This window comes from Pseudonaja textilis, chromosome 5, assembly GCF_049901715.1.
Source record: "Pseudonaja textilis isolate UNSWEBS1 chromosome 5, rPseTex1.2, whole genome shotgun sequence".
Taxonomy (NCBI): domain Eukaryota; kingdom Metazoa; phylum Chordata; class Lepidosauria; order Squamata; family Elapidae; genus Pseudonaja; species Pseudonaja textilis.
This window is the reverse complement of record NC_141994.1, coordinates 7,077,956-7,150,044: the sequence shown is the minus strand read 5'-3', so window position 1 is coordinate 7,150,044 and position 72,089 is coordinate 7,077,956. Positions and strand designations below refer to the sequence as shown.

General features: G+C 37.9%; 1 protein-coding gene across 4 annotated transcripts; it reads left to right on the top strand.

Annotated features, from left to right (window-relative positions):
• Positions 1 to 33,321: 33,321 nt before the first annotated feature.
• On the top strand, positions 33,322 to 71,351 carry FAM3C (FAM3 metabolism regulating signaling molecule C). 4 transcript variants are annotated; one of them, XM_087934063.1, is made up of 12 exons: positions 33,322 to 33,422; positions 45,975 to 46,008; positions 49,105 to 49,177; positions 52,611 to 52,669; positions 55,534 to 55,638; positions 56,418 to 56,447; positions 61,408 to 61,531; positions 64,852 to 64,910; positions 66,788 to 66,838; positions 67,219 to 67,303; positions 67,605 to 67,731; positions 69,134 to 71,351. In XM_087934063.1, the coding sequence occupies exons 4-12, from the start codon at positions 52,657 to 52,659 to the stop codon at positions 69,221 to 69,223; spliced, it is 684 nt and encodes a 227-aa protein (XP_087790189.1). In that variant the 5' UTR covers positions 33,322 to 33,422; positions 45,975 to 46,008; positions 49,105 to 49,177; positions 52,611 to 52,656; the 3' UTR covers positions 69,224 to 71,351. The 4 variants fall into 4 exon arrangements, with proteins under 4 accessions (XP_087790189.1, XP_026568864.1, XP_087790188.1 ...); XM_026713079.2 differs by lacking the exon at positions 49,105 to 49,177; XM_087934062.1 differs by lacking the exons at positions 45,975 to 46,008; positions 49,105 to 49,177 and adding an exon at positions 40,340 to 40,466.
• The last annotated feature ends 738 nt before the right edge of the window (positions 71,352 to 72,089 follow it).

Here is a 72,089-nt window from a genome sequence, read left to right as displayed (position 1 = left end):
CCCTTGATTTATGATAGTTCATTTAGTGACCAAAGTTACAACGGCCCTGAAAAAAAAAGGCACTTAGTACCATTTTTCAAACTCATAGTCACTGCAGTGTCCCCATGGTCCTGGGATCAAAATTTGGATGTTAGGAAACTGACTCGTACTCATGACTGTTGCTGTATCCCAAAGTCATGTGATCCCCTTTTTCAACCTTCTGACAAGCAAAGCCGATGGGGAAGCCAGATTCACTTAACGACCATGTCACAAATTTAACAACTGCACTGAGTCACTTTTCAACCGTGACAAAAAAAGGTCCTAAAATGGAAGCAAAAATTCACTTAACAACTGTCCCCCTTAGCAACAGAAATTTTGAGCTCATTTCTGGCCGTGAGTCAAGGGCTACATGTAGTAGAAGGTAGACTCATCCCTTGATCTAATTTCTCACAGAAATTCAGGTTAAGATTTTTAGGAGAGAAAGAAGTTAAAATAATTGTGGTACGCGAATAGTATTATAGGTTGGAGAGCCAGTTGAAATGGCTGTGCTGCATCTTTTCTGACTCCAAATTTATCGACGTAATGTTATCAGCAGGAGCCTTGAATGAATCTTGCTTAATATCCAAGAGCTGACAATTGGGAATATTGCAGCCATGTGTTTCAATAGGAAGGTTGCCCTAAGAAGGCATAGATAATGGAAGGAAATGATGCATTTTTTCTTCCAGTTAAACTGTTCTGGAATGAGGTCTGGGGGAGAGGAGAGTTAGAAAACTAACATTACTTTCTGCAAGAAAATCAGTAGAATTTGATGCCCTTTCTATTATTTAACATGTACGTACATCTGTTGGGAAGGGCAATTCACAGCCCTGGACCCAGTTATCATCAACATGGGGATGGCACCAAGTTATATTTTTTTTTCCTAAAAACACAGGTTAGATATAAAATATCTACCATAGAACTTTTCTATCAGCAGGTTGGAATTGACTGGCTATATGAAAGCCAAGATATGCTGGATATATAGACTGGATATACTGCAGCCAAAAAATTAAAAGACGCTTGTTCCTAGAGAGGAAAGCTGGGATAAATCAAGACAGCATACTAAAAAGCAGTGACATCCCCCTGCCAACAAAAGTGTGTAGAGGCTAAGTGTGTAGAGGCTAAAGTGTGTCAAGGCTATGGTTTTCCCAGTTGCAATATATGGCTGTGAAAGTTGGACCATAAGGAAGGCTGAGCGCCAAAGAATGGAGGCCTTTGAACTCTGGTGCTGCAGAAGACTCCGGCGAGTCCCTTGGACTGTAGGCCATCAAACCAGTCAGTCCTACAGGAGATCAACTCTGACTGCTATTCAGGCCAGATCCTGAAGATGAAACTCAAAGACTTTGGCCAGCTATTGTGAAAGGAAGGACTCACTGGAGAAGAGCCTAATGCTGGGAACGATTGAGGACAATAGAAGAAGGGGACAGCAGAGAAGGAGGTGGCTGGATGGAGTCACTGAAGTAGTTGGCGTGAGCTTAAATGGACTCTGTAGCATGGTAGAGGACAGGAAGTCCTGGAAGAACATTGTCCAAGGGGTCGTGATGGGTCTGACATGACTTCACAACTAACAACAACAACAATGAAAGTCAGCTGGAACTAAACTTAGTCCAGACTTAGTTATTTTGCTGGCTGGGGAATTCTGGGATTTGAAGTCCACAAGTCTTAACGTTGCCAAGGTTGGGAACTCTGATATAAAGTCTTCATTGCTCTTCTCTGCACTCTTTCTAGAGTCTCAACATCTTTTTTACATCGTCATGACCAAAACTGGATGCAGAATCGCAAGTGTGGTCTTACCAAAGCAATATAAAGTGGTATTAACATTTCATGAGATCTTGATTCTATCCCTCTCTTAAGGCAGCCTATAGGAAGGGGCTGAATCTTTTTTCTTGTTCATTCTCATCTTTCACCCTCCTCCTGATCATTCCTTTTTTTGACCTCATTATGACTTCTTCAGTCCCCAATTACTGTAAGCATTTCCAAGAGGACAACACTGTCTTCTGTAAAATCGATATCATTGTAGTTATCTGTGGTTCAGCTAGGAAATACTGGGCATGATCCATTGCTGTTTACAAATACTGAGCCGAAGAATGTGTTAAATATGTTGGCTTTAATGGTGTCATCATTGCAGTCTTTACCATTAGGTCCTATCAGGGGTGGGATGGACCTTGAGTCTTTTAGTTTGTTGTTTGCAAAATTGTAAAAGGCGTGGGTGGAATTGGTGCATAGAAGGTTTTCCTCTTGTTTAATGTGACAATTGGTGCATTCAGTCTTTATCTGGTGGCATAAATTTTTGTATCGGCTTTTGAAATTGGCAACGTGACCAGATTTGAAATTTGCCAGATTTGAAATTTGAAAGATTTGAAGTTTGAAATTGGCAACGTGACCAGGTAGAGGCTCTTTATTCCTAAAAGTGTGATTTTGGACTAAGCTAATATAATACAGGTAGTCTTCAACTTACAACAGTTCTTTTAGTGACTGTTCAAAGTTACAACAGCACTGAAAGAAGAGAATTATGACCGTTTTTCACAGTTACAACCTTTGCAGCATCCTCATGATCATGTATCAAAATTCAGATGCTTGGCAGCTAGTTCATATTTATGACCATTGCAGAGTCCCAGGGTCATGTGATCACTTTTTGTGACCTTCTGATGAACAAAGTCAATAGGGAAGCCAGATTCAATCAAGTTACTAACTTATCAACTGCAATGATTCACTTCACAACTGAGGCAAGAAAACTCGTAAAATAGGGCAAAACTCAAATTTCTCACTTAACAACAGAAATCTGGGGCTCAACTGTGGTCAAGGACTACCTGTAGTATTCTGATAGAAGTATAAACTGTACTTCTAAATAAGAGTCCAGTAGAGATTGAATTAGTTTGGTGACTGACTAGGTAAATATGTAGAACAGTATTTCTCAGCTGTGGTGACTTTAAGTTGTGTTAACTTCAACTTCCAGAATTCCCAAGACAGCAATGGGGCTGGGGCGTTGGAGGAACCCTGATGTAGGAAAAGAAAACATACATCTCATTGGAATCCATATGTCAGTACTTATACAATATGCCAGGAGTCCCCAAATTTGGCAACTTTAAGACTTGTGGACGTCCACAAGTCTTAACAGTTGTCAAGTTTGGAGACCTCTGAAATATGCATTGAAGTGACTTTATTCCAGGGTTGCTAGCAAGCTGGTCAGCTGTAGCTCTCTACCTGCTAGAACTTCTGTATCAGAAATATATTTAGAAATAGATAGTAAAAACGAAAACTAAAAAGTACTGAGATGAAATCCTAGAGTGCTTAGTATACTGTGCTACTTTTGATACTACGGCTTGTAAAGGAGAGAGAAGGTTTTGCTAAACTGCCCTGGGAAATCACAATGAATGATTATTCACTGTATTTTGCCCTAGATCTGCAGTGAATGATGAATGAAAACAATGCATTGCAAAGCTATCAACTGTGGAGAAAAATGGTCCATTTCAAAAGTAGCCACATCTGAAAATGTGGAAACAAATGGATAAAAGCAGAAATCGTTAATGTAAAGTATTCTTCCACATACAATGTCCATAAACAAGCCGATTGATGCCTGCGAGCCTTCTGAAATATTATATAGCTGACAATATTAAATATGCAGACAATTGTGCATTATGCATGGCAAGAATGGGAGACAACTGAAGTAAATAATTGACATTGGATTAATAAAAGCCCTACCGTACCTGACATACTGTGTTACAACTTGAGTATGAGGAATGGGTTTGAATTGCAAGCCCAGATATTTTAAAATGTGCACATTGTTTCAATGAGACCAGGTGGTACTTTAAAATGCTGTCTGCTATATATTTTGCAGCGTATGTCGGGGTAAGGGACAAAGGGTTACCTCATCCCTTGGCGGGATGAAACAGATAACAGCCTACCCAGAGCTGCAGGTGTATCAGACATATCAAGCTACTTCATGCTCCAGAGACTCTGCAGTACAGTAGTTTTCAATTTAAGACCTTTCATTTAACAGTGGTTCAAAGTTACGACAGCCTCAGAAAAAGCGATTTATGATCCGTCCTCCAAGTTACAATTGCTGCACCCCGCCCCCACAGTCAAGTGATTGCAACTGTGGTACTTGGCAATGGACTGTCATTTATGATGGTTGCAGTGTCTTGTGGTCACATGAATGCCATTTGTGACTTTCCCAGTTAGCTTCAAGCAACTTCTTTAGTAAAGCAGGAGTTGTTTAATGACCATACAATTAGCTTAACAACAATGTGCTTTGTTGAACTGTGGTGATTCACTTAATGGCTGCAGTAAAAAAAAAAAAGGTCATAAAATGGGGTGTGGTTGTATGATGACTCATTGGATGACTGATTTAAGTCTCAATCTTGGTGATAAGATGAAGACTACCTATAGAAACTTATCAAGGTTGCTTTTGGTTCTAGAAAGTTACGCTGGCTGGGTTCATGGATTGTACTAAGCCATACTATTTTTAACCATCAAGCATTTTTGTGTTATGCATACTTGACATATCACTATGATCTTAAGGAAAAGCAGAAGTGTGCAGGATAATGGGTATCAAAATCAGTATGATACAGAGCATTGTGATGCAAGTCATGCCTTTTTGTACCTACACTGATGTTGCACGCAAATTCAAATTGCTGGCAACACAATTCTTCTACTACAGGGCTATCAAACTCCCAGCCATGAACATGCCCTTTAGTGAAGTGGGGGAAAGTCCCGATACATTATGTGATGTTGCTGTGACGATGTGAGTTTGACATCCCTGTTCTACCGGATTGCAAACTAGGGCATTCAAAATCTTTGCCAGATCAATACTTGAATTCAGTTCTGCTGTCTGGAATCCGTACTGTATATCAGACATAAATACAATTGAGCGAGTCCAGAAGTATTTCACCAGAAGAGTCCTACATTCCTCTGTTCGCAACAGAATACCCTACATCATCAGACTTGAGATTCTAGGCTTAGACAACCTTGAACTACGCCCGCTAAGATTGGACTGAAGCATAGTACATAAAATCATATGTTACGACCAGGGGTGGGATTCAAATTTTTTAACAACCGGTTCTGTGGGCATGGCTAAGTTGGTGGGCATGGCTTGGTGGTCATGTTATTGGCTGCGCGTGGCCAACTCTATATCACTCACATCGAGGCACGCCTCTCCTCGCCTGGCCTCTCATGACTGTGGGGATGCTGCAACAGTCGTAAGTGTGACAAAGGGTCATAAGTCACTTTTTTCAGTGCCATTGTAACTTTGAATGGTCACTCCACACAAGCAAAGTACCAACAAAGGAGGGGAAAAAAACTCCAGAGAAGTTCCTGAAACAGGAAGTCTAGTCCTACCAAGAATGTAATAAGGGTTAACGGAGAGGCAGTTTCGGTAAGCAACACCAGAATGTTTCCTTCCCTCCTTCCTTACAGGATTAGGCCAGTAATTTCTTCTAACAACCGGTTCTCCAAACTGCTTAGAATGTTAACAACCTGTTCTAGCAAATAGATGCGAAGTGGTAGAATTCCACCCCTGGTTACAACGTCTTACCAATTAATGAATATTTCAGCTTTAACCACAGCAACACAAGAGCACACAACAGATATAAACTTAATGTAAACCACTCCAAACTTGATTGCAGGAAGTACAATTTCAGCAACAAAATGGTCAATGTCTGGAACTCACTACCTGATTCTGTTGTCACCTGCTCAAATCCCCACTCCTTTACCCTTAAACTAAGCTCTATTGACCTCACCCCATTTCTAAGAGGTCTATAAGGGGCGTGCATAAGCGCACAATCATGCCTACCGTCCCTGTCCTATTGTCCCCAATTATCAATTCCTATTTCTTATATTTAAACTTATGTTTATTCTTATTTCTATTGCATTGTAAACTTTTGACAAAACAAATAAATACATAAATAGATTCTGATACCTCACCCCAAAACATTATTCCATTGTACGTGAATCCAGCTCAAATGTATTAGGGCATGTTTTTGAACCATGAGTAAGAAATCTGTTAAAGGCTCCATTTATTCTTGAATAAAGCTGCAGTACCTTCGGGTAAACCTACACAGGGTTACATTATGTGTCTGTTAACAATATCCAAAGAAAAAGCTTATTGCATTGTACATTCCAGCTGCAAGTCAACAGAATTCAGCCTGCTTTTATTTAAATTCAGGTAACTATATTTCAATTTGAATGTGAACTCAGTTGGAGAACTAGTAATGCATTATTAGAAAGTCTACTAATGAAATGACTATCCCTTAATTAAGTAATAGGCTATTATTCCATTAAGTGTTACAAATGTAGGCTACTTAAAATCTAAGCATAGTTATCTATTATACAGTTTAAATATTCCAAGCAATTTTTATATTTTATTCTTATCCATTTCTGCTATAACCATATTTGGCAATCTAGCTATAAGCCTCAAAATACTTAGAACATTGCAAATTCCACAAACCTGCATCCTGATCCCCGTTGTAGTTTGGAAATGTAATGGCATCAGGATAAATCTGCATTGCAAGAAGCATTCCTTAAGTGGTGTCTATGTGCATGGAGGAGGAGCGGTAGAAGCTTTAAAGACTGGGTACACAAACAGCAGATACTGAAAAGTCGTGATTAATTGTAGATGATGAATCTGTCCTATTTAAGATGGAAATAAATGTTGAAACTGGGCAGAGAATGAGAGGTTACTTATGACAAGAAATCATTTCCATGGTCCACAGAAGCTTTGTAAAGATTCTAATGTTATAATGGGGGCACGAAGGAAGGATTGTAATTAAGGAAGGATTAAGTAATTAAAAAAACACACCAGTATTTTCTCTACTTCCGTTTGAAAGCAATGTAGTGAATGTACAGATCCTGCCACCTCTAATGGACATGGGGCAAATGTAATGCTAGATTTACTGGATAAAAATGCAGGATATGTGGCTAATTGGGATATATTTTAAGCATTTCAGATTGTCATGAAGTGTTTTTTCTATTGATTTGTCCACTGCTCTATTTCTAATAAATTTGGCCTTAAGCCAAATCACATTATACCACAAGAAAGCAACCGCTGCTGCGTTCCTCAATTGCAGGATGAGGGGTTCTTAACAGCCTGTAACTTGGTGCATTTTGTAAAAAAATGCAGAGTTTGAGGAAAATTGCATGGGAGGAATAAAGAATACATCACACAGGGGTTATCAAAACCATCAGCGGGTGGACATTCTGTGGTGAATTAAAAAGAGATACTTAGAATATCCTTTGTTATATTACTCCTTTGATGGTAAAATCGATTTCTTTGAACTTACTGACCAATCTTTCGTGAGTACCTTTGATTCATTTCTGTAACAATAAAGTGCAGTGTTAAAGCTCAGTTGAACCAATGTATTACTTTTAATATTAATAAACCTTGTCCATTAAAAAAAACCCTCAACTGGTGTGAGAATTTCCTCAGTTTCACTCGGAACAACAAGGTGGTGGTCACATTAATTCATTCCTCATTTTAAAGACTAACGGTACCTTGTGGCTTTTTATTTGGGAATAATATATTCTATAAAAATGGGAACTTTTTCCACCAATCTGGATTCAGGGTTTAGCGTGTTGGAGAATGCATGTTGAATTGGGCTGAAGAGGAAGAGATAGAAAGTGATTGCTGATTTTAAGACATGGCGCCCTGTCTTGAGAAGGGATATGGTTGGGGAGGGATATTCCACCCCCTGTGTCTTGTACTTGAACTTTGGTGCGTAGAAGAAAAAAGGAGGATGTCTTCATCCAAGCAGAAAGAATCAAGAGGGCCGAGGCACAGTGTAGACTAAAGAGCAAGTTCCAGGCAAGCAACTGGAAGAGAACTGTCATAAGGAGTCTTGCTTCGAGTGGGCGGTTTAATAGAGCTTCCCTACTAAGGGGCATTCCACACTGGAAGAGCTTAGCCTCTTGGATAAAAAGGAGAAGTCTGATCTTTTGGCTTATTTAAGAGCTGGACCCCTCAAAATTGGAATTTGCCTAAAAGAGGATTGTGATTTTGGCGCCAGCACCATGAAGTTATACCTATTTAATTTGGGTAGAATGTGTTCTGTGAATACAATTTTTTTTCCTGGCTTGAATTACTGTATGAGAAATGAGGTCTGGAGGAAAAAGTTTCTGCACCTAATCAAAAACAACAGAGAGAGTTCACCCCAGTCACAGTGGTGTTGGGAAAAAAAGAAACAGTCTGTCACCTCCTTGGGAATTGTATTGGCTTTATGATTTCTGGGGTCAAAGGTCACTAAATGTCAGCTGTCAGTTATCGCAGTGAAGATGCCTTCCAACATGTAAACCGGTCTTCAGAAGGACTGCTCTAGCGCTTTTATCCATGTTTTTCCTTATTGGGAGTGGGAGTGGGGGCGGCAGGCTGTAGAAGACATCTTTAATCTTATATTCACAGTTGTCCAGAGGGAGCAACTTCTTGCTTAAGTCTCTTAGCTGTCTGTATAGGAAAAGGATAAAACCAAATCTTTTCCCTTTTCTCTCTCCTTTGCATCTTAAAAATCTTCTTAGGGAACAATGTTATTGTTTTTTAATAGTTTCAATTCCAGGGTACCTTATTTGTTGCTTTTGCTGTTTGACCTGGTCAACCAAAACTTTCTCTTCTTATCTTCCTCCTGCACATTCTTTTCCAGTCGAGTTCTTCTTTGTGGTGGCCATTTCTGACCACTGCTGCAACCACCTTCGGGAAAGGGTAGTAATGGCCAGCTGGGGAGGAGAGATGCGGCTCTCCTCAACCCTGCAGGCAGTCTCCCACCTCTTCACCACCTCTACGGGGTAGCTTAGCCCCGAGACCACCCGGCTCGGGGTGCACCAGCGGCGAGCACAGATCAAAGCCTCGCAGAGATGAGGTTTCGGTCTGTCGCTGAAGAAGCTCAAACCGGAAGCCCTCTTGCCTTCAGTTTTCTGTCTTCTGGGAAATGCTTCAATTCTTTGCCAGAGACCTTAAATTCACATTGGCAAATTTAGACTGCAATTTGCCTTAGGGTCTGAAAAACATAACTAGGCCGAAGAGGACTATATAGAAAATAATTTCTGAGGGTAAGAAATTATCTTAATCTTGTGGCAGAGGACAAAGTGAGGCATCTTCATCAAAGTAGCAACAATGGTATCAGTTGAGTCGAGAAGGTAGGGATGTTGGATCATCCACAGACAATGTGCTTCCAAAAGTCAGCGAGTCTTGCTTATGTGGCTAGCTTAGTGGAGCTTCCACATTAAGAGGGAATCTGAAGTACATCCAAAGAGCTACTCCTCGGCCACACAATGGAAAATAGTCTGTTTTTGTTTCAAAGGTGTTTTTTCAAAAGGCAACTGGGTTGTTTTTTTTCCTTGAGAAGAAAAAAACATTTTGCTTCTCAACCAAGAAGCTTCATCCATTCTAATGGTGGGGGCCAGGGGGAATGGAAGAATTCTTCCTTCCATCCCGCCCCAATGTCCTATCAGAATCTACTTTTCCATGCCTCACCTTCAGTCTCAACCGTTAGCACCTATCCTTCCATCTCCTCACCATCGAAACGGATGAAGCTTCTTGAATGAGAAGTGAAATATTTTCTTCCCACAAAGAAAAATCAACAACAATCCAATTGCCTTTTGAAAAAATACCTTTGAGACAGCTATGACTTGGATGACTGAAAACCTCAGCAGACATTTAGGCTGTTTTTGTGATTTTAGGGGATAACTTCTCAAAGGTATTGGCGTGCTATTGCTGGTATACAGAAATGCTTAGCTAAAGGATCACTGTGAGCACCTCACAATGCTTAATGGCAAGGGGCCTGGGGTCTCCATGGAAACTTCAGGGCCTTTGTGTCCTCATCCATTTTGATATTGAAACGATCGAGATTTTGCCAAATCTATAGGCTGACCACAATCCCATTCAAATTAAATGGAAAGGAAAGAGAAAAATTGGAAGATGGACATTTAACAATACCATATTAAGAGATAAAGAATATATTGAAATGATAAAGAAAGAATTGAATGTATTTTTTGAAATAAACAAAAGAGAATATACCTCTCTACAGAATCTTTGGGATATGACCAAAGCCTATGTGAGAGGTCTCACTATTGCTTATAGTATTAAAAAGAATAAAGAAAAAAGACAGCAACAAAACATATGGAGGGAGAAACTGAAAGATTTGGAAATAAGTAGACAAAAGGACCCGAACAATTCAAACATTAAGAAAGAAAATGATCTGGTAAAACATAAGATAAATCTAAATGTACAGGAAGATTTGGCCCGAAAAATTAAATTAGCAAAACAAAATTATTTTGAAAACGCAAATAAGCCGGGGAAGTGATTAGCCCATAAAATTAAAAAAGAACAAGAAAAGAGAACAATCGTAGCTCTCCAAGATCAGGAAGGGAAATTATGCATGCAGACCCAAGAAAGAAAGAAATTGCTAAGGAGTTTTTTATGAAATTGTATAAACAGGAAGAAATGCCAGAAGAATCTATTGATCAATATTTGAATGAAAAGAACTTGCCTGAAATTACTGATGAAGAGAAAATTTGAATAATAAAATATCTATAGAAGAAATTAGGAAGGCAATTGGAACACAAAAAGCAAATAAGACCCCTGGCCCAGATGGAATTCCTTCGGAATTCTATAAGGAATCCCAAGAAACAACAGAAGAGATATTGGTGGATTTGTACAATGAAGTCCTGAAGAATGCTAACATGCCTAAATCATGGTTGGAAGCTTATTTATAAAGAACAATCAGACCACAAAAAATTCAAAACTATAGACCAATATCACTTTTAAAAGTAGATTACAAAATAATGGCTACAATATTGGCGGAAAGATTAAAGAGAGTATTAAATAGAATTATTCACACTGATCAGAATGGCTTCCTCCCCCATAGGCAAATAAAAACAAATTCAAGAACCATTATGGATATATTAGAATATTATGAAGTATACTCAACCAAGACAATGGCATTGATATTTTTAGACGCCCAGAAGGCTTTTGACAACCTGAATTGGAACTTCCTTATTAAACAACTGATAGGCATGAAATTTGGTGAAAATTGTATAGGATTTATTAAGACAATTTATAACATGCAAACCGCAAAAACATTAATAAATGGGGAAAATACAGATACCATAAAGATAAATAAGGGAGTAAGACAAGGCTGCCCCCTAGCTCCTCTACTGTATATATCGGCAGAAGAGACTCTCTTAGTACAAATTAGGCAAAATCAAGAGATTAGAGGACTAAAAATTATAAAAGAGGAATATAAACTCCAGGCATTTGCCGATGATATGGCATTTATATTAGAAGAACCCTTAGAAACAAGCCCTATACTACTAAGAGAAATAGAAGAATATGGAAAGGTGGCAGGGTTAAAAAAACAGAAGTGTTAACAAAAAACTGTACAAAGGAGCAGAAGGAAGAACTAGCAAATAAATTAGTAAATAAAGTAAAATACTTAGGGATCTGGTTGACTACTAGATGTTCGTTGATTAAAAAAGATAACTATGATAAATTAATAACGCAAATAGTTAAAGATTTAGATTTTTGGGCCAAATACAGTTATTGCTACTGGGACGTATTTTGATAGTAAAAATGAATATTTTGCCAAAACTGTTGTTCCTGTTTCAGACAGTGCCAGTCAAGTTGGAAAAGAATTTTTTTGTAGAATTAAACAAATGTATATCTAAATTTATATGGCAGAGGAAAAAACCCAGAGTGAAATGTAAACTATTACAGGATGCCAAGAAAAAAGGAGGATTTGGCCGTCCAGATTTTGAATTATATTATGATGCTGCTATAGTAAATTGGCTTAAGGATTGGGTTAAATTAGAAAATAGAAGGTTATTAGTATTAGAAGGTTTTGATCTCCAACTTGGCTGGCATGCCTTCATGTGGGATGGAAAATCTAAACAACATTCATATTTCCAAAGGTACCATGTAAGAAATGTGTTCTTCAATATCTGGGGAAAGATTAAAAAAAACCACTACGCAAAGGTTCCACTGTGGCTATCTACATTGGAAGCAGTCACATATCCAAATCTATTGGATTATGAAAATATTGTCAGGTATAAAGATTTACTATATGATACTGGAGAGCTTAAAAATAGGAACCAAATACAAATTCAAGGAAAGGAGATAGCATGGTGACCCTTTGCAAAAATACAAACCCATTATAAAAAAGATAGAGAATGATTTGGCTTTAATTAGATAAAATATGGCTAGGAGAGGAAAAGAAAACAATTAGTAAAACTTATAAATATCTTTTGGATTACAAATTAAAAGAAGAAATAGTCACAGAATCTATGATATTTTGGGCTAAAAACATGGTTCATAGTATTGAATTAGATAAGTGGGAACACATCTGGCAAACAAATTACAAATTAACCATGTCAGTCTCGTATAAAGAAAACTTATACAAAATGGTTCATCGCTGGCACCTACCTCCTGAGAGACTGGCTAAGATGTTCCCCAACCTACCACCCAACTGTTGGAAATGTAACTACGCACAAGGAACATGTAACTATGCTCAGAAGTTTTGGAGGAATATTAGAAATTGGATTTTAAATATAACAAAACAAAATTTAAAACTTGAACCCAAAACCTTTCTGCTAAGTATGATAGATTTAAACATGGAGAAAAATATCAATATTTAATTTTACACATTATAACTGCGGCCAGAATAACCTACGCACAAAACTGGAAACTGTCTTTCATTCCTTCAGAGGATATGGTAATTAAAAAAATACATGAATGTGCTGAGATGGATAGCCTAACCAAATTGTTAAAAAGTAAACAAGATAGTGACTCTTATGAAATATGGAACATTTGGTATGATTGGTTAAAGAAAAGGTAATATTTGATATTTGGATAAGTTATGGAAACGACAGAAGACGTGCATTTAATTATAAACTATGTAGAGAAATTAAAACATTAAAAGAACGAAGGAGTTATTGTAACAAGGAAGATCACGTCAATGATAAAGATAAAGAAATACCTGGACAAAGCATGAATGCCATACATGTAAGTACCATGAAAACTTTATATATATATATATATATATATATATATATATATATATATATATATATATATGGATCTTTGGTTATTCGGGTTTTCTCCCGCATAAGATTGGAAGTATCTAGGCAACGTTTCGATGAAGTCTCATTCATCATCTTCAGGCTTGTTTCTTCGGCTCTGTGCTTCTCAGAGTGAGACTTCATCGAAACGTTGCCTAGATACTTCCAATCTTACGCGGAGAAACCCGAATAACCAAAGATCCACATACTAATACCCGCGAGAACCTCAGAAAATAAATAAATATATATATATATATATATATATATATATATATATATATATATATATATATATATTTGTACTATTCTTTATATTTGTCATTTGGTGATGTAAGATAAGCAGGTGTGTCGGGATGTATGCACCACATTCATTGTTTTTAAATGTTTTTCCTTTTTGTTTGACTAATAAAATTAATTTTTTAAAAAAAATTAAAATTAAAAAAAATTGTTATCATCTGAAGGCTATTTAAAATTGATCTTAAGCATGATAGCAGCCACTCTGTCACACAGACTTCTTTCTGGCATTGAAGGAAATGCCAGTTAAACACCTCTCTTTTTGACTGATTACATGCCATCAAGTCACGGTTGACTCAAGCACATCAATTTTTTCCACAATGGATCTATCCTTAAACTGCTCTTCAGGTTTTCCAATGCCACTCACATCATATCTGTAATTGACTCCATCTATGTTGCTGATGATCATCTTTTTATTCTTTTCCTTTCCATCATTTTCAGAATTAGAGCATTCTCCAGAAAATTCTACATAATGGGCCTGAAATAGAATAATATGAGCCTGGTCATTTGTGGCTCAGTGAGAATTCAGAGTTGTTGTTTTTTTTATGATCCATTTGTTTGTTTAGTAGGCTATCTATTATATTCCCAGGAGCCCAATATCAGAGTTCAAAAGTATCAATACTGGCTTCTATTTGGCTTCTTCATTAAGCATTAAAATATCAGGCTTTCAGACGCTGAAAGCAATTTTTAGATTTTTGTCTCTAGTAAATTCATGTAGAGCTGTTTCTCATCCTTCCTGTCATCCTTCCTAAAATGTTGTTAAGGAAGAAATCTGTGTATTAACTGCCTGATCAAATTATTTCATTATAGTCTGCTGAACGCCATGAAATGCATAAGTCTGGGCCTGTTAATTCTTATGCTTGGAAAATCACACGAAACATTCTCTAGTAGTTGCTTCCTGACCTACTTGTAGAAGGGCTGATGATGAACATAGCTCCAAACAGCTGGTATATAACGAGAAATGAGGACTGTGTGGCAATCCTTCATCCTGTACTGAAGCTATTCACTTGATGGTCTCTAGCCAAAAGGTCCAAATATAGAATGCTGAACAGATATCTCTTTATTGTGAGGCATATAGGATGAGATTGATTAATTTTTATTTATTTGTCAATTGCTTACAAGATAATAGGTATAAGTAAAGTAAAAACATAGTTGTGACTACATGGATACACACACACACACACACACACACACACATATACATATATATATATATATATATATATATATGTAGATCTTTGGTTGTTCGGGTTTTCTCCCGCGTAAGATTCGAAGTATCTAGGCAACGTTTCGATGAAGTCTCATTCATCATCTTCAGGCTTCTGTCTCCAGCTCTGTGCTTCTCAGAGTAATGGAGATTGCAGCTGCTTCCTCCTTTTAACTGCCAGTGGGGTGGAACTTGATTGGGTGGGGGCTTGGCTGTGTTCTGATTGGGTGGGGGTGTTCTCATTGGTAGGGGTTTGGCTGTGTTCTGATTGGTTGGGGGTTAGCCGTGTTCTGATTGGTTGGAGGCGTGTTCTGTTCAGGAGGGGCTTGGTTGTGCTCAGGTTAGTTTTAGTTGCTGGGGGATTTGAGCTGGAGAGTTGTGATCTTGCTGTTTGGCTTCTAGTTCGTGGTCCTGCTGCATCTTCATAGTGGGTGTCAGTTTGCTTCATGTATGGCTCAGAGGGGTTTGAAGTGGGTAGTGATGCAGCTGCAGTGCAGCTTCTGGTCCATGGTCGTTTCTCATTTTCTGAATGGGTGGGAGTCTGTTTTCTACATGGAAGTGTGGTGGTGGCATCTTGTGTGGCTCTCATGGGTGTGGGTCCAGTGTCCTTCTTCATGTTAGGTACTCGTCTGTTCATGAGGGCGGGTTTCCAAATGGCTGGAAGGCGGGAGGTGTCATCTCGTTTGTTCATGCTGTGTGGGCGTTTTTCTATCTCTATGGCTTCTCTGATTATTCTGCTGTTGAAGTGTTCGGTTTTGGCGATAGTTCTGGTATTTTTAAAATCAATTTCATGTCCTGTGGCTTTGAGGTGTTGGACCAGGGAAGAGAAAGAAGATTACCCACCTAATCCAAAAAGAAGCCCCTACCAAAATCCAAGACAGAGAACAAGAAAACGGAAAAGCCCTCCTCCCATATATAAAAGGCACTACAGACAAAATTAGCAAGATCCTCCAAAAACACAACATCAAAACAGCATTCTGCACAAACAAAAAAATATCCACCATCCTAAGAAACCCCAAAGACAAAATCGAATTAGAAAACCAAGGAGTATACGAAATCCCCTGCACTGCCTGCCCTAACACATACATTGGACAAACTAACAGAAGAATAAGTGCACGCATTGAAGAACATAAGAACTCAATCAAAAAAGAAGAAACGACCTCTTCCCTGGTCCAACACCTCAAAGCCACAGGACATGAAATTGATTTTAAAAATACCAGAACTATCGCCAAAACCGAACACTTCAACAGCAGAATAATCAGAGAAGCCATAGAGATAGAAAAACGCCCACACAGCATGAACAAACGAGATGACACCTCCCGCCTTCCAGCCATTTGGAAACCCGCCCTCATGAACAGACGAGTACCTAACATGAAGAAGGACACTGGACCCACACCCATGAGAGCCATACAAGATGCCACCACCACACTTCCATGTAGAAAACAGACTCCCACCCATTCAGAAAATGAGAAACGACCATGGACCAGAAGCTGCACTGCAGCTGCATCACTACCCACTTCAAACCCTCTGAGCCATACATGAAGCAAACTGACACCCACTATGAAGATGCAGCAGGACCACGAACTAGAAGCCAAACAGCAAGATCACAACTCTCCAGCTCAAATCCCCAGCAACTAAAACTAACCTGAGCACAACCAAGCCCCTCCTGAACAGAACACGCCCAACCAATCAGAACACGGCTAACCCCCAACCAATCAGAACACAGCCAAACCCCTACCAATGAGAACACCCCCCACCCAATCAGAACACAGCCAAGCCCCCACCCAATCAAGTTCCACCCCACTGGCAGTTAAAAGGAGGAAGCAGCTGCAATCTCCATTACTCTGAGAAGCACAGAGCTGGAGACAGAAGCCTGAAGATGATGAATGAGACTTCATCGAAACGTTGCCTAGATACTTGAATCTTACGCGGGAGAAAACCCGAACAACCAAAGATCTACATATAAATACCCATGAGAACCTCAGAAAACATATATATATATATATATATATGGATCTTTGGTTATTCAGGTTTTCTCCCATGTAAGATTGGAAGTATCTAGGCAACGTTTCGATGAAGTCTCATTCATCATCTTCAGGCTTGTGTCTTCGGCTCTGAAGCGAATACCGTAAGATTTTCGTTTTAGGAGTAGTTAGTCGTATACCGCTGAATCAAAGGCTTTACAGAAGTCTATGTATATTGCATCTATTGCTTTGCCCTGATCGAGTTGTGTAGTCCATATGTTTTTGCAGTGTAAGAGTTGCAGATTATATGATAGTTTTTTCCTAAAACCAAATTGTTTATTAGAGAGTAGGTTGTTTGTTTCTAAGTGGAGGATGATGGATTGATTAATAATTGATTCCATGACTTTACAGGTGATGCAGCATAAAGAGATTGGTCTGTAATTTTCAATTAGGCTGGGGTCTCCCTTTTTGAAGATGGAGATCACTGTGGCTTGTGACCATAGTTTTAGCAGGGAGCTGGTTTTGAAAGATTTTTCAAAGATTACGCTTAGAGGTTCGGCTATGGCAGTGGGTAGCTTTTTTAAGAAGTAGGCACATATTCTGTCCGGTCCAATAGATAGAGATGGTTTTAAATTGCGTAGTGCTTTTTCAACATTGTCTTCTGTAAAATCGATATGTATTAGATCATTGTAGTTGTCTGTGGTTCGGCTAGGAAATACTGGGCATGATCCATTGCTGTTTACAAATACTGAGCCAAAGAATGTGTTAAAGAGGTTGGCTTTAATGGTGTCATTGTTGCAGTCTTTACCATTAGGTCCTTTCAGGGGTGGGATGGATCTTGAGTCTTTTAGTTTGTTGTTTACAAAATTGGAATTGGTGCATAGAAGGCTTTCCTCTTGTTTAATGTGATAATTGGTGCATTCAGTCTTTATCTGGTGGCATAAATTGTTGTACCAGCTTTTGAAGTTGGCAACGTAGCCAGATTTGTTTTTCCACCAAAGTGATTTCTTTTTGGATTGAAGCTTGCTTATTGTTTTGGGTAATTTGTTTTTTCTGTTTTTGGGAGTTGTTAATGGTACATATAGTTTGATGACTCTTTTGACTTCAAGTAAAAATATGTTATAATGGTCTTCTACAGTATTGCATCCAGAGAATAGAAATTGCCAATCAAGGGATGAGAGATCATTGTTTATAAGATTATAGTTGCCTTTTTTGAAGTTATAATTGGGGATTCCTTCGTTGTGATGATTTTTGTGTGGACGTATGTTGAGACAAAAGTCAATCATGTTGTGGTCACTGTTGGTCACTGTACGGAATAATTTGTATTCCGTAAATTGAATTCAAACTATTGCAGAAGATGAGATTGAGGCAGTTGTTAAGTCTAGTGTTGTTGGTTACTAGTTGTAGTCCCAGATTTGTTACTGCATTGTAGAAGGTTGCATGTGTGGGTTCAGTTGTACATTTGTTAAGGGTCCAGTTAATATGAGGCAGATTGAAGTCACCAAGAAAGATAAAAGCGTGTGGGCAGGATGTTGCCCATGTTAGTAGTGAATTTAGCTTGTTTGCATGTTCGATGTCATAATCAGGGGCTCTGTAACATAGTAAGAACCAAAATGTGATATTTAAGGACAGTTCACAGACGATGGTCTCAGAAATAGCAAGCTCCTGGGTAACTTGGATGTTTTTTAGATTAGGGTCTTTTTATAGAAGATAGCAACACCACCTCCTCTACGGATTTCACGATCTGATTGGTAAACATGATAGTCTCTTACTGTGGTAATGGAGTCAGGGAGAGTTGCGTTGAGCCATGTTTCACAGACAAATATAATGTTGAATTTAGCTGTATTTAGTAAGAGGAGAAATTCAGGTATTTTATTTACAAGGCTTCTTGCATTGAGTAGCTTGCATTTAAGGCCAGTTGTGGTTGGAATAGAGGTTGTTATTTCTTTTACATTCTTATTTTTCTTTCTTCTCAGGGCATGATTGGTCCATCTAACTTGCTCTAATATGCTAAGCCCAGATTCTCAAATGAAGAAAAAAAAAACAGTGGTGTATCCCAGGATTAACAACTTGTAACTTTTGAGTCCGGGGAAAGGAAGGTAGTATTAAGTTGTTCAAGTTGATTTCTATCTGACTTGGGTATAAGCAGGGAAGAAAAGCAGGATCCTATTACTATATTTACATCTCAATACAATTCACTCCTGGTCTTCCAATAGAGATAATTTCTTGGTCTGACTACTGTTGTACAACTGACTGTTCAAAATTTTGTGTTTTCCATCTCAGCTGAAGCATGTTATTAGGATAAATAAGTCTGTGCTGAGAGTACGATATAAAGGTTACTGATAGAAGCATTCCAAGGTTGTTTACTTTAAATGTTCACTCTTTCTCTTTCTATAAATGTGCTTAATTACTTTCAATCCCCTTTGCAATGTTCACAGTTCATAACACATTAGTAAGATAACAAGATACAGCATGTTAATCAGAGAAGAGAATCTTGCTTTCCTAAAGGAAAAATATTTGGCAACAAAACAATATTTACCAGCATTTTGAAAGCACCTCCTTGATGAGACATTGGGATATTTACATTAGGAAAGGTGATCAAAAATTCTCCACGTTGCCTACTTTCTCTTGGGTTGCATTTAAGAGTGAATCCTTTGCTATGATCAGATCTTTTTGTCTTCCAGATAAAACTAAGTGCCACTTAGGATCTCCGGGAGTAAACAGGCTGGTTTAGATGGATGGCTTGGGTGGCTTTTCGAAGATACTTGGATGTAGGGGGTGTCCGATGATGTTATAGGCAGGTCTACTAGAAAGGGGAGGTAACACAGACATTGAATGTGATTGCTCCTGGGAAGCTTCTCTCTATTGGCCAATCCTGGTGGCTCTACCATTTAACAAATAGCCTTAAGAGACAGAGTGACCGAAACAGGACCTAGAAAACCAGTGGAGGGAGATGAACCTGACTTGAGCATGAAGACAACCTCAAATTTGAGCCATATAGCACAGTGATAGGGAGGTGACATGCCTTCTTAGTGACCATCTGCACCCTTATTTCATCAATGGAGCATTGGGAAGGGCGCAGCAATTAAGCCTCCCAGTTTTGACCCATTTTCCCAGCACTTTGCCAGTAAAGTCTGCCCAGTTCACTCTAGGTTTTTTAATAGGCAGCATTCTATGTGATGTATGGACCTGTGGATTCTGATGAAGTAAATAAATAGTTGGGTTTCTCATGCCCCACCAGATAAACTAGATCCATGCTCTGGGGGTAGATTAGGGATGGAATGCTGCTGGAAGTCTTGAAGGAGGCTGTGACGTGTTCATTCCTTAAGACATCCATCTTAATCTAGTTATTCTTGACAAAAAAAACACCCTGATGATTTTCTTTTCTGAGGCAGTTTATTAAGATGGTGGTACCTTTACAGGAAATAGATTAGCTATGCTATGTTCAGCCAGGTTTCAGACACAGATATGAAATGGTGATGGCATTAGCTACTCCTGGGATTAGCTAATTTGGATGACATATTGCCCTCCTCCTCTCTGTCTTAAATCTCTTGGCAGCCTTCCATACCACTGACAATGGCTTTGTTGTCATCGTCATTTCTTTTAAGATTTATATGAAGGTGTTGGTTCAAGATACAATGCGATGCCAATGATATTCAATTGTAGTTCACTTTGCAGGACCTTACCAGAGATTCTATCTGTGTTTTGACTGAATATCTGGAGACTTTTAGGGTCTATTTAGGAGGAAGCAAGCTGAAGCAAATTGGAGTTACTTTTTCTACATCAATATACTCTGTAAGCTCCAATGCTGCCTTTTGATGGAATGGACCTACTCCTGAAAGACCTAAGATTGAGGATGGGGGTGTCCTTCTGGGATTCCACTACTGCTAAATGAGCAGGTAGAGAGTGTGACTTGGGGCATTTTAAGACTGATGCGACAGGAAAAGAAGTGGGGCTTAAAGAGCAAAGGGGGGTGTCGTTGGTTTTCTGGATGGCCCTGGAATTTTAGAGTCTGGGAAGGCTATGAAGACAATTATGACAGGACTTTAGCGCCTGGGCTGATTGTCCCACTATATTCAGTTATGTTTGTTGTGTTACTGGCTGTATTTATAATGCAGACAATATTCTTATATGAGCCACCTAGAGGATTGTTTCTCAATCTAAGCAAATTTAAGATGTGTAGACTTATTTTATTTATTTATTTATTTGATTTGTCAATCGCTTACAAGATAATAGGTATAAGTATATACATAGTTATGAATACATGAAATGGGTACATATAAGAAAAATAAAAGAAACAATAGGGCAGGGACGGTAGGCACGTTGGTGCGCTTATGCACGCCCCCTACAGACCTCTTAGGAAAGGGGTGAGGTCAATAGTAGACAGTTTAAGGTTAAAGTTTTTGGGGTTTGGGGAAGAAACCACAGAGTCAGGTAGAGTATTCCAGACATTGACCACTCTGTTGCTGAAGTCGTATTTCCTACAATCAAGTTTGGTGCGGTTAACCTTGAGTTTGTATCTATTGTGTGCTCTTGTGTTGTTATGGTTGAAGCTGAAGTATTCATTGACAGGTAAGTCATTGCAATGTATGATTTTATATACTATATTTAGATCAGTTCAAAGATGGCGTAATAAAGTTTTCTAGGTCTAGAATTTCAAGTCTGGTGGCATAAGGTATTCTACAACAAGTAGAGGAGTAGAGAACTCTTCTTGTGAAATATTTCTGGACTTTCTCATCTATGCTAATATCAGATACGTAATGTGGGTTCCAGACTGATGAGTTGTATTCGAGTGTTGGTCTAACAAATGTTTTTTATGCTCTAGTTAGTAATGTGATATTACCAGAGAAAAAGCTACGTAGGATTAGGTTACCAACTCTTAATGCCTTTTTGGCTATGAAGTTACAGTGGGCTCTAGCACTTAGATCATTAGAGATGAGTATTCCAAGGTCCTTGACAGAGTTTGGATCATCAACAAGGTCTTGACTATTCAGCTTGTTTTTTTTTTATTTTCTGATAATTTTTTTGCCAATATGTAAGACAGAGCATTTATTTGTTGAGGTTTGAAGTTCCTGGAGTGAAAGTCTACACACCTTAAACTTGCCAAAGTTGAGGAATACTGTCTGCTGTCCAGTATTTTTTGAAGTAGAAATTATATAGTGAGTGAATGAATATCAGATTTAGCTCATATGAAAGCTGATGTTTCCCCATTTTCCACCAATATCTTTGAGTAGTTGACATGTGCTTAGTCCAGATTTACTAACCTATAAATAGGGTTAATGCTTTCCAGAAATCCACTATGAGTTTCAACTGACCCGTTCACTGTGTATGTTAGAAACCTTGGGGACAATTATGAAGATTCATTCTCAGTTCACAGAGGATGAATGAAAGGGTTTAATTTTAATTTTGTGTTTAACAGAAACTCACATACAAAAGGCTTATCTTTGTACTTTGGAATCAAACACCAAAAATATGTTTCAGAGGTGTTTTCATCATTTGAATAATGATGGGAAGCTTCAGCTCTTTTTAAAAAATGCATTATTTAAATTTGCACTATCTCATAAAATTGGATTTCCTATTATTCATTAAGGAGACCAACATGACTTAATCTTGCATATGAAGAAATGACTTCCTTCATATATTGGCTACATAAGCTATAATTTCCACTGGAAGATCTGCCAAAGATGACACCCTGGATTTTATGGTAGTCCTTTTCTGTCAAGAATCTGTATTTAAAAAAAAAAAAATTAAATCTTAATCTTATAAAAAGTTGGAAGCTGTGGATAATTATTTCTTGTTTTGTCTTTGGATACCAGTAATAAAAGACTGTAGTTGCAGCACATATTGATAGAATGGACTCTTATCCTGTATGCTACCATGTAATTAAGCTATGCTAACCAAAACAATCTTTTCAACAGTCTATATAGTGTTGGCCAGTAAATTGGACAGAGCATCTAGAATAAAGCATGGAGCATGGAACTGGCTTCATTCCACTGAACTTCACCCTTCCAAATTCTTATGAGACTAGATTAATAAACCTGCTTCATTTAGGCAGGACATGAACCTGCAGGAAATATATACATTTCATTATTATAGAAAGATTTGTGGTATTTTGAGCCACATAAGACATAAACGAAGAGTGACTCTACAAGCAGTCATCCTATAGCTCTACATTTTAATTTCAGTACTGAAATCCACCACCAGTGAATCAGTCTATTAATAGCTCACGATCACTAGAATTACAGAGAATCTCTAAATCCTTTTCATTGCCGGACGGGAATAATTTTATAAATGTGCCTTTTTGGTGAGATAGTTGCATCACTGGTATTCCCAAGAAAGAGGTTTAAAAGTCTTTATTGTTTACATATCTCTTCATCATGTTGTACTGGCTTTATGCAGATTTTAAGCAACAAACATTTCGATTGACAGTTGATGAAGCCAAAAAAAACCCCCTCCCATAATCTATTACTGAAATTCTGATATTTCAAACAGTTTCACAAAGTGATGCTTTATTTATTTCCTTCATTCAAGCAAGGTTTATTTTTATTACAGCAGTAGGCCCCTGTAAGCTGCAATTTTTGATAAAATCCTCCCTTTTGTCAGATATACTGTAATCGCCTTTTAAATTAATTACATGTAATCCCACATGGACTTCTGTATCAGAGATGGCGGCCCAGCTGCTATTAAATCATTCCTTTTCATTTCTCACTATTTAAATGGCCTTATCCAAACATACATAAAACACAATTCTGGAATGCACCAAAAACACACACACTAGAAAAAGAATCACACAGAAGGGAAACTCTAAAATGAAACTCACTTTAATATACTCATATTAATATTTCTGGGAAGTTACCCGTATTATATTTAGATTTCCTCTTCTGCTTTAGATCATTGCCCGGAAGCCTGTTGTCATGCATAAACTGCCCAGGTCAAATACTTCACTTTCATCCCTCAGCAGAAATTTCCCAGGTTAAATTACTGCCTAGTGTGCAGACATATTGTATGTATTATTTTTTATTTAATCAGACATGAGTGGATTGCTTTGCAGTAGTGAAATTTTAGATTTATAGTGTAGGGTGCTACATCTGGCATTTTTTAATTTTGCGTGTGAATATTTAAAAGCCTTGTGGAAAGTGTCTACTAAAGAAAAAAGGTACACACATCACACACACACACACACACACACACACACACACACACACACACACACACACATATGAGGGAGGTGGGGGATGCAAACGTATAAGACTGCAAGATTTGGTCAGCAAAAGCAACCATAATTTTTTTCCTTAACAGTTTATTTGTATATGATTGTTAAGAGGTGTGTATTCTTGCTTTCCTGCACCTATATAACCAAGTTATTCCACACAAACTTTTTCCCAAATTAAGAAAAACCTGTCACTTTACAATCCCCGCTGGTAGGAAAAGCAAAGAAAGCAGTAGTGGGGGGAAAAAAACCCAACTTTTATAAATACTGCCAAATAAATTATATGAGGCAGTCACTAAGAGCTTCAGGGCTTCTTTGCATTTCAAACTTCTTTCAAGTTATCTCAGTTCTGATGATTCACCCTTCGGCTCCAAGCTATACAGAAAACTCTTAATGCTCTTTTTGGTAATCTCCGCTAGAGGGCATAAAATACTATCTAATTATTTTAATCCTCCCTTTCCCCCCCCCCCCTTTTTTTAAAGGTTCAATTTAATATCTCAGGTGCTTCTTTTTCCCCCTTTACACATACATCCATGCATCTGTGCATATATACATAATAGTACCTCCATGATTAAAAAATAATACTGATTTAAACTCATATTGGATGACACATATTCTGAAGAAATGCAGGCTGTCCCCGGGCATTCATTTAGTGACCGCTCGAAGTTACAATGGCTCTGAAATTTTTTTGACTTATGACCAGTTTTCACACTTACAACCATTGCAGCACCCCCCAGGGTGATATGATCAAAAATCCAGAAGCTGGGCAACTGGCACCTAATAATGGGAGTTGCACCATCCATCCCATTTGGAAGCTTCCAAACGAGCAAAATCGATGAGGAAAACCAAGATTTGCTTAAACGCGGAATGATTCATTTAACAACTGTCACGAATCACTTAACAACGGTGGCAAGAAAGTCGCAAAACTCACCGAATGACTGTTTTGGTTAGCAGTGGAAATTTGGGGCTCCATTGAAGTCATAAGTCAAGGACCATTTGTGAGGCTGTCTTTTTGAGCACTTCAGGGAGAGGCAGCATTGTTAATTAAATTTCGACCTGGAACAAACAACAACCATCCTTCTCATTCCTCCTCTCCTCATTCTGTTTTATTGTAGGCTGTATTTTATTTTTGCTTTCTCTATGTTGCCATTGGTCATCTACACACTGCAGAGTCCTTGAGTCTGAAGCTGGTTTTAAACCAATGAAATAAGTGAACTCTGACTGGAAACACTACTTTCTACTTTCCACGTAGAAAATCTCCTTTCCTGAATACCCTGATTACTTTACACCGAGGTATATGTGAGTAGCTAGCTTCCAAGAGTGTTTTACAATTAAGAACTAAGAGCTCGGCGCCAAATATCCTATTATTATTAATGTTGGTTTAATTGCTCATTGAATTTAATAGCTGTGTCAATGTTACCATAATCTACCTGATGAAGGACTTCTCAGAACATTCTCCCCTGCTGTTATCTTCCTTTTTGGCTTTTGCGGGGAGATTTTATGAATTCAACAGCTTTACTGATCTGTCTTACTCGAGCAATTCTATGGCTAGTGAATTGATGCAGACCAACTGAAGGCAGTTGCACAAGGGAATATTTTCCTTGTGACTTCTCCTGTGGTGGGGCTGACCAGGCTAGCTTTTGAAAAGTGCACTGAAATCTTTGCTCTGAAGCTTTAGGATAATAACCACAAAAATAGACAAAATAACACAAAAATGGAGAAGCTAAAATGCTCTGGACTTTAGAATTCAGACAAGCACCTGCCACACAATGCAGGATTTCCAAGATGGTTTTTTTTTAAAAAAATAAAAACCTCTGGCCACTAAATGATTTATTTTTTCTAGCCAAGGATATGCTAGTTGGCACTACTAAGTAACCTGACTGTAAGTGCACAACTTCTTACATGTTATCACAGAAGATTAGAGTGCATCAAGAGAACCGCGTGAAAGGTTTTGCAAAGCTAATTTCCAAGCTTTATTATGTTCTATAATACAGCCCCTTCTCATTTTAGCTAGAAAATCCATTAAAAATGATAGTCCCAGGTCACAGCATGTTCTGACGCTCAAGGAGTACTGCTTAAAATATGAAATATTAATGCTGCCTTTAAACATATTAATTAGCCATTTAAAACAATCTTTTTAATTAAAAATTGCCATACAGCCAAATTTGTTATAAACTTTGAACAGTTTTGTGTTGTTTTAATGCATGGCAGCTAAGTCACTTGTTAAAAAACTTGCCCTGATCTAGTCCTTGGAAGATAGCAATAGAATAACACTTAGACTTATATACCGCTTCACAGTGCTTTACAGCCCTCTCTAAGAGGTTTTACAGAGTCAGCATATTGCCCCAACAATCTGGGTCCTCATTTTACCCTCCTCGGAAGCATGGAAGGCTGAGTCAATCTTGAGCCTGGTGAGATTCGAACTGCCAAATTGCAGGCAGCCAGCAGTCAGCAGAAGTAGCCTAACCATTGTGCCACCAAGGCTCATTCAAGATACTCAAAGATGCAGCTTACTCTGGAATGATTCAAGGAAGACTGGAAGAACAGTTGTGCACAGATCCAGATACGAATGGCTTTTAATGATGGTTAGCTTTCAGTTGATCACTTAGCGGCTATTTGAAGCTTTGACGGACCTATTTATGAGCGAGATTTGATGTTCCAATGGTCAGCCTAGAAAGTGACCATATGACACACTGTCCCATCACTGATCTCTTTATGACCAGACTTCTAGTCATTGCCATCACAAGGTAACAAAAGCTGATGAAATAGCAGGTTTCTATCAGAAGATGGAACTGTACTTCCAGAAGTTGAGTTGATCCTAGCTATGGGTTGTGAGGGAGGAAAAACTGTATCCTATGGGCGTTCTGTGAAAGATTTAGCAAGGAATCTTCCAGTTGGAGGTAGGGCAACTATGGGTGTACTCAAAGTGATTCATGGGACACAATAGAAAATGGAAAAGATAAGCCTTGTTGCATCACAGCACACATGCATTTAATCCCCTGAAAACTCCATGTGGTGGAAATCTTGCACACCACATTTTCATCCGAATGCAAAAGCTGAGCAGCCAAATGAATAAATTAAACAACTAATTTCATTCTAAAACTGTGATTTCTTTATTGGTCACAAGGGGGCAGAGGAGGATTTTTTTTTTTTTTCAAATAAACACAACCCATCATTGACTTCCAACAGTGAGAGTGGAAGGGAAAAAAAAGGCATCTTAAATCTGCTTCTTGTTGTCATGAGTCTTCATAGTGTGCACTTTGAAACTAGTAATTCAATTTCCCAATTTAAGTCAGTTCTGTTCACTCTGATTAAATACAGGGAAAGGGATTAATTTGAGTGCTGATTTGAAATAGCAGCATCATTTTTAAGTTATTATATGAAAGAAATGTTTGGACCCTGTATTCTTTTAAAAGTAAACCAGGAGCAAGATGGCAAAGCCAGCTTCTATTTTGGATGATCAAGACTATTAACAATTAAAAACAATTATCTATTTGGCTTTTGTGGGTGTTAACTTTTATGAATAAAGCTTTTTGGTCTTTCTCTTCATTCTTGAATTATTTTCATTAAAAAAAAAACCCATTCTAAGCTTCATAAGGATATTTTTAAAAAAACATTGTGTATTTGTATGTGTGTGTGCAAACAGGCACACACCTTTCAATCAATTTTTGATTGTTGGCAATTGTCTGGACTGGTTCCTTGCTTGAACCTACATAGCTTTCAGTTTCATACATGGGAGGCCAAGCTAATTAAAACAAAGGCTATCATTATTACAGAAGGCCTGGCAACAGTATATCTTTTGGAAATATCCTCCATTCCTTAAAATAAATAACATCCTAAATTGAGCTCTGTCCTTTCTCAGGCAGATATATCTGAAATCAGCTCAGCCTTCATCCTTTACAATTCTGCTTTTCTATTTTAGCGTCCATCTTTTCCAGTCTGAATTTCCCTAATTTTTTCCCCCATATCTTTCCCCACCTGAAATATGTTTTTTGTTATTTATTTTGTAAATAAAGCTTTTGTTATTCTATGACTCCAGGGCCCATGACATCACCCTGAATATCGTAGACACATTGAAAACTACTGTACATCTAATGCCGAAAGTCTTTTCTTCACGTTTTCAATGTTAAGCAAAGCAAGCAGTAAAAAAATATGTTGGCCAAATGTAGCTATTTTCTAATAACAGTCATAAGATTATGTTATATAATACAAGTTTTGGTCATGTGGCTGATCAATCACATTACTGCAAGGCAAAGATGGCAGAAGAAAGCATTTAGAAAACTTCATTAAATAAGACGAAATTAACGAAAATATATGCCTTCCTCATCACCAATGCTGAGATTTTCCCAATGATATTTTTTGTGACCAACAGCCCAATTCTAACCAAATTGATGGACAAATTAGGCCCATTACTTTTTAATAAGATTGGTTTCCAGTAGGTTTGGAAGTCCATGCTTCTTTTAACTGCATGTCCGTTAATCTTGAAATGGAGTTGTCTCTGAAGACCACCCAGAAGCTTCAGCTGATGTTGAATTTCTCCTGGTAGACACAAGCCCCCACACCCCCCCACGCCCCCCCATTGGAGGTTTGCTTGTCCCCGCATTATCTCCATTCTGGAACAAGTTGAATGATCTTACCTGGACAGTTTTAGGGTCTGACACCAAATGCGTTGTACTGTAGCTGAGTTTTAGTTGCTGTATGCTTAAAGCATTTTGTGTATCTTTATTCTGTGGGCTACCTCCAAAAACCTTCCAATAATAAATTGTCTTTTATTATAGAAAATATGTTAGATGTCAGATCTCATCCACTCCACCAAGGAGTGTTCAGGAATTATATCTATAGTACCACAATATCTACACCGCCAATAGTCCTCCAGTCCTGATTTAAAGATTTTAAGATTACAAGAACATGGCATTACTTCCAACCTCTGAATCTCTTGTGGCAGCAACTGCAGATTTGGGGCATAAAAATGATTACATCTTTGTTGCATTTCTCACTGAGGTTTTGTAGGAAGTTAACACCCACCCCTCTCCTAGAAAATTGAAATATCCTAGGAAATATTAAAAAGGAAGAATATTTGAGTAGAAAAAGAGTAGAAACTCAAGAGCAGAAACTCACCCCCACCTTTGTTAATGGGTGGGCCATTAAGGCCTGGGCCAGAATACTTTACATAACAAAGATCTCCAGGTAAAACTATAGCAATTGCCAAAAGCCCTTTCAGTGCATCATCATCCAGCAAGGCTCAACCAAGCCTGGAACTCAGGACAGCCTACAGAGTTGCCCCTGCGTGGCCCCATGGGAGTCCGACAACCAATCAGAATACAAGCTCCAATTCAAATCCCAACAAAGGTTATAAAAACCAGGCGCTCTCAGCACCTCAGCTCTTCTTGATCTTCTCTTCTCACTTTGAAGCATGTAATCATCCTTTTCACTTTGGTGCTTCAAGCCTTGTGGTCCTGCTGTCCACCATTAAACCATCTTTCCCAACAGCCTCCATGTTTCCAGTGTCTTTTCCCCCCACTTGGAACTGAACCCAGAAGGATTTTTCTTCCAACAGTTTCAAAAATACATTTTGTTTCTACATGGGTGTTTCTCAACTATGGCAAGTTGAAAACATGTGGACTCCCAGAATGTCCCAGCCAACATGACAACACTGTTTGAAGTTCGGCTTAATGTTTCTGACCGTTTCACAAAGAATAGTACCAGGTATCCTTTTGGCGGGGGGGGATTTCTCAGATTGAGGATTAAACGTTGTACTTAAGTAGTGGTTAGGACTCCTTTTACAGGAACAAGTTAATTGTTTTAATAACTTAATTTCCTTCTCTGTCAAATTTACCCAGTCACGTCTGTTTCTTTGAAATTTGAGTTCAACTATGTTAAGTCTGCAATTTTCAGAGAAAAGTAATACCCTGACTTTGCAAGAATCATTCTTACAAAATGCTGGTTGGCACCTACAATTTATGGACTGACAAGCAGTAATCTTTTATATTCCCGCTACACAAATATTCCGCAATAGCTACTTAAAGAGTTTCTCATGCCAACATATTTTAGGAAGAGGCAGAGAAGGAACAGATATTGAAGCTGTTCCCAGGCCCAGAGCACTGGAATTCAGAACAGAATGCAGAAGTTGTCAAGCGGTGACATTTCTATTGTAAAGCGTATCCACAAATACTCGGGAGTAAACAGTTTTTAGTGATGCATAAGAAAACTAGCAGAGTCAATACAAGGGATTTCAAGTATTGAGCCCCCGTTTCTGGTTATTTCAGGCAGAAGGGGAAAAATAAGGAAACTGACAGTGATGGGTAGTGGGAGAAAGGGAAGGGACTGAAAGATTGGGGGAGATGGGGCAATGAGAAATTCAGTGCTCAAACAGTAGACATTATTATAGATGCACATATATTGCACTGGAGTATTGGTGGACGCAGCTGAGCAGGGCAGAATTGGGCAGAACATTGATATTCAACAGGTTTGTCCTGCTTGCTATGCAAAATTTCCAGCCCTTCAGCACATTTTCCGTTCCATGCACACACTTATTTAAACTAGGGAATGAAAAACATAAGTCATGGATGCCTAATCGGGAGTATCAAAAATGCTTTTTCAAAAGGAAAGTAGACTTTCTGGTTTTTCTTTGAAGATGTTTCGCTTCTCATCCAAGAAGTTTCTTCAGAGCTGATAAACCAGTTACTTCTTGAAAGAACACCTTTGGGACAACCATGACTAAGAATCTCCATAGACATTTAATCAGGAGTAAATGAAAGAATGTTTGAGCATGAAGAAATATGCTGATGCTTGAAGGAATATTATTATTCAGAATTTATGAGTGTGACACAGTGTGTTCAAAATTGTTTTAAAAAAGCCTCTATTTTGGCTTTCAGTAAAGTAGGGTTTTCTTTTTACAAATTAATCACATTCATTTTTGTACGTAATTTTTAAAATAAGTTGTAGTTTAAGAATCATGATCCGATTCTACAATTGCCTGCTAGAGTTATGCTGTACCATTTCTAGTGTTCCCATTATGTTGACATTGAGAATAGATTCAATATAGGCTTTTGTGCTGTATTGTGAAAAAATGTGGGTATTTTGGGCAAAGCTACTTTGAAAGCTCTTTGCTATTCCAAACAGCTTAATTGGCATATTGTCTTGTATCATTCCAGGATTTTTAAACATTAAGTCATGTCCCTTCTATTCATGTAGGATGAAGGCAGGGTGAAACAGAAGGCAATATTAGAAAAAGGAAAAGCTAGGCTACTCTTAATGGAGGCAAGGTTAAGTTCCTCCACTCTGTTTAAGTCAAAACAGAACACATTTTACTGAGCTAAGTAACCACACGTTTTAACACAGCTACTCTAATTGCTAGAAATACACGCTTTAAAATTATTTTGTTGGCTATGTACATTAAATAGAAAGCTTTGATGTTTTCCCTTACTGCCAGGAAGTCTATTAAAACAATATTTAATCGGCTTGGTTTTTAAAATTAGCGTTGTTAATTAAATACTGTTATGCATTATCATTTTATTAAATTTAAGATAGCCACCCATTCCAGTGGATTCTTGGCAGCTTACAAAACCCAGTACTTAATTATTACTTTTGCAGGGAAAACTTGGAAATGTCTTTCAGAGTCGATTAGATGTCCATGTTCCTCCTCCACTTGACTAAATGAATCTTTGGATTAAATATCCCTTTCCACACACATCCCACGGGCAGCAGTTGAGTTCTCCCATCTCACTTGTCAACAATTGAGTTAATTCTGCATAAGGCTACTGCTTTGCCGTATTGTGAAACCCCACTTAACAAGTCAAGACGTGGATGAACTGTGGCGCCCTTGCTGCTCTCCCATCATTGTTTTGCTTGCAGACCTTTCGCGAGCCAACTAGGTAACATCATCAGTCCAAAGGAGTTGCGGCATGTTTGCTTCCTGACATTCGGGTCCAACGACAAAGCTACTACGTACTCCCGCAATGAACTGTCTGCAAGCCAAGCAAGCAAACTCAGAGAGCACCAGAGAGCTAACTCCGAGCTACAGATATTCTTTTCTATTGGAAGTTCCTTGAAACATAGCTCCAGCAATGTCCAGCCTCTGCAAATAATGTATTTAGGGACACATCAGGGCCCCCCCAAACTTGGCAGCTTTAAGACTTGGGGACTTCAACTCCCAGAATTTGACCTCACCCCATTCCTAAGAGGTCTGTGTAAGGGGCGGGCATAAGTGCGCCATCTTGCCTCCCGTCCTTGTCCTATTGGCCCCATTTAGTCGTACCTATTTCCTGTGTTCTTACTCATGTTTATACTTATACCTATTGTAAAGCGATTGGCAAATCAAATAAATACATAAAATAAATAGAATTCTGGGAGTTGAAGTCTATAAGTCTTAAAAGTTGCCAAGTTTTTTTGGGGGGTGGGGGGCGCTCCGGTTAACATCCTCACCAAGAAGCAGCATTATGCAGTCCTCACTCCTGAACGGTGTGCTTGCACATTATTTATTTATTTTGATTTGTCAATCGCTTACAAGATAATAGGTATAAGTATATGCATAGTTATGAATACATGAAATGGGTACATATAAGAAAAATAAAAAAGAAACAATAGGACAGAGACGGTAGGCACGTTGGTGCGCTTATGCATGCCCCCTACAGACTTCTTAGGAAAGGGGTGAGGTCCATAGTAGACAGTCTAAGGTTAAAGTTTTTGGGGTTTGGGGAAGAAACTACAGAGTCAGGTAGAGTATTCCAGACATTGACCACTCTGTTGCTGAAGTCGTATTTCCTGCAATCAAGTTTGGTGCGATTAACCTTGACTTTGTATTTATTGTTTGCTCTTGTGTTGTTATGGTTGAAGCTGAAGTAGTCATTGACAGGTGGGACATTGCAATGTATGATTTTATATACCATATTTAGATCAGACCGAAGGCGGCGTAATTCAAGGTTTTCTAGGTCTTAAAATTTCAAGTCTGGTGGCATAAGGTATTCTGCAACGAGTAGAGGAGTGGAGAACTCTTCTTGTGAAATATTTCTGGACTTTCTCAACTGTGCTAATATCAGATATGTAATGTGGGTCCCAGTCTGATGAGCTGTATCGCGCAGCCAATTCCTTCCTAATCGTTGTGACGGCAGACCTCGCTCCGTCAGTCGGCCACCGCAGCTCCAGAGCCTTATCAGGCTCCAGCACACAGTAGCTTCCCACTTCACCCCTCTTGGCAACACTTCACAGCCTTGGCCAAGGAGGCGAACTTTCGGCCCGGGCCTGCTCCACAAAAAAAAAAAAAGCAGCTCGGTCCTCCAGCGCTAGAGGGCGGCGCACTTAACCACAACCCCCCCGCCGGCCTAAGACTTGGGGGAAAAGAGACCAGCGGAGGGAGCGTCGCCCGGAGCAAACGGGAAGACTTGGGGGAAAAGAGACCAGCGGAGGGAGCGTCGCCCGGAGCAAGCGGGAAGACTTGGGGGAAAAGAGACCAGCGGAGGGAGCGTCGCCCGGAGAGCACGCGGGATCCCGTGGCTGCTGCTACTTCTTTTTTTTTTTCCTGACGCTTCCTTGCTCGGCCGCCGCGTGGGTTCGGCCGGGGAGTCTCCAAAGCGCAGGCGCCGACGGGGCGGGGCAGAAGGAAAGGGAAAAAAAAGGGGCGTGTGTGTGTGTGTGTGGAAGTGGAAGAACCGACGACGACGACGACGAGGCGGCTTGGCTGCGCCCGAGGTCGCAGGTAAGGCTCCACCGGCGCGGGGCTGGGGGTCCGCCCCCCCCCCCGCGTCCTCTTTCCCCTTCGCTGCCCTTCTCACACAAGCAAGCCGCTTCCTCTCCGTCCTTTCCCTCCTCGGCCAGCCGAGCCCTTCCCCCCGGCTGCAACAGCCCACTGTGGCTCGCCTCTGCCCTTTCTCTTCTCTCCCTCCTAGTCTTTAGTTGCCTTGAAACTCCCGGTGATGAAGGGCGTGATTATTGCTCGGCTCAGGGCAACAAAAAAACCCCCCAAAACCTCGGGGTTACATACTCTTAATATGCAGGGAGGCTCCCGGGAACCTTTGGCCACTTGAAGCCTTGGCGGACTTCAACTCCCAGAATTCCCCCAGCCACCCAGAATGGCGGGTGTGAAGCAAAGACTGCCCGAGGGAATTCTGGGAGTTGAAGTCCGCCAAGGCTTCAAGTGGGGGAGCTTCCCTGCTCTATAATGTCAAAATGGGGGACTGTTTCCTTAAGCTGCTGTTGCCAGCGCGTGATTGTGTTCAACGGTGTGTGTGTCTCCTCCGGTTCCTGCTTCTTGTGGGTCCACCGTCTACAGAGCGCAAAGTACAAGTTTCTCGGGGCCAAATTGGCGTGAGGTTTTTTTTTTTTTTTGAGGCAAGATGCCCGAAGCGAGAATGCATCAGGGTTGTGGTGTCTCTTGAGGATGCCTGGAGGGCATTTCCTCAGCCAGGAAGTAGTAGCCTCCTCTTTCTTGCTCTTGTGCCTTCTCTGGAGTGAGAAATGGGGAATTTGAGCAGGAAGGAGGCTGTTTCCACCCATTCGGAGCACTCATATTTCTCCTCTAAATGAATAGAAATCCTTTTATTGGCCAAGTGTGATTGGACACACAAGGAATTTGTCTTGGTGCAGATGCTCTCAGTGTACATAAAAGCAAAGATACATTCATCAAGAGTCAAGAGGAAGAAGAAGAAGAGGAGGAGGAGGAGGAGGAGGAGGAGGAGGATAGAGAATAGAATAGAATAGAATAGAATTCTTTATTGGCCAAGTGTCATTGGACACACAAGGAATTTGTCTTGGTGCAAATGCTCTCGGTGTACATAAAAGAAAAGATACATTCCTCAAGAGTCAAGAGGAAGAAGAAGAAGAAGAAGAAGAATAGAATAGAATAGAATAGAATAGAATAGAATAGAATAGAATAGAATAGAATAGAATAGAATAGAATTCTTTATTGGCCAAGTGTCATTGGACACACAAGGAATTTGTCTTGGTGCAAATGCTCCCAGTGTACATAAATGATACATTCCTCAAGAGTCAAGAGAAGAAGAAGAAGAAGATAGAATAGAATAGAATAGAATAGAATAGAATAGAATAGAATAGAATAGAATTCTTTATTGGCCAAGTGTCATTGGACACACAAGGAATTTGTCTGGGTGCAAATACTCTCAGTGTACATAAAAGAAAAGATACATTCCTCAAGAGTCAAGAGAAGAAGAAGAAGAAGAAGAAGAAGAAGAAGAAGAAGAAGAAGAAGAAGAAGAAGAAGAAGAAGAAGAAGAAGAAGGGGAGGAGGAGGATAGAGAATAGAATAGAATAGAATAGAATAGAATAGAATAGAATTCTTTATTGGCCAAGTGTCATTGGACACACAAGGAATTTGTCTGGGTGCAAATTTACTCTCAGTGGTACATAAAAGATACATGATACAAATGGCATTCTTTATCTTTTTGGGGGGGAGAGCAGGCAGCAAAATATGATAGGGTGGATTTTTAAAAACTGAACTTGTTTCCCAGGCATGGAAGCCTATAATGTATGCTGTCACAAGATTAGAGCTGTTGCATACCCAGACAGATTAGCCTGATCTAATTATCTTTTTTTTTTTGCTCCTATTGCTCTTTGAGTCATGAAAGTTGAATTTTCAATTCTCTGTATGGATAGAGAGAATCCTTGGGGTGAAGAAGTAATTTTTGTGACCAGTCCTCGTGTTTATGACCTTCACAGGTCTGTAAAGCTAAAGAAAGCCGAAGTAACGTAATTGTAAAAGTCCGCTCTGTTGTAGGCACTGCACAAAGGGTCGTGCAACATATTTAGCTGCCAGCGTAATATTATTACAGATCGTTTTCGATTTACAACCACAATTGGTATCAGAATTTTGCATTGCTAAGGAAGGTGGTTACATGAGCCCCCCCTCCATTTTATGAACTATCTTGCCACGGTTGTTAAGCAAAACATTGAGTTGCTAAGAGAATCATGTAGTCATGAAACAAATTGGCTTCCGCCCGTTGACCTTGCTTGTTGGACCTAGTAGAAAGTTCACAGGTAATAATCATATGATTGTGAAATGCTTTAGCTGTCACAAAGAGTCATATGAGGCTGATCGTAAGTCACCTTTTTCAGTGCCATTGCAGCTGTGAGTGGTTGCTAAACACATGGTTGTAAGCTAAATAATACCTGTGTACAGTGTAACTTCTGTATCTCACTTTCCCCCATCCTCTTGTTTCTTTCTCATCCTTCACCAGATTTTTAGTTCCTGTTGTGGTAGGCCATCTGATACTCCCGAAATCATAAAGACTATTTTATAACAAGTTACACCTGGCTTTATCTAACCTTTACTCTTAGTGCTGACTGGTAGTGGCTGCTCTTGTTGTCAGGCACAATTTTTTCCAGCCTAAAAGGTGGAACCAAATGCTTGACACTTAGCTGCAACCTTGTTTAAAGGTCACAGGATTTGGGCAGGTATATATTCGCAGGTATATATTCCACTGTTTCATTTCTTCTGTTTTCTTACTGTGCCAGCCATTTATATTTGTCCTGCCCCTTTCTTCTCTTCTGCCCCAAGTATTTGAAGTGTTTCAGTATTGTGGTCTGTCCTTTTCAGAACTATATCTCTTGGGCAATTCTGCATATATTGCTAATACTTTGTCTACAGCCTTCACCATTTGTAGACCTATTAAGGTCATAGGTTCAGATTAGGTGGATGACAGATTCCTAAGCCATGAGTAATTGGCAAGCCCTTTTCCATGGATATGAAGGAATTGGGTTCTTCTTTTGTGTACCTTTAAATTTTGGTATGTGGCACCAAAAAGAAGCAATGTGATTTCAGTACCATCTCTCTGCATTACAAGCTGACCCCAAAATACCTCCCCCATAATGAACACACTGTTCATTAAACGTTGTATCAGAATTTTAGATAATGTCCTGGTGGATGGGATAGGGCCTGTCAGATCACAGAAGATATTCTAGAAGGCAGGGGCTGCAACAGAAAAAGACATGCTTCCGAGGACCCACAAAATTGCACTGTTTGCGGGAAGGAACACACTTCCCCTCTCTGTTCCGATGGAGCAGATATAATTGCAAGTTATGGAGCTTTGTTATTCTGAATTCCCCCATCGTTTCTTCAAATTACTTCTTTTAAATGTCTCTCTACCTTTTTAATGAAGTCTCTGGCCTTTCAGGTGGTCTCCACTCAATGTAGGTGTATATATATAGTGAAGGAAAAACTACTGTTGTTATTTAGGTCTGCATCTATTTTTCCTGCACCTCTCCTGTTTTCAAATTATAACCCCTGAAAAAAAATGATATGGCCTACTTGAATTCCATTTATGTTACAGTTGGCAGTTGAAAAAGGTATATCTTTTTGCACCTTTCCATTACATTAGCATTTTAGAATTTTTCAGAGATGCTCCCACAGCGTTTTTGCTGTTTCATATTTCAGGCTTGATGAAAATGTCATCTTTTTAATAAATAGCATAATTATAACAAATGTGTCAGTTGACATGTATTTTTTGTAATATATGTATCTTACTATTAAATCCATTGAAACAGTAAATTGCAAAACAATTGATTCAGAATCTTTGTATTAAGGCACAGTGTGTATTTTGCATGAATCTTTGGAATTCTTACAAAATGTAATGCAATGACCATGATTGTCCCAAAGGTGCTTTTTCAAGAGGCAACTGGTCTTTCTGATTTTCTTTGAAGACATTTCGCTTCTCATCCAAGAAGCTTCTTTAGCTTGAAGGCCAAGGCGATCAATCTTCAGAAGGATACTGCTTTGTATGACACTCTGAAGAGAGACCCTCACCAGCAGATACAAGAAAAAGGTCATTGAAAACTGAAATCACTTCTACCGACAGAAATATTGGAACAGGCCACAGAATTTATAAAAAAGGCACAACTAGCATAGCACAACAAAAGCAAAGAACAACAAAAAGGCAAATTTTCTGCCTTATAGTTTAGATAGGAAAAACACACAAAACAGAAAAACTAACCCAGATGGACAGTGATATGACCGATGGGTGAGAATCTGTCTGACAGAGAGCTTACCCAAACAGAAGATAATGTTTTGGCCAAAGGACTGAATTTTTTAGTCACACCCATACAGCTACCAACTGTAGATCTCCTCACAGCCATGGAGTCAGCCATCAGGAACAATAACTAGCAGAACAACATTAAGGATGAAGATATCTGTAGTCCTCACCAGTGCCGAAACACCCCCTTCCAACTTCACAATTCAAGAAAGGAGAGCAGTGACATCCCTAGGAAGACACCCCAGACACCAACATCCTACCAGCTGATAAAGGAAGATGCAGTCATCTTGAACACTGATTGCTACAAGGTGAACAATCTTCTGAAGGACACTGCTATGCATGAGATTCTGAAAACAGACTCCACCAGCAGTTACAAGAACAAGGTCATCTTCAAAGAAAAACCAGAAAGTCCAATTGCCTCTTGAAAAAGCACCTTTGGGTCAACCATGACTTTGATAACTGAGAAACTCCATAGACAGATGGCCATGATTCTTTGTATTCTTTATTCTGTAGGTATTCTTTTGTCATTCCTATTGTGTAATCTATATATATAAAGAGAAATACAACTCAGGCATCATAGCAAAATTTCCAGAACAATAAAGCCTACAAAAATTGAAATTGGCACGTATGTTTTTCTTGGCTTCTAGGTGCTCACTAAGAAAGGATTTTTCAAAATGACCATCAGCGCATTAGTATTTCATATATTATTATTCTCTGATGCTAAGGAGTTCTACTCCTCCTCCCCACCTGAAAAGAAATCTGTTCCAAATACAAAACACAAGCAGAGGACAGGAGTTTCGGTTTCGGTTTTACAGCAGCAAACAGCTTTAGTACAGAACAGTTGAGCTAAGACATGCCCAGGCTCCTTGCTGTTTCCTTCTTGCTCACACAGCAAATACTGTTTCAGTTTCCATGTTTCAGTTTCCAAAGAGCCCTCAACTCTCTCACACACTGACAGGACACTAGCCAGATGAATACCGATGGATGCTGGTAGGCAGAGGCAGAGGTGGTATTCAGCAGGTTCTGACCAGTTCTGGAACACCGGTAGCGGAAATTTTGAGTAGTTCAGAGAAGCGGCAAATTCCACCTCTGGCTGGAGATTTTACAGTATCCTTCCCAGCCATGCCCACCAAGCCACGCCCACAGAACCTGTAGTAAAATTTTTTGAATCCCACCACTGGGCAGAGGCACAATTTTTGTTTCCTTATTTTCCTCCCCCCAAAACTAAGCCCAATCACATAGTTTCACAGCAAAGCATGGGTATAGAGCTAGTTAAACATTTAACCGCGTACAGGAAATTTTAGAACAAACTTGTACTGCTTTTTTAGGTCTTGTTCTGAGCTAGACCTATAAACAATTATACGATTGCAGGCATGTAAATTCATATTTGGCACAAGCAGCAAGCAACTGAACAATTTTCCTTCTTTCACTAAAACTCTTGACATTTAAGACAGAAGGTTAGGTGAAAGTATTTGGAACAAAGGATGGAGCAGATTTGTACAAGTAACACTCTGAATATTTCATGTAGTTTCTTTTCTTGCTAGTAGAAGGAAATGTGTTAAATACAATACTTGCTTAATTTATACAGAATTTTTCCATGTTTGCCATAACTTTTTTGAGGGTAGCCACCGTGCAGTTTGGATGGACATATTCAAGTCCTGGCTACAAGATTTTCTTTGAAGAAGGTGCTTTTCTAAAATAATTTTTTCATTGCTCTAATATTGATTAGCACATGGTTGCACATGACTTTGAGTTGAAATAGAGAAAGAAGGAAGCATTCCTCAGTTGAAGAATACCAAGCAGAGACAGTGATTAGGAATAAGAGGAAATACAATTTAAAATATCTGGAAGACATCAAATTGAAGAATGTTGCTTGACCAGTGGTGGTGGTTCTCAGAATTGCTTCTATGTCTGAATAAAGCCATAATCATTAGAGTGAGTAATAGGGAGTTTTAATACCTGAAGGTTTTAAGAATATTTGAAAATTAAACCCTTATGTTGCTTCATCTTCAATGGAACACACACTGATACAGTTCAGCCACATCTGCCTATATGCCATTTGTTGTTAGGTTTTTTCATGGAACCTGGTAGATAAAAAAATACCATATTGACCCAATCTTCCACCAATTTATGGTGTGACAACAGTTCTTTGCAGAGCTTTGTTACTTTTTTCCTTTCTTTCTTCTAATGATCCTTTCACTTTAAATATCACTTCCAAAATTACATTTAATTTCAAGATTCAGACCTTCATCATTTGGAAGAACTAAATACGTGAAGCTTGATGAAGGGCTTTTTTTGAAATTATTTATTGACAAAATGTGAGTGTCATTTCATATTCCTCTCAGATTATATGGCAAAGAGCTTTTTGAAAATTTACTCTTACAGATGTACCGTAAGTCAGAGTGGCCGGATGGAAAATGCCCATTCTGGGTTCCAGTTTGAGCTTCTTCGGCGACAGACCTAAATCTGTGATTGTGCGCAGTTTCGATCTGTGTTCGCCGCTGGAGCACCCCGAGCCGGCTGGTTTTGGGGCTAAGCCACACCATAGTGGTGAAGATGGGGGAGACTGCCAGCAGGATCGAGGAGAGCCACATCTCTCCTCCCCAGCTGGCCATTACTCCCTTTCTCAAAGGCGGTTGCAGCGGTGGTCAGAAATGGCCACCTCAAAGAAGAACTCGACTAGAAAAGAATGTGCAGGAGGAGGATAAGAAGAGAAAGTTTTGGCTGACCGGGTAGAACTGGAAAAACAACAATATAAGGTACCGTGGAATTTGAATTATAAAGAACAACATTGTTCCCAAAAGAAGACTTTGAAGCTGCGAATGAGAGAGGGAAGGGAATGGGAGGGAATGTCCCTATAGGGAGGGAATGTCCCTATATTGACAACTAAGAGATTTAAGCAAGAAACTGGCAAAAATCCACTTTGACATTAACAGGTATTTAATCTGAAAATAAAATGTCAAAGGGATAATAAAGATTTCTGGATTCTCAAAAACTTTTAAAAGAAGGAAAAAACAAAAGGGTAGGATCTGGAAAAATGGAGAACACCTGGAAGTGAAAGGAATTAACAGTGAAACTTTAACAAGGTTCCTAAAAGATACATTAACTGAAACTTTGTAACAAGAGAACCCCAGGAAGAGAAAGTGGAAAAAAGAAGCAAGAAGAAACAGCTTTGGATTATTTGGATTACTTGGTGATTTTTGGATTTTTGGCTATTGGATCTAAAGGACTAAAATTAATCGGGTGGTTGTTCAAAAGTTTTTAAAATGGTATCAGTCTTGGAAAAATTGAGAATGGAACTTAAAAAACAGAAAGAAGATGCACAAGGAGGAAGAGGTTCTTTAGGCTTCGTATTTCAATTTTTAGAAATGGAGATCCTGAACTATGGGAAGCAACAAGAAATGCCTGTAGAACAAGAAGGGTGGGACAATGAAAAAGCCATCTTCATCGACCAAGTATTTCTATGTGGGGAAAAGAAAGGGAAGGGGGGAAAGAGAGTGAAAAATTTGAGATCTGAAAAAACAACCCCAAAAAAGAATCGTTTGAAAAGTAATTATAACATTAGGAAGAAACAGAAGGGAGGATTACAGAAGAGAGAATCAGAATTAGAGAGAGAAGGGGTCAAAAAGGGAAGGGAGAAGAAGAGGGAAAGGAAAAGGAAAAGAAATTATAAAGGACAGAATGAGGACATAGAGAAACAGGGAAAATGTACAAGACACAGAGATAATGGGTGAAAACTTAATTGAAAGGGGGATTCTGCAAGGGTACATAAGATAGTATTGTTATATTAAAAATAGAAATGAACTTTGAAAATATGAAACAAGTGTGATTAAAATACTCATTGTAATGTAATGGAATGTTTAATAAATGAAATAAAGGGAATGAGAGAATGAAATTAGGAAAGGAGGGGAACGTTTTAATTATTATAAATGTGTTATCAAAATTTAAGTGAAGAGGGATATGAAAGAAACATGAAAAAATTATGGAAATATTATAAGTGTTCCTAGAAGTATGATATCCTATTGAAAAGAAATGTTAAAGATGTCAAAGATTATAACATGAATGATAGAGCTGAATTGGAATAGAATAAGTATTTTATTTATTGTTTTCGACTGGAAGTTATGTGTTATATTGAATGTTATAATTGTAAAAGCATTAATTGAAGTTTAAATAAGAGCTGAATGGATAAAAATTGAAAGATACAAAGGTGTCATACTCCAGTTAATAACTACAGGGGAAAATTTTGTTTAATGAGAAAGGAAAATATGAAATTGAAACAGGACAGACAAAAGTATAAATATGATGACTAGAAAGGTATTGAAATTTAGAAATAAATATATATATATATGTTGTGACTGGAAGGATCGATCCTGCTGGGAGTTTTGACTCTGATGACTCTGAAGATGGAAGGTTGGAGCCTGCTGTGAATGTGGAGTCTGAATTATTAGAGGACACAGACGTGAGCCAGGACGCAGAGACAATCCTCCCCAGAACCTTTGACTTCGTTCATGCCAGCAAATGATCAACAAAATGAGACAGAAGTTTCCAGTGAGGAAACTGACAGATCGTGGATTGACGCCAGAACTAGGAGAACCAGGAAACGTCACTCTGAAGGGAGGCATCAGGCCAGACATTGATTGGATAGACTGACATGCCTATCCAGGTGATTTAAAGAGGCGTGCTGACTCTCAGGCTTTGCTTGGAAGCAAAGTGTTTGATGAGTCGAAAGAATACATTTGGAGGGGCCTCGTGATTTATGGACAATTCTGATTAGCCTGACAGGTTCCAGGAAGTCTGTCAAGGACTGGAAAACTGTGCTAATTAACCCTTTTGAATCCGGTTTTGTTTCTGCTTGAATATTTTGAATTCTGAAACCTTGTCTTCTCATCTGTGAATATAGGTGAAACATAACATTTATATATATATATATATATATGAATTTAGAAAGGAATGAGATAATTAAAAGTAAGATTGAGAAAACTAAGGGAAGGGAAAAATCATTGAGAAAATGTTAAAATAGTAATAAGATATGGGATAGAACACAAAGATGAATATGAAATTGAATTTGTGTCTGTATGGAGAAGTGATAACCCGGGACCACGCTATTCTCAAAAAAAAAAAAAAAAGTAATTTTACTTGTATTATGTTTTGTGAAAACCCAAATAAAATTTTTATAAAAAGAAAAAAAGAAAAGGCCCATCCTGAGTTATTGATGATAACCTGTGCCCTTTGGTGCAGTACTCACTAATGATAATCATAATAATGACACGCCTATATATAGACAATTATGTCCTGCAGCTGATAAAAATAATATGTAAAATGAAGCTCTGTGTGTACATTGTATAATGTCCTCAAAATGCATGCAGTTTTTGAAGGATCACAAGTTCTGTATATGTTGTTCTTAGCGCTTGCTTTGTTTAATACTACTCTAGTTCTTACAACAAAGCAATTCATGGGTGATGGGTGTGCATATGTTATCAGGCACCTTGCTGTAAAACCTGACACAAATTAGGGCAGAGAGGGAGGGCGTAGCTGGCTTCTGTGCCTCAGGAAGGACTAGGTGTCTCCATTCCTACACCAACATCATGCATCACATTGACTTTCGTAAGCTATATATACCATGCATGATTTTGCAGTTGTAAAGTTTCCAGAAAAAGATTTAGGAAGCAGCAGTATGCAAATTTTCACTGGCTAAAGACTTTTTTTTAACTGAACCTGATTCTCAAAGTTTTCTATGATTACTTATATGACTTTTAATATGTGAGCAGCAGTTATAATATTTTTATTTACTGGAGAGTGCTCAGTACAACCAAACAATTACAACATAGCACAAATAAATTGTTATCCATGTACAACCATTTATACATCAGTTAAACTTCTAAACACGATCATAATTAAACCTTATATTAGGTGCTGCAGTACAGTATGGAAAAAGGAGGATTTTCAGCTTCATGAGATTGGGCTCCAGTGATTGTTCAAGGAAACTGATCAAGAAAACTGAATCCAGAGCAGGTCCAAAGTGGGTGAAGACTCCCAAAAGTTAGGTTCCGTTCCTACATATGGGAACACTAAGTGACTCTGGTTGCATGATCATGCGAGGAGTTCAGTTTGGCCACAAAAAGCATTCAGGACTGGTGTTTGTCACAGCACATTTGTGTGAGTTACGTTCTCTTTTCAGAAGAATTAGAGAAACTGCATCTAAATTGGCATACAGCAAGATAGATTGTGAGCATTCATGCTTTGCTTCACTCTTCATTTAATCATAAATATTAACTGCCTTTCTACCTCGTGCTGCCTTTCAGAATTTCAGATCTATGATAATAGAGAAAGCTAATGTTGGATGGTAATAATTGTGACGAGTGTACTTTTACACCACAATTAGAGTTGTCATGTCTCTCAGTGCCAGAAGTTAGAGACCATGAACAGGAGATTGCAATTATGTTAATGCGCTGCATATAGATGCTTTCTTGGCATCTCTTGAGTTACTCTGGAAATAATAGAAGTTAAATATATGGTTTGATTCAACAGGTTTCTTCGTACTATTCCATATTCATAGTTAGGTTAAGATAGCCGGTTTGGTGTAGTGGTTAAGGCGTCAGGCTTAACCTGGGAGTGAATCCAGTTTTGTGTAGACACAAAGCCAGCTGGATGACCTTGGACCAGTCACTTTCCCTTAGCCCTGGGAAAGCGGCCATGGCAAACCACTTCTGACAACTTGACAAGAAAACTTTATGGACTTGTCCATAAGCAGTCTCTGAGAAAAGAAAGGTTAAGTTGGATTGTACAAAAGATGTACGTGGTAGTGACGTGCTAATGTTTTAAGAACAGCTTAATGACGTCAAATGAAATAGAAGAAAATGGTGCCCTAAAAATTAGCATGGCGGTTATGTATAATAATGGGACGTGGATCAGTAGTAGAAATTGATTTATACAAATCCAGTAGTGTTTGAACTTTCAAACTTATGAGAAAACTATGGCTTAGAACTTTGTGTCTTGTTTCATTTTCCATTCTTTCCACACTTAGGGTTTATAAATTCAGTCACATTTCTCTGGTGCACTGTTACTGATCTGTTAAATGCTACACCAAGAAGTAGGTATAGCTAGCAAGCATGGCTTTGAAAAGAACATGCTTCATTGAATGTTTCAAATACATTTGTGATTTTCTGTGCAAACTAATGGTTCCATAAACTGAAACTTGACTTGTTGATTCTCTATAAAAAAATATTTTTATTAAGCATATTTTATCATTTTATATCACGTTTACAATCTTTGCAGTGTTCTATCATCACTGATACTCCTATATGTATATCAATTACATTCCTTTTTCTTAAATTACTTTTATATTTAATCTTTACTTCTATTTTCCAACCATTTATACCATGTGTCCCAGATCAAATAATATTCCATTTCCTCTCTTTATTTTAATTCTAATGTTAGCCTGTCCATCTCCACACAATCTAACACTTTTTTTATCACTATTCCCTCAGAGGGCATGCTGTCCTGTTTCTAGTGTTGCGCATATGTTATGTGCAGTCATTATGTGCAATATAATATATTGAATTTTCTTACTATAGTTTCCTCTTATTATCCGTAGTAGAAATATTTCGGGTTTTAACTCAATTCGTTGACTCATGATTTCCTCTAGCCATTTTCTTATTTTGGTCCAGTACTTCCTAGCTTCCAGACAAGACCACCACATATGAAAAAAATGTGCCTTGGTTGTGTTTGCATTTCCAACATTCTGCAGATCTATTTGGAAATATTTTTACCAATCTAGCTGTGGGGAAACGCCAACGATAAAACATTTTATTCAAATTTTATTTTATAAGATGCCAACAGGGTTAATTTATAGTTTTTTCCCAGTGTTTCTCCCAATCTAATTCAATATTATAGCCAAAGTTCTCTGCCCAGGCTGTCATGGTTTCTTTGGCCATTTCTTCTTCCATTTCAAATCTCAGGAAATAATGATATGTTTTTGTTATCATTTTCTCCTCCGTCCCCTGTATTATTTTGTCACATTCTTGTTGTTCCTTATAAAAGCCATATTTTTCTAGATCCTTTTTATATCTTGCCTGAATCTGCAGATCTGGCCACCAATGTTTTAACTCTTGGTTTGTTTTTAACTTCCCTTGGGCATCTAATAGTTTCTTATACCTTACCATTTTATCTAAGTCTAGTACATTTGGGTATATAATGGCCTCCACAGTTGATAACCAAACTAATATTTTAATATAATGATTTTTCTTTATTTCTCCCCAAACCTGTAGAAGAGCGTCTCTCACCTGGTGTCTCTGGAAATAGGTGAGCATTTTACTTTTCCCTTCCCAAATAAGTACCTGCCACCCTAACTGCAAATCTTAGCCTTCTAATGTCAATATCCTTTTGTTGTTTAAATTTATTCAGTCCTTTATCCACGTCACAGCTGCTGCTTGATAGTATAGTTCCCAATCTGGGAGTCCAAAGCCTCCTTTACTTCAGCTGTCTTGTAGTAGTTTTAGTTTTAACCCTGACTTGTTAATTCTCTGCTAAAGCTTCACTGTGCTTCCTTGTTTGATCAGTTAAGGGGCATTTCTGCTGCTCGTGCCATTCATATTGTCTGCGTACTTCCTTCCACCTGCACCAGCAATTAAGACATTTTTTTTTCCTATGGGAAAGGCCAAGTCTCATGATGTAACTGTTATTACATCCACTGCTAAATATGTATTTCTTCTGATGTGTTATATTCCTAAAATGTCAACATCTTATATACTCTAGCTACAGATACGTTTAAGGATGGCAGTTATCATTGCCAGTATATATTTGTGTTTTTATGCCATTATAAAATACAAAAAAAGATCTGTTGATATTTTATTTTCAGTAGTGGCCTACCCTGTTTTATATTCTGACTTTAATCAAATGTGCACTTCACAGTCTAGCATAATTTATCGGACTCTTGGATAATGTCACTTAACATCTGGTTCAGTGTGGAATAAGTCTTGAGATTGTGTGCTTTCCGTTCATATCAATGTACCAGTTTCACTTGTGAGACACCTGTTTGTGCAGCCTTGTGGTTTATTCTTGTATTTGCATTTCAGTTAGTTCAGACAATGATTACATTATACGTAGCACTAAGAACCTTTTAAAACAGAGTTGTTGACTTACTGCATTGGTTAATTATTCACGGGTGGATTTGCCCTACTGAGACAGATAAAACAAATTTGATCCCAGATAAACTGACTGACCTATGTGATCTGCATTAACTTTCTTAATGTAGCCATACCTCATCTTTCAGCATTTGTCTCCAGTCTTTGGTGTTCCAATATCTAAGGGGCTGCCACAAAGAAGAGGGCGTCAACTTATTTTCCAAAATACCTAAGGCAGAACAAGAAGCAACAGATAGGAAATAATTAAGGAACCAACCTAGAACTTAGGAAAGATTTCCTGATAGAACAATTAATTAGTGGAACACCTTCAGAAATTACGAGTGCTCCAACACGGGACATTTTAAAGAACAAATGGGACAGCGATTTGTCTGAAATGATATAGGATTTCCTCTTTGAGCAAGGTTGGACTACAAGACTTCCAAGGTCCCTTCCAACTGTGTTATATTCTGGTTTTTTTTTTTTCTGGCCAGGGAACACATAAAATGATCCTTAAGAGTTCATAGGAATCCTGTCCATCTACCATCAGTCTATTGTTGGCAATCACCGTATGGTCAGTTTAAAGAAGATAATTTCTTTTAATTTTTTTTTTAACAACTCAAGACACTTGGGAAACCTCAGTGGAAAAAAATAAATCCAGAATTAGAGTAAATACATTCTTGTAGGATGTTGTAGTGGAATTCTGAATTCTGGCTTATGTGTGCATCCATCTTGGCTCTTTTGGTGACACCCACAGCTAAAAGGACGATAGTTCAAACAGGGATGTGGATCCTACAAACGCACCAATGTGGTTTGCACTTCAGAAGTGCTGTAAGTAGTCAAAGTACTGGAGGTCTCTGCTGTGCTTTTCGTAGCAAGTTCAGAGTGAAGGTTCAGCAGAAAGCATTGGATGTATTATGCTTCACGCATTATTGCATTATATAATAAATACTGTAGAAAAAAAATATTTGCTAAAGATACGATACAAGCCTAACAAACAAATGATTGCCAGTACTGCAGCTGTGTGGATTTTACCAGACTTACTTATTATGTGTTCTTAGATTCATATACTTGAAATACTTAAAAAATTGAGGTTTTTAATAAGGGTTTTCATGCAACAAAAGGTTAAATGTTGTCAATCTCCATATTTGAATTAGATTATATGCTGAATGCCTGGAAAAGGTTAGATAAATAAGATAGCTTAGAGTTGTACTGGGTGTAGAATCTAGAGTATAAAATTCCTAGTACTTTAGTTATTTTTAATTTAGCCAATATTAAATTTTCCAGGCACCTCTCCTCAAATATATTTGTGACAATAATAAGTAGAGGAAAGAAAAAAAAAATGAAATTAAATCTATCAAAGTTATATTCCCAAGTAATGTAAACAACTAAAATAAAAAATACTAAATTATTAGGAAGGAGGGAAAAGTGTTAGAACTTCACATATTCATTGGCAAAGAAATGGTTTATATAAAAACTGATTCCAGGTTATAATATATATTTGTAACAAGAATTATTCCAAGTTGGTTCAGAGGCTTTGGATTTTGAGGTTTGCCGTATTTCAAATGTATATGAACGGATTCTAATGCTTGGATTCTGGCTTTTAACCCAGTGTTTTACTTTAAGTATCAAGAAAATCATTCTTACCACTAATTTTTCTTTATTCTCAACAGTCCATTCTCATTTTTATCAGTATTTACTTTTAGTTGGGAGTGCCAAGTAACAATTATTAGCGTCTTCTACTTTTCATCTTCTATTATGAATTTTGTGTGTCTTGACTTAGGAAATATTCAGAAATGTTGCAAATTGTCTTTAGCTGGAAACCATTTAGCTTTTCCTGTTTCTAACTGATAGGACAATTATTGCACTGTACAAATAATGAATCAAAGAGTTTGTGAACTTCAGTGGCATATTGTCCCCATTTTAGTTTGTTTTTTTTTTAATTATACCATGTGACATTTCTTCAGTTGTTTTTGGGAAATCTTTGAGAACTGAAAGCTGATTAAAGAGTTTTAGTTTTCAAACTAGTTATGCAATCCTTTGCATTGATTTCTTGGATAATATAATTAGCATTTTTTCAGAGTGAAGTGAAATTGTAGCTGATTGTGTGCAAATGAACATAGTATACTTGCTGTTTCTTAATTTATACCATATGCATCAGTTTGCAACAGAGTGATGTAGGGAAATACATAGTGGATATTCATGATTCCACTAAGGTAGAAATAAAAAAAATCATAGCTGTGTTGATACATTAAATGAGTTTCTGTCATATCTTTAGGGTTATGTATCCTGTACAAGTATTCCTCAACTTACAACCGCAAGTGGGCCCAGGGTTTCTGTTGCTAAGCAAGGTAGTTATTAAGTGAATTGCACCAAATTTTATGGCCTTTTTTGCTGTAGTTCTAAGTGAATCCCTGTAGTTGTTAAGTGATCACATGGTCATTAAATGTGTTCAGCTCCCCCATTGATTTGTCTGTCAGTTGCTGGTTGGGAAGGTCTCGAATGGTGATACCATGACTCCAGGACACTGCAGCCATCATAAATATATATAATCCCAATTTTGATCACATTAGGAATGCTGCGACGGATGTAAGTTAGCAAAAAAGCCAACTATGATCTCCTAGATGCTGACCTGTCTCTTGATTGGCACATTCTGTTCTCTAGGTGTAAGACCATTGTAATGCATTCTTGTTTGAACTTGAAAGAGTCATTAAACTACATGTACCATTAATAACACCCCCCCTCCAAAAAGAACAAATTGCCCATAACAATAAGGAAACTTCAATAAAAAAAATCGCTATGGTGTAAAAACAAAACTAGCTATGTAGCAAACTTTAAAAACCAATACAATACCCTATGCCGACAGATAAAGGCAGAACGCACAAATTACCACTGCAAGTAAGAGGAAAACTTCCTATGTATAAAATCTACGCATGCCTTCTACAATTTTGTGAACACCAAACTTAAGGAATCAAGAACCATCCCACCCCTAAAAGGACCAAATGGGAAAGACTGCAACAATGAAGCTGTTAAGGCCAATCTCTTCAACACATTCTTCAGTTCAATCTTTGTAAACAGCAATGGTTCATGCCCCACATTTCCTAGTCATACCACAACTAACTGTAACAACCTACTACATATTGACTTTCAGAAGATAACTAGAAAAGGCACTACGAAACCTAAAACCATCCCTATCTATTGGCCCCGATGGATTATGTGCATACTTCTTAAAAAAGCTCTCCTCTGCCATAGTGGAACCCCTAAGCATTATATATGAGATATCATTCAGAACTAGCTCCTTACCAAACCTATGGTCTTTAGCTACAGTCATCCCTATCTTCGAAAAAGGTGACCCCAGCCTGGTTGAAAACTACAGATCAATCTCACTGTGTTGTGTCACATGCAAAGTCATGGAATCAATCATTAACCAATTAATCACTCTCCACTTAGAGTCAAACAACCTACTCTCCAAAAAACAATTTGGTTTCAGGAAAAAAATTGTCCTGCAATCTACAACTCCTACACTGCAAAAACATATGGACTACTCTACTTGACCAGGGTAAAGCTATAGACGTAATTTACATAAACTTCTGCAAGGCCTTTGATTCAGTGGTACATGACAAACTAGTGTTAAAACTAAACTCTAAACGGCATTTCCGAATCCCTCCATAAGTGGATTACTGCGTTCCTGTCAAACAGGCAACAAATAGTAAAAATAAGGAGCACTATATCAAACCTTGCTCTAGTTAACAGCGGTGTCCCCCAAGGCAGCATTCTAGGACCCACACTCTTTATACTCTATATAAATAGCCTTTGTAAGCTCCTTATAAGCAATTGCGTCCTCTTTACAGATGACGTAAAACTATTCAGCATCACTGACAATGCTACTATCCTTCAAAGTGACCTTGATTATGTGTCTGAATGGTCAAACATCTGGCAACTCCAAATCGCGAACAACAAATGCTCTGTCCTACACATTGGTAAAAAAAATCAGTACACCAAATACAAACTAGGCGGATATGACCTCGTTGATGATCCTCACTCTGTCAAGGACCTTGGAGTTCTCATATCAAATGACCTAAGTCATTTACTGTAACAGTATTGCCAAAAAGGCATTAAGAGTTATAAATCTAATCTTATGAAACTTCTCCTCCGGAAATATTGAATTGCTAACTAGAGCATACAAAATTTTTGCTAGACCAATACTCGAATACAGCTCATCAGTCTGGAATCCACACTGCATATCAGACATTAATACAATTGAGCGAGTCCAGAAGTATTTCACGAGAAGAGTACTACACTCCTCTGCTTGCAACATAATACCCTATATCAGCAGTCACCAACCGGTGGGCTGTGAGAAAATTTTGATGGGCCACAGGGAAATATCACCCCCAGAGCACCCCCACAAAGCAATCAATCCAGGCTGCACAGAAACACAAGGCTGCGCCATCCACATGGCCTGCGGGAACCCTCCCCATCCACTCATTCCTTACCCGTTAAACTTGCCTGCTAAATTGCTATTTTTCCTTTTTCCGACCATCATCTGTTCTGCTGTGCTGAGAGATTTAGATTAGCTAGGAAGCAGGAAATGGTTGGATTTCTTGCTTTCCAGCTAGTCTTTAGATCTTCGGCTCAGCACAGTCAAACCACCCTTAGGACTGAAGGTTTGCTTACAAGCAAATTCAGTGCAGATTCACGGCAAGCAAATTTGAGAGACTGAGCTAGCCGGTGGCAGATAAATCGATCACTGAATGATTCTGTGAGCAACTCAAGTCTGCCTACTTTGCCTGTTTTGGGGTAAAATTTGCCCTTTTTAATAAAAAATCCAATATTTATATAAATATTTATAATATTTACATACAAGCCATGCCCAGTCAGTCACATGACCACCAAGCCACACCTATAAATTAGGCCATGCCCACAGAACCGGTTAGTGGTCTCTGGGATCTAAAATTATGAGTTTGGTGGTCCCTGAGGTCCAAAAGGTTAGCAACCCCTGCCCTATATCACCAGGCTTGAGATTTTGGGCTTGGACAACCTTGAACTATGCCACCTACGGTTAGACTTAAGTGTAGCACACAAAATTATCTGCTACAATGCCCTACCGGTCAATGACTACTTCAGCTTCAACCACAACAATACAAGAGCACACAACAGAGTGGTCAATGCCTGGAATGCCTGACTCTGTTATTACATCCTCTAACCCCCACTCCTTTAACCTCAAACTAACCACTATTGACGTCACCTCATTCCTAAGAGGTCTGTAAGGGGCGTGCATAAGTGCATCATCATGCCTCCTGTCTCTGTCCTATTTTCCTCATTTATTTGTACCTATTTCCTGTATTCTTACTCGTGTTTATACTTACATCTATTATCTTGTAAACGATTGACAAATCAAATAAATAAAATAAAATAAATAAAGTGCAAGGATTGGTTGTAAGTCACTTTTTCAGCGCTGTTGTAACTTCAAACATTTGCTAAATGAACTGTTGTAAGTCAAGTATTACTTGTAGTTTCTGTTTTTAATCTTCTATTTAAAAAATGAAATGAAAAGTATGTTTATGGGATGAAAATGTATATCAAAATTAAAAGATCTAGTTAACCCTTTAATAGTCTCTGACCTGACCTTTATTTTCCTTGTGTATTTTGGGTACAGAGATTATGATATCATTACTATTATCATTGCATCTTAGAGAATAACAGGCTTTTTCAGTGGAATAAATGAATCAAAGCATCTCCTTGCTTATACTCTTCTGGTTGAAACTATTTTTCCTTATTCTGCAGGTAGCTGGTTAAATGAAATTGTGCCAGTAACAGAGGGAAGATAAACATGAGAATAGCAGGTAAGACTTATAACTTAAAAAAAAAAAATCTCCGGAAATCAGTAGTTCATTTGAGTCAGTGAGTATTTCTATCCTGTAACCATGATGAATGATGAAAAAGAAGTTTTACTGGTTCTATTTATCTGAAATCCACATTCCAGTGAAGCTTTAAAATTTGAGATAATGGACCCGTATTTAGGCTGATTGCCTTGTGATAGTTTGAGAAGTGTCTGTTGTGTTTAAACTCAAGCTAAATGGTGGTTCATATCCAATTTAATTTAAGTGTAGTTTGAACTACATCACTTCACCAATTTCCAGCGCATCAATAACTAGAAATAAGAGCAGTTAGAAATGATTTTGGTCTTAAGTTCTTATAATTGACTTGGAACTACTGTTTTACACACACACACACACACACACACACACACACACACACACGCACACTAATGTTTACAATGACGACGTTAGTATTTCTTAGGCAGGAAAAAACGATTAACGGTGGAAAATATTTTAGGTAATGACATGGCAATTTGTTTTCCTTACCAAGTCTAGCCCGGTAGAAATTTTAAGTTAAATATTATTATTGCCTGACATATACAGATTACTCAAACAATTATTGGGTAATGTCACCTAATGCATGATTGGCAGAAGTTTAACAAAATGAAAAGTATCTTGCAGTATCGTACTACATTTATGTCTGACGTATTAGAGTTAATACCCTAATCTGGAGGAGAAATGGAACTGAATTGCTTTTCCTATTCAGTTCAGAGGGAACTAACTGCATGGAAAGGACTAGAAGCTTAAGACTCCTTCCAGTCTTAGAGAGGAAAGCCTCTCCTTTTAAACTTTCTATTTTCTAAAAGAAGCAGCATTTTTTCTCTTGGCTGCAAAGGAAGGGAAGGTAATAGGAAAGAATGCTGCTAGGCAAGGGGAATTAATATTTCTAGTGTTACAGATAGCAAATTTCATTTATACAGGGGAAAGAATTTAGCTTTATTTCCGTCTTATTTATTTACCTACCTATTTCTTAATTTTCCACATTTACTTTGAATACATGAATGAAGAGACGTGTACTGCAGTGAATCCCCAAGTTTTTATGAAGGGAATTAAAATGTAAAAGAAAGAAGGTTTTTACAAGAATCATTCTGCACCAAGGAATAGGCGCTTTTTGGAAGTTTGTGCCCAGACATGCACAAACTATCCAAACTATCCTATCCTTTTAGCTATCCAAAATGAAGCAGACTTTTTTTTTTCTGGGGATGGAGCGAAACGTGGTTTTTCTAGGCCAAAGTATTTGGAGAGGGGAGGGTTAAGAGTGGGGAAGAGTCTGCAAAACAGGACCTTAAGGAGAGGGAAGAGAAGATCAGGGGGACATTGGGAGCTGCTGAGCGATGAGGGAGCGAGATGCCCTCCCTCTGTTCTAACTCGCCTTCTTATCTCTCTCTCTCAAATCACTGCAGATTTTCTTTTGGCTAAAACAAACAAAACCTTTGACTCTCATTTCATCCAGAGCTTGGTCCGCCTAGAATGGTTTGGCTGAACTACTGTCGTGCAGGGTTTCTTTTAAATTCAGAACCAAACATTTCATGCACCCCACCCTCGACTTAACAACAGTGCGTTTAGTGACCGTTTAATGTTACGCTGAAAAAAAGCGACACGACCATTTTTCACACTTATGACTTGCAAAAATCCCATGTGGTCAAAATACAGACACTTTTGTCTACTGGCTTATATTTATGACAGTGCTTGGAGGTCTTGTGATCACCTTTTGTGACCTTCTAATAAGCAAAGTCAGTGGGGAAACATCCGTAAACATCACTAAACATCCGTATTACTAGCTTAACAGCGGCAGCGATTCACTTAATGATTGTGTCAAGCAAGTTTGTAAAATGGGGCAAAGCACACTTAACCGTTTCACTTAGCAGCATTAAATTTTGGTCTCAATTGTGGTCGTAAGTTGAGGACTACCTGTATGTATGTATGTGAGATAATGTAAGTCTAATTGAAAGTATAACACCATTTTTACCCTTTGTCATTGAGCAGACTGGTTACCATGCAAATACATGGGCTTATGAGAATCTTAGATGTTAATAGTTCTTACCTATAGAATTATGACTTCAGAACTACCATATTACTGTTATTTTAGAATGTATAATTTAAAGGTCTTTGAATTGCTTTAAAATTGAAAGAACCCTTAAATAGCCTTTCCCTGTCTAGTCACCCAGTTGGTTTTATGCCTAAAGGCAGAACTGGAGCCCCCAGTCTCCCAGATTCTAGCCTGGTGCCTTAATTATTGCAGAAAACAAGGCTACAGGTATTTCTATGCTGCCCTAAGATATAATAACTCAGAATGCCTATGTTAAATTGGAAGGCAGCATTATGGATATGTGAATAGGTATGTTTCTACTAACTGCCTTTTCCAAGGATTTTGGGATCGCATCACAAAAATCCCACGTTTATTGAGACTCTTTGGTGACTATAGAATGATCATCTATAATCCCCCACCCTTTTTTTTTTACAAAAACAAAACAACCCAGGACTTCTGTTTTCCTGTAATAGTTTTAAAATATATTTACTGGCTTATACACCTGAAATAAGAATAAGAATAGTCAATTTGTTTCTATTTAGCGGAAAAGAAATTTCACATCTGTTCCCACTACTATTATTTCTAAATCATATATTTATGCAGATAAACTCCTATAATTTGCTTCTAATCAAACTAACAAGAGGTTCTTCATCAAAATATTTGTTTCATAAAATATTGCCATTGCTTTATTTGGACATAGCTATATTCCCAATATTATTGTAGTAGCAGTGAGGATGTTTTATTATATTAGGCAGTTGTAAAGTTGTTCAGTGACTTCTTTTCGCTTTATTTAAATTAGGAGCAGCAAAGTTGGTAATAGCAGTGGCTGTGTTCTTGCTGATGTTTTATGTCATATCTCAAGTATTTGAAATAAAAATGGACGCCAGTTTAGGAAATCTGTTTGGTAAGTGACCCACTTAAGTTATTTTCACTCAAAATTGCATTATTTAAGCACAATGCAGTCATGTACCGGTGTTCTCAAACACAATCCTATTAGTGAGACTTACTCACACGTAGATCAATTAAGGATTGTAGACAAAAGTACACTTCATATACTTTGGCTATGCTTTCAGTTCAGAATCCCATTTCTGTCATAAGATTTGTCACGATAAGTATAGCAATTTTAAATTATATCAAACAAGTCAGTTTTGCTTTTTTAAATATTCCCTTCTGATTTGTTTACATTGATTTAATGGATGTTTTGAGGGAAGGGGATGACCCTTAAATACAATTTATAACATTGGTGTAATTACATACTTGACATAAATGGCATCGTTTACAATAATGCTTTGATTTAACAGTCAAATCCTCCAATTTAAAGGCCATTAAAAGGTTGTTAAATGAGGGGGAAACACAAATGAGAAAAATGGTCATTGTGTCTGAAGTCCACCAAACTGAGATCTTTTAAACTAAAGATTTACTGTATGACTAATTAGTATATATGTGTATATAACTCATGGTATATATTCTGTAGTCATCTTCTCTAGTACAGCATAATGTTGTAGTCAATTGGACCAAAATGTTACTGTACAATTGGTAACCATGTCATCAAATATAATGATAAGCTATCGGTTTCAAATCTTAATTTGGTTAGTTAGGAATTATGACATACAATTCCATAAAAAGCATAATTAAGAAAAACATTTTTCTAATATGTCTTTATTTCAATGTTAATTTTTCTAGCAAGATCAGCATTGGACCTACCATTGCGAAGTGAGTTTTCTGCATTACAGTTGTTACTTATTGGTATTTTTAATACATCATACTTAAGATCCATTAGTGATATCTAGTACAGTAAGGATGCCCTAGTGAGCTATGCAAGGCTGGTGCCGATTTTGAAGGGAAAGACTTGTGAAATTCCTCAGAATTCAGGTTGTCTACCAGCTTCCTAGTAAGAGATAAATAAAAAGTCAGCAGTTCAAGAGACAGGTAAAGATTTAGAAAACTTTATCTTCTCCAGCACTTATATTTTTGATAAAGATCTTTTTAAACCTATGACTCTCATTCATCTAAATGTTTAGTATTTATTTTGATTTGGGTTCATTTTTTTTTTAAAGATTGAAGGGCATGAAGACTTAGGCAAGGAGATGCTGACTTTCAGATTAATGCCACCCAAAATAATTTGGTAAAAATATGACATTTTCACTTTGGTCTAGAGCAAGGGCCCCCAACCTTTGGGCCACAGTCCACTACCGGTCCGCAACCTATTTGTAATTGAGCAGCATGAGTGGCTGGCTGGTGCACAAGTTTGTGCATGCGCTCACAGCCTCCGTTGTGTGAGGGCTCAGTGCCCCACTTACACAAGTCTTGCAGGTGCTCACGCTCGTGGCCCACTCGTGTGAGCGCTTACAGCACAAGCAATGGGTGTTGCCATTTGAGCATGTGCCTGCCTCTCCCACAAAACTTTCCCCCACCGCTCTGGGCCACCAACCCAGAAAGGTTGGGGAACCGTGGTCTATAGCAAGTCACTTCGTTTGAAAATTGTCAAAGGAGTTGATTTTTTTTTTGTCCCCTACTTGTCACAGTTTATCATTAAATCCACAGAAGTTGGACAGAGTCACTAAAACTGGAGAAAAGGAATTAAATAAACACATAAACCTTCTTAACCAAGACAGATTGAGCAGCCTGACAAAAGGGTCTTAGAAATTCAGAGGTTCATACTACAATGGAAATATGTATGTTTTCAGTATTAACAACTCTCTATTTGGACCAGCTCTGTATGTGTTTATTTGATACCTGTTCACTCTTAGTGGTGGCCTAAACCTTTCAGAGCAGTAGTGTTCAACTTACAACCTAGCACTTAGTTACTGTTTGAAGTTATGTTGGGCTTCCCTAGTTGTCTCCAAGTTCCAATTCTCTGACATCTGCCCGCCCCCCCGTCACATGACTGCATTTTGGGCCTTGATATCCTTGCCTGCATTTATGGCTGTTTGCCGCATCCTGCAAACAGCATTTTATGTTTTTACCCAAAACCAGCATTTCTGGTTGTAGCATTCCCTTAACAATCACCCCAAAAGTTTTATAAAATTGGGTTGGTCATGTGGGTTTTAAGTCAAGAACTACCTGTATGCAGAATTTAAAAGTAAGATTTGTTCCCAAGAGATCTTATTGGTTTGAGCCAAGAATATGTATTGGAATGGTTGGTTTTGAATCTAGTCCAACAGCAGAGTTGAGCTTCTATTGTGTTGGCTGAACCAGCCTAGAAATGTAAAATTCAATTAGCATAATAGAGAGTAAATTCCAAGTATCTAGCTGGCCACCTTAAAGAAACTGAAAGCTGAATAAATGAATGAAGCTTGAGTAATGTCACTCTTCTGGTCCTAAAAGAGTTCTAAGAGGCAGCCAGTTTAATTAGATGATTAAATATATTAGGTCACTACTCATGTCAAGAGCTGTTCACGCCACTCCTCATACTCCCTCCAATGTTTTCCATCTGTGGAAGTGAATTTGGAATATTGTGTAAAGCCTGTAAAAAATCAGAAACAGAAAAAAAAAGCCTGAAATCTAAAAAAAAAGTGGTTTGCAAATCTTTGTAGCTTCCTGATACCATTTTAAGCATTGGAGCAAATCTTCATTCGTTCTGAAAGCGTGCTTAGATTGAACCTTCAGACTGAATCTATGAAGCTTTGCAAAGCACTTACAAAATAGGAAACGGGTGGGAGGGAGGAGGATATGTAATTAAATTAAAGGGTTATCTGAGGGAAGGTCTCTTGCCGGTCACCTCTACCTGACCCGTTAGAGCGAGGAGGCAGGGAATGTTACGGGTCCCACCCCTGAGGGAGATACCCCTGGTGGGGCCCAGAAGAAGGGCTTTCTCCGTGGTGGCTCCCTCTCTGACATATCATTCCCCTCAGAGATTAGAATGGCCCCTACTCTAGCACTCTTCCGAAAGGCACTGAAGACCTGGTTTTGCCAGTGGGCCTGGGGAACCCAGAGAGGGATGAAGCCCATCAAATGGCTAGTGTGATCTGTCATCGCGTTGGCGGGGTGGAGGGTGGGAGTTGGTTTGTTGTTGTTTTTGTTTTTGTTTTCCCAAATTTTGTTCTATTGTACTTTACTAATTTATTTGATTCTTTTTGTTAGTTTTTATGGCTTTTTATTTTTATTTTTATTTTGTTTTAAATATGGTTTTACATTGTGTAAGCCGCCTCAAGTCGCCATAGGCGAATTGGCAGCAGTACTAAATAAAATAAAATAAATAAATTTTTAGAAGTCCCATTCACTTTATTTCTTCATACATTTCTCTTCATTCAAAATCATCCTTGCTTCCACCTCAACCAAATACTCTTCACATATTACCTTAAATTATGTTGTGTGTGTGTGTGTATGTGTGTATCTTTTGTAGCTTTGAGGCTCTATCAATTTCATCCACAATTTTCTTGTTTTCTTAACCGTTTACTCTTCCTTCATTTATGTATTGTGAAATTTAGTCCACATTTATTCTGTCTGACTAAACAACCTCTGTTGCTTTCATTCTGTTAGCTCACTTTAATCATTCATTCAGGATACATTCTTGACACTATTTCTTCTTGATTGGCCACATTCAGGTAATTTCTTTTAAGTGTCCCATTCCAGTTGCGTTCAGCTTACTTTCAGCTCTTCACACAACAGTATGGAAACAAGCATGATCTTATATATGGTTTAGCCTTTTAAAATTATTTCAAAAAATATTCTTTAGATGACAATGTTCACTGCTTTTCTACAGCAATTTTCTCCTCTTAAAAAATGTACTAAGATACACAATTTAATTGCCTTGCTATAGGTTTTTTCATATTGTTATTACCTACAGTTCAGTTTCCTTTGTCAAACACAACTGCTTGGGTGTTGATACCACATCCATTGTTTGGATATTGCATTACATTACACTTCATTGTTCAGATATTACTTTGCAGAGCCAACATTCATTGTAAGTCATTGGCTTCTCATTCAACAACATAGGATTGTCTGTATACCAAAGCACACATACGTTCATGATTCCATCATCGCCACCAGCTTTCCTTACACATTTATCCATAAATGCATTAAATAAGTGATTTAATGAAAGGCATTAAACTTTTCAACCTCATTCTTTGACATGTCATTGATTCCCAAATAATACTCTGAAATGCTTCTGGCATTCAGTCACTTCAGTTTCATTTGGAATCATTTCATCACTTCTGTTTTTATTTCTGTTCACTTTTCAGGAAGCTGTAGTTTTGGACTCGTTCATCCACTTCAGAACTCCTTTTGTTCAACATTTTCTCAGACTCCTTTAATCTTAACCATTCACTGCTTTCTATGACTACTTTCTTTGCAACTGTCTTTCTCCCAGTACACATTACACAATATCTTTCTCTCATTCTCGTTTTTCTTCAGTTATTCCCATCATTGCCTCTTTTCTCACCCATAGTCTTTTTCCCTTTCTACTTACTGTTCCTTTTCATACTTCCCTTTAGCTTAACTTCACACACTTTGGGAATAATCAGTAACATATTTCTTTTCACTCCCTTCCAAGCATTTTCTATTTCCTCTTTCTATTCATTTGGTTAGGGGAGAGTAATCTATCTTCTAATACTTTTTTCATACTGGATTCACACTTTTTATTTCTGCAGGCTTTCTACTTTCACAATAGCTGTTTGTACATGTTTTATTTTCCTCTACATACTTTCTTGTCACTACAAAAAAAGATCCATTTCCACATTCAGAAGCATTCATTCCTTGTGTATCCTTTGATAATATTCCCAATATTTCATTATAAACAATATCAATCACGCCTTTAGATTTAAATTTGTTCCATTGCCATATATATTTATGAATGGGCTTATGCTTATGTCATGCATTTGAAACAGATCACTTTCTTAGTAAAGATTCATTATTTTCACTCAAAACTCTTTCCTCTACTTGCATCTCATTTCCACTTATCTGTTCATGTTACATAACAAAATAATTTGCTTCCCTGGATTCAGAATGTTTCACAGTTCTTCCAAGAATTCATATCTAGTTGCTTATTTATCATCATCCATTAGAATATAAAATTCATTCATTCATTCATTCACTTACTTACTTATATCCCATCTTTTATTATTTTTACAAATAACTCAAGGCAGCGAACATCAAAAAATAAAAACCCAACTCCCCCCCCCCTCCCTGACGACAGCAGATCACACTAGTCACCTGATGGGCTCCATCCTTCTCTGGGTTCCCCAGGCCCGCTGGCGAAACCAGGTCTTCAGTGTCTTTCGGAAGAGTATTAGTGAAGGGGCCATTCTAATCTCTAGGGAAATGGTGTTCCAGAGAGACGGAGCCACCATGGAGCCTTCTTCTGGATCCCACCAGGTGTATCTCCCTCAGGGGTGGGACCCGCAACATTCCCTGCCTCCTCGCTCTAATGGGTCGGGTAGATGTCACTGGCAAGAGATGTTTCCTCAGATAATCTGGTCCCAAGCCATGAAGGGGTTTAAAGGTGACAACCAGCACCTTGAATTGCACCAGGAAGCAAATCGGCAACCAATTTAGCTCCTGCAGGAGAGGTGACACATTTCCCTGAGTTTCAAATGACTTATTTGCTTGCATTTTACCATTATGTACTTTGCCTTTATTTTGCAATGTCTGTAATTGTATCTTTTTTTTTGTTTTTAGTTTGAATTTTTATTGCATTCCTTAAATTAAAATATATTCCCTTCTTTCCCCAAAGCTACAAAGCCCCCAAAGTATAAATGTGGAACAACAAAAGCATGTCCAGCGAATCATTTTGCTTTCAAAATGGCAAGTGGAGCCGCCAACGTAGTTGGACCTAAAATATGTGTAGAAGACAATGTGTATGTATGAACCAATTTCTGTAACTAGAGACGTAGCGGGGTAGTAGACATCTGTATACTATCCATAGCTGCAGCGTTTCCCATTCTGTCTTGCCTGCATCCTAAGATCTCCATGGGCCATTTGATTTTTTTCCCCCTTTTAATATAAACTCTGCTGCAGTTTTGGTTTACTTGATTACAGTGGTTTTAGTTATTCTGTTGCTTTCTTTCTCTTTTTGAACTCTATTCTTTTCAGTAATATATCTTTGCATCTCATTAACAGCCTTTGGATATTGTTCTGCAGTGCAAACACAAAGTACAGATTTTCTTACTAAATGACGTCTGGGGAAATCCCGAAAAGATTCATAAACCCAAAGATTGCCATAGTTATTTTTTGCGAGATGTGTGGGTGGAGTATTTCTAATTATGTTCCGAAGTATTCCAAACTGTCACCAGATAATCCCCTGTGGTAAATGATAAAAAAAAAAAAATGTCAAGATGTATTATAATTAATTTGAAGTCTTCTATTTAACACGCTTGGCATAATTTTACTTCAGTGATTATGAACTGCTCCTTGGATCATACTGTGACATAGTGTTGGAAATGGATATGACCGTTTTCATTGCAGATCTAACCTGTCATGAAACAGGTTAGATTTTATTGCTAAATGGTATAATATCTGCGTGGCATAGTATAGTGATTAGAGCAAAAGATTATGACTATAGTAATCCATGTTCAAATTCCCAATGAGTCCATAGTTTCTGGATGTCCCTGTCTGTTACTGTCTACAGCAGACAGCAGAAGGAATGTCCTGGAAAGTTACTAAACAAGTCCACAGTCAGATAAGAGAGGTTTGACATTTGCCTAAGAAAATAACTTGGATTCAACAGATTCAGACTCGTAAGATTCACTTACCGTAGCTATTATAATAAAAACGGTTGGCATTGGTTTCTTAATCTGGTTTATCTTGTAGGGCAGACTCTCTCTCATAGCATTATTTTGTGTAAATAATGTAAAATGAGCTAACCCATGTATATGTCCTTGAACTTAGGAGAGGTTTCATTATAGATTTTTCATTCTGTTCTACAGCAGGGAGAATATTCAGAAAAACTCCAGAACCTTTGGTTCTCTTTCCAACCCATACTGATACGGCCATTCCAGAGTGGTCTAGCAATTTCCAGAAGTGAATTTTCTGAAACCATTCAGAAGTCATGTTGTTTCAGAGGTCATGTTTTGGGGGAATCGGGCCATGTCTGAAAGACCACACATAACTTTCTGTTCAGGAAAGTTTCTAAAATTGCTGTCAAACCATTTACAGGTTATCCAGATTATCAGAATCAACATATTGAGTGGGAATGCTCTGGAATTCTTCAGAACAATCATTTTAAATAAATGGCTGTGCATCAATTCAAGAGGATCTGATGATAATATGAGAATCATTTGTAACAATAAAGTAATGTCTTTCTCATTATGCCCTAAGGATCGGGGGCAGAGTTTTCATCACTTCTCTCCTAATGCAGAATATATTGGCCTGACCTAATTAAAAATAAATATTCAATATTTGCTTCCAAGGCAGAATGCCATCTTCTGCAATTTGCTTGCAGAATCTCCCAAGGCAGGGTTTCTACATCTTCTTTATCAACTGGCCTTATCCCTCCCTTAGCAATTGGCCACAAAGGGCTAGATTTAATTCACTCAGAGGTTGCCTCCATTCTACCTCTAGGGGGTCTTTGTTTAGCAGTTTCTGACCTATACAAATGGTTTTTGGAAATAGACACACACATACACACAAATCTGTCTTGCACATCTAATTGAAGTATTTCGTTTTGATTTTTGTTTTGATTAAAACTCAAATTCCTGCTTTATCAGGAAGATATTTCAGCATAACTGGATGTCAAGTTCAAAGGCTCCAGGTGGTTCTTTCATTGTGGGACACAATTCCGTAAGCTTAGTTATCAAGTCAAGCTTGTGATTTCAAACCTTGGTGCAGCCAAGTGTAGGATAACAGCTTTTAAACATTCTGCTTATCTTGATTCCTGAAGTGATATTTGAAGTAGAAATTCCCTCTCCTTGTAGACTCAGATTCAAAGCTTTTGTTCATTTTTTGAACCCATCCTAGTCAAGCCAGACGTGGAAGAATATCTGTGGCAAAGAATGGGCATTTTTCTCCAACTTCAGTTGATGGCATTAACCAATGTTTGGACTTCAAATCCCCTAATTCCATAGTCAACATAGCTCTGATGAGAATTCTGGGAGTTGAAGTCCACACACTTGGAAGCTGCCAAATTAGAGAACTCGCCTCTCAGTGAGCGAAATATTCCATCAGAATTGTATGAAATGTTAATATGCCTCCAAATCTCATCTGATAAATCATTGAATGGTATTTTACTGCCCTTTATTTTTCACTCTTCAGGAACAGTTCAATATTTGAGTAGAAATCTAAAAGTGATGTGTTGTCCCCCTCTTGTGGTAAATCCTCTGCGTTACTAAATGTCTCTTTCAAATGCCTTTTGCTGAGATGTTAGATTCTGATCTTTCCAGTGAGGTCTTTTCCCTATGGTTTGGATTATGTTCATAGTGACTGGGAATAATGGGAATTATAACTGTTGAATTACAATTCCCATTATTCCCAGTCACTATGAACATAATCCAAACCACAGGGAAAAGACCTCACTGGAAAGATCAGTTTATACTAAACTATGTAAAGCCCCCAAGATCACATCAATATTTTATTGCTCTGTTTATATTAAATATTTAATATAAACAGAGAGCAATATATATTGAGCTTTATACTTTTATTTCATATTCTCTACATAAACTATAATCAGGGATAATGCCTGACATTATCAGCTTGGTTCTAGTTTCTTAAGAACAAAGGGCTATGAGTTCAATTAACTCATTTGTGGCCACTTTGCTGCTACATTTCAAGATGTTTCCTATGAGAGGGGCAAGGAAGGTTCTTGTGTCTAATTCTGTAGATTCTGTTTTATGATTTCTTGCTTTCCATAGCTGAGTAGATCTAATTGTGTAATTCAATTGACTTGATTCGAGCTGAAAGGAAGTCTGTTCTGCTGTTCTTCATATGCTAGAAGCTTGTCTGGTGATAATTAAAACAACAGCGGTAAAGAGAGGGGGCAACTTTTTGTGCAGATTTTATTTAACAAATTAAAAAATCCACAAGGAATGTGGCCACCTTTCTGAACAGCTGAGAAGGGTGGCCACATTTCTCGTGGACTTTTTTGTTGGCAAGAGTCATGCCCCTTCCAAGGTGTGCTTGTTAATCAGGAGAAATTAACAAGACGAAAAGCTGGTTGTAATTACCTTCATTTGTTTTGTTTCAGCTTGATGAGTGGTGTTAAAAACAACGTGGGGAGGGGAATTAATATAGCCCTAGTAAATGGTAAGTGTTTGTACATGTCTGACCGAGACATCCTCTTTGCAGCTATTTATCTTCTTCCATAATTAGGGGCCTCTCCAAAGGATGTTCAAATGTGAGCATTTTCCTTCTCACTTCTGTGCCTTGTTTCTTTACTCTGGCACAATTGATTGGTTCATTAATTGTGGACAGGATCAAAGTGTCATATCCATTTCACATTTTGTCCCCCTTTTCAATTCCCTCCTCCCCAAACTTATCTGGGAGTATCTAAGAACTGTAGTAGCTCCAAATATTCCATTTTTGTGATGCCACTCCAGGACTTTGTGTCTTCCACATAAAGCAGCTCATCTATTCAGATGACATGCTTGTTGGGTAGGGCGGGGATTACTTTAGTCCCAAACAGGCCAATGATGATAAGCCTTAGACCAGGGGTGTCAAACCCGATTTCATTAGGGGCTGCGTCAGGGTTGTGTTTGACCTCCAGGGCGTGGCATGGCAGGCGTGGCATGGCCAGTTCGATGTCCTACTGCTCTCTGCCCCTGAAAACTGAGCTCCGCTTTCACGGGCAGAGGGCTGCAGACGGCCGTCGCAGCCCTCTGCAGTCCTCCCTCGCTCCGTTTTTGCTGGAAGAGACACTATATGGGTCGGTCCTTCACTGTTTCCAGGGCGTCCCCACAGGCCGGATCAAAGCACCCCGTTGGCCGGATCCATCCCACGGGCCTTGAGTTTGACACCCCTGCCTTAGACTAACAGATTTTGGTTGTTTGACTATTCTGCTTCCTCCCTCCAGTGAAGCAGGGCCACTTTAAGCCAGTATCCATTTTCCATATCTATAAATAGATCCAATTATTGCAGCTCAGAGTTATAATATTTCGTTCTTGACTGGTTCTGCCACTGTCACATTTCCCTTTTTTTCACTTCCTGGTTTAGTGTGTGTTTAACTTGTTTATGGATGGTGCTGTATTGATAACACAAATAACTGTGTTTATTTTTAATACATAAGGGTGTGCTTTCCTTGGCTGTAGAATAATCAAACAAAATTTCAGAGGGTTGCAATGCCTATTACTAGGCTCAGAAAGGAAGCTAAGGATGGATTTCTTGACTGACACAATTTTTTTTTAAAAAAAACCTGAAAATATAGCAAGCCACATTCTGTCAAGAAAATTATGGATGCTGACTATACAGTCAGCAGAAGTCATCTTTATCTTTCTTTTTTAACTTAAGAGTTTTTTTTTTTAAAGGTGGAATATGTTTAATTGATTTGTTTGTTCTCTTGGAAATTAAGGCATTAATTTAACATAAAATGGCTATCAACTGATAAGAAGTGAGAAGCTTCTTCTGGGCCGAACTTGTTCCTGCTACTAGTGGGATGAGAGGTGTCAGTAAAAATTAAAAATAATGCTAGAAAAAGGGAATGCTGCCACCCTCTCATTTTCATTAGCTGATCAAAGTGCTGATTTCCAAGAGGGTCTTGGATCCTAAATATCTTTGGAAATAATTATTTTGTCAAATTTGCCCAGTTGTATAATCTGAAAGGCAGCACCCCTGATAAATATTTGCTCTTGCTAAAGATTAATGTTACTGTATACAGAGATAAAAAATTAATGTATACTGTATTCAGCGAATTCAGTATTTGCCACTTACTAAGAGGTTAAAGATTTTGCCAAGCACAAGTCACTAATACAACATGTTTTAATGATAGCACTTGCCCTTCTATACAAACAAAGCCATATTAGCCCTTATCTGATTTTGAGTGTATATATATATATATATATGTTTCCAGATTATTCTTTTTATTATAAACCCATTAATATAGAGCAGTTCTTTTTATCTTTATATATTACTTCTTCATAAACAGTATATGGTGATTTATTGATATCCTATGTTATTCCTTTTGCTAGGCAAAACCGGTGAAGTAGTGGACACAAAATTCTTTGATATGTGGGGGGGAGGTAAGTGCAGAAATATTTGCTTATTTTATAAAATAATGTATACCTTATTTTACTTCACTTATTTAAAGTAGAAATTAGCATGCTTATTAATTAAATTCAGTTCATTAAAGTTAAAGTAATTCTAATAATCAAAACTTGACAAATGTTGCTTTTCAATTTTCCATTAGATATTTTGAATTAAAATGTGAGATTGGGATGAAAATCTTGTAAATCAAATGGAGGTTGCATTTCTTTTTTGATAGTCATATATAATTTATGTTCTTTTTTGCCTGTTGGCATTTGTTGTTATATTAATGTTTGTTATGTCTGTCACTTTGCAAGATGAACAGCTGTATAAATTTAATAAATATTAAACGTTGTTGTGCTTCCATTTGGTGTAGATGTAGCCCCATTCATTGAATTTCTGAAGAGTTTTGCAGATGGAACTATTGTATTAATGGCAACATATGACGATGGTGCCACTAAGTAAGTCTGTTGGAAATACAATACTTATTTGTCATATTTGCTTTCTAGTAGGTTACAATTAGATAAGAGCTAGAAAGGGAGACATGTTGTCCTTCCAAGAATGTGATCATTTTCAAAAGGGGGTCGTCATTGTTCAGCAGAGGTTGCTGAATAATGCACATAAGTGTGAAAGTGTACATTATCTGTACAAATAGAGGATTTTTCAATAAATAGGAAACAAAGTATTTATATGAATCAATTTGGTAGATTATATTTTAGATAATATTACATTTCTGTAGTAATTCTTAAAATTCTGTTGAAGGCTTACTGAAGAGGCACGGAAGCTAATATCAGATTTGGGGAGTACATCCATAATGACGCTTGGCTTCAGAGACAATTGGGTTTTCTGTGGTGGGAAAGGAATCAAAACTAAAAGCCCTTTTGAACAGGTATGGGTTTTTTTTTGTAATTTTTATTGGTTTTTAAAACAAACATAAACAAACAAAACATAAAAAGATCAAGCCATCTTCCATATATATATATACATACAGGTATTTTTTCATGTTAACGTTTAGATGACATATTGGAGCATCTTTTGAGCCCAAAACCTACATTGCATCCTGGAAGTTTTGCTGATTCCTTTTGGTCAGCAGAACCTCAGCTAATCTGGGAGATACACTTCAACAACTGCAAAGATACTTGATTGGAATTAGGAAGAGGGTTGACTTGGATTTGAAGAAGAAAAGTCTTTGGAGTCAATATGGAGAGCTTCTGCTTAAATCAAATGTATATCAAGTTGCAGTTGGATGGTACATGAGCACATGTGTGCTCAAAATCACCACTCCCCCTTCAATTCTGTATCACTGAACAGTCTTAGTGGCTTGCTCAAAATTTCCTAGGGTCATATCAATGGTTTGTGGAAGATTTTGAAAATGAAATGTAAATGTTCTCACTGTGAATATTCATTTGTCCCCTGTCCTTTGAGCATCTTAACAATTTCTATTCCTGATGTGTTATTTTGGTGCCATTTTTCCTGCTTGAAGCTACTAAATTACTTCTGATTCTACTACTACATATTACTGTTTTATAATTATGGTTGCAGAGTAATCCAGGCGTTTAGACAGGATTTGGTGTTTTTATCGACCTACTGAGTCCTCCTCAAGAACCTGGGATAGGCAGATGTTGTTATTATGTATGGATAACCTACAGTTAGTCTAAAACTGGTGGAAATTTAATAATTCAAGTCCTAATAAGGATCTAAGAATTATTAGGGTAGCACTTAAGAGCACAGACAATTCTAATCAGGATTGTTTTTTTTGTAAATTAGGATGTTCAGGTCTGAAAAATTCAACATTTCCAGATATCAAGGAAGTCCTTTAAGTATTACTGCAAGGGCTTCAATCATGATTGGTTAACAATAGATTTCTTTTCAATGTCAACTTCATTCAACTTCAATCTGCAAGTCCTAATATTTCGTATTGTTTTCCAATTGCTTTTCCTTAACCCCTGACATTATGATAATGGTGGTCAATCACTATAGATTCTTAGAAGGAAAATAAGTAGGTTCTGTGTATATGTTATTTGAAAACAATAGCAGAAAATTCTTAACGCTGATTTCTATGCTAATATTCAGACTAAGAGCATTGTTTATTTAGCTCTTATCTCATACAGCTTGAAGTTCTTTACTCTAAAACTTTTCTTTTTTATATATATTTCTCATCTTGGGGAAAATGCAGCAAGATGTATAATTTTGTACCACCCAACATAAATACTGTTTTTGGTAAGTTAGAAAATCTTGTGTTTCAGTGCTACACTAACTATACTTAAATTGAAATGGCTTTCTCTTTGCAGCATATTAAAAACAACAAGGACACCAACAAGTATGAAGGATGGCCGGAAGTTGTGGAAATGGAAGGATGTATTCCACAGAAGCTAGAATGAACAATCTGCAATCGGAAATAGACAATGCAAAAGAACAGTGGTGGAGGAAAATGCACTTTTCTGCTGCTGTGAGATTGTGGGGTTTGGGAAATAGAAGCCAAGTGTGAACTCTTATCATACTAGCATGGCTTGATGCACAAGGCCCATTAAAAAGCTGTGCAAAGTGATGGTAAATTGCACCAATTCATTTGACCGGGCATGTGAAATACTTATCCTGCTGGATTGTGCCCTATGTAAATAATTTCCAGGCATGTTTTCACTTTAAAATGTGCATGAACTTTTTTTTTTTTTTAGATAACATCAGGCTTATTTATTGTTAAACTGAAGAGATTCTTTTTTCTCTTTTTTTTTCCTTTTTTGTAAATAAGCCCTAAAACAAACAGAATTGTTTCTGAGCGTTCTTATTCTCCCTTCTTTCTCCCTTTCTTCCTTTTCCTAAGCCCACTTATTGTATGTAAATGTCTTTTAGAACGACCCTCAAAAGAAATTAGAGACACAATGAATAGTTGAGCTAATCCTGAGCTTTGTTGTATCCTGTTCAATTACAACATTGCTGTGAGTGCATATATTTACATGGATATGTAAATTTTAGAAGAAAAAATAGTTAACTATTTTTATGCTATGTTGGAAAACCACATTCTTCAGTGACCCCTTTCAAATAGAGGGGGGTGGATGTTTGATACAAAAATGTAGGACTGCTCTACAAAGCACAATTAAATGCTTTTCATTAAAATTAAATGTATAACACTGTGTCTGTTGCAATTGTTAACTCATCCGTACCACATATTTGTTAGCAATGCAAGCTGCTAATACGGCAGAATAATGTGATTGTTTCTTGTGTGTGTTCAACTAAGAGTTTTTTTTTTTAAAAGACCTGAGATCCAGAAGACATGTGAACAGGTTGGGATCTTGCAAAAATCATAAAAAGAAGCCAATGTCAGCAGTTACTCTGTTTTCCTGAAAATATGAAAGTACATGTTTTTTTTTTCTAAAAAAGCTTAATTCCTCCTGGAGGTGACCTGGTGCATAGCACTTCTCAATTGGACTTCTTTAAGAGGTAGTTTCAGTTACGTGGTAGGCTCTTCCATTGGGGGGAAAAAAATCAACTGGGGAACATGTTTTCCTAGAGTGAAAATGTTATTGTTTAGATTGGCTGATCTAACTAGACAAAACCACACTAAATCATATTTTTGCAGGTGCCTACACAGAATGCATTTGAGGTCTCCAGACAACGTCTAACAAATGTTGTCATCTCATTTTCTCGTCCTACGTACGGCAGCAGGGAAGGGCACAATGATTCCCCTTTTTAATAGTCCACATGGCTTCATGACATTGTGTTAATTGAATTACAGCAGTTGGCTTACAGGTCTAGGTGCCTCTTGTGGCATTAGGGAGTTTTGGGGTGCCCAAGAAGCCTCCCTCTCTCTCGGTATCATGGAACTACATTAGATCACAATGCCTGCAAAAATTATTTCCCCTCCCTTCATTTTCAGAAAGCACCTGGAGAAGGGAAAACTGTAAGGTGCCTCTTGTGGGAAGAGGCTTGTAGAAAGATTGAAGTATGACTCTTGGAATTGTCCTTTCCTCTCCCTTTTTTGTAAAGGTGACAAGTGGCAATTTTGCAGTTCTGTTTTCCAACTCAAACAATGAACAAGCGTTTTGGACATCACTGCTTTACAAAGAGCCTTTAGCAAGAAGTTAAATATGAGGCGTTTGCTGGGATGTCAGGATAGCTCCTGTCAATACGTATATTGTCAGTCTGAACAGGTGATTAAAAATATCCATTTTAAAAAAATACTGGAAAAAAAGTTGGGCTTAGAAGCTAGTATTGTTGGAGTAATGAAATATTATTTGCACTGAAAATGTTAAAGCAATACTGGAGATTAATTACTAGAGAAACATCTAGCTTTTCAATGCTAAGATTTAATGACTGGAATATGAGCTACTTTACCGTTTTAACTGTTCATGTTATCTTTTTCTTTAATTTGCTGTAGCTTAGCAATAAGTACATCATAAACAGACCGATTATTTGTAAAGTACGTTGCAGATTCTCCAGCTATGTTCATGAAATAAAATCACTTGTCTGTGTATTATATTTTTTTCATTAAATAAAGTTTTAAAAACAAAATATGGATCTGCTCAGGAAGAACCCCTTGTACTTGGTATATTTTTTGGTTTTGGGGGGGAGAGAATAGACAAGAATGATAGGGATCAGCATTTTCAAGATATGGTAAGAATATGACAAAACCATGAATTAACAAAAATATACTGATTAAATGCTGCTCAGTGACTCAGTACTGATATCACAGCTGGTAACAATCAGTTGACCTGTAACTTAAATCACAAGATATATAGTCTGCCAAACTGACTTACCTGATCAAAATATTGCTGATTAAATCCTTCTTAGGAACTGCAGGAAAGTATTATTTGATTAAATGTGTACATCTCTTGGCACTGCTCCTTCACAGACAGAGCTACAGAAGCATTGCACTCTGAGCCATCAAGGTTAACGTCCTCATGCTGTTGTGAACAAGTGCTGTGATATTGTATTGGTCACTCAGATTAAACTATTTTAAAATATCTGCCATGGGGAATGGGTGCTTTGTCTAAAAATATACTTTCTTCAGCCTGAGAAAAGTAAGAGTATTTAAATATGTTACAGGTCCCTAAGCGCATCTCAAGTTCTATTGTTCTGTGACCATTACAGTTGACTTCAATCTGATGTTCCATTATAATTTGATTTTTGAGAAAATGGGTTCCCACATCATAAAACCATTAAAAATAATCTTGATAACACGTGTCATGATAGTTTTTGTAGCTTTCCAGTTTTAAGTATGACAACAAAAAGCTACTGGCAACCTTTCTT

Coding starts and splice junctions, on each gene's coding strand:
- FAM3C (XM_026713078.2), top strand. Junction 55,639..56,417: donor CAGTTTAGGAAATCTGTTTG/GTAAGTGACCCA, acceptor TAATTTTTCTAG/CAAGATCAGCATTGGACCTA. Junction 64,911..66,787: donor TAATATAGCCCTAGTAAATG/GTAAGTGTTTGT, acceptor TCCTTTTGCTAG/GCAAAACCGGTGAAGTAGTG.